General features: G+C 42.1%; 3 protein-coding genes and 1 pseudogene across 6 annotated transcripts in view; 1 reads left to right on the top strand and 3 right to left on the bottom strand.

Annotated features, from left to right (window-relative positions):
- The window catches only part of RBM15 (RNA binding motif protein 15), an 8,735-nt gene extending 1,251 nt beyond the window's left edge, over nt 1–7,484 (top strand). The window contains exons 1-2 of the mRNA XM_013044456.2: nt 1–3,047; nt 7,115–7,484. The exon at nt 1–3,047 is cut by the window's left edge and continues 1,251 nt beyond it. Of these exons, the coding sequence (XP_012899910.1) occupies nt 182–3,047; nt 7,115–7,161 (2,913 nt within the window). The 5' untranslated portion in view covers nt 1–181 and the 3' untranslated portion in view covers nt 7,162–7,484. The remainder of the gene's footprint in view (nt 3,048–7,114) is intronic.
- Nucleotides 7,485–17,307: 9,823 nt separating this feature from the next.
- LOC123392561 lies at nt 17,308–17,579 on the bottom strand (annotated as a pseudogene).
- A 2,385-nt stretch (nt 17,580–19,964) lies between these two features.
- On the bottom strand, nt 19,965–47,210 carry SLC16A4 (solute carrier family 16 member 4). Of its 4 annotated transcripts, XM_004769744.3 has the most exons (10): nt 46,509–47,209; nt 45,210–45,308; nt 38,071–38,203; nt 37,086–37,229; nt 36,757–36,918; nt 34,994–35,479; nt 32,782–32,993; nt 31,701–31,794; nt 27,964–28,012; nt 20,202–20,303 (listed from the first exon to the last, which is right to left on the bottom strand). In XM_004769744.3, the coding sequence occupies exons 2-10, from the start codon at nt 45,294–45,296 to the stop codon at nt 20,291–20,293; spliced, it is 1,380 nt and encodes a 459-aa protein (XP_004769801.1). In that variant the 5' UTR covers nt 45,297–45,308; nt 46,509–47,209; the 3' UTR covers nt 20,202–20,290. The 4 variants fall into 4 exon arrangements, with proteins under 4 accessions (XP_004769795.1, XP_004769797.1, XP_004769801.1 ...); XM_004769738.3 differs by lacking the exon at nt 27,964–28,012 and having other exon boundaries at nt 19,965–20,303; nt 46,509–47,204; XM_004769740.3 differs by lacking the exons at nt 27,964–28,012; nt 45,210–45,308; nt 46,509–47,209 and adding exons at nt 43,740–43,903; nt 44,445–45,170 and having other exon boundaries at nt 19,965–20,303.
- Nucleotides 47,211–55,228: 8,018 nt separating this feature from the next.
- Nucleotides 55,229–59,956, bottom strand: LAMTOR5 (late endosomal/lysosomal adaptor, MAPK and MTOR activator 5). Its single transcript, XM_004769884.3, has 4 exons — nt 59,814–59,956; nt 58,914–58,975; nt 56,203–56,320; nt 55,229–55,560 (listed from the first exon to the last, which is right to left on the bottom strand). The coding sequence occupies exons 1-4, from the start codon at nt 59,846–59,848 to the stop codon at nt 55,500–55,502; spliced, it is 276 nt and encodes a 91-aa protein (XP_004769941.2). The 5' UTR covers nt 59,849–59,956; the 3' UTR covers nt 55,229–55,499.
- Nucleotides 59,957–70,282: the final 10,326 nt, after the last annotated feature.

Below are 70,282 nucleotides of genomic sequence, written 5' to 3'. Positions count from 1 at the left end.
ACGGCCTGGCGCGAGGAACCGTTAAGATGGACAACAAATATAACCAATGAAGTACTCAGACTAAAGCGTTGGGAACCCAATAACAGTGGTTGGGCGGGCGCCTTTCCGGAGCGCGGGGAGATGTAAAGACAGACAAATCGTCTTCCCAATGAGACTGTAGAAGAGAGGAGCTAATTGACCAATGAGGAGTGCGGGGCGGGATCCTTTGCCGCGGCGGAGTCCAAGATGGCGGCGTGCGGTTCCGCTGTGTGAAACGAGCGCGGGCCGGCGGGTTAATCATCTCCGCGGAGACGACCTCCGACGACCCGCAACAATGAAGGGAAAAGAGCGCTCTCCAGTCAAGACCAAACGCTCCCGTGGAGGTGAGGACTCGACTTCCCGCGGGGAGCGGAGCAAGAAGTTAGGGGGCTCTGGTGGCAGCAATGGGAGTAGCAGCGGAAAGACCGACAGCGGCGGCGGGTCGCGGCGCAGCCTTCATCTGGACAAGTCCAGCAGCCGAGGTGGCAGCCGCGAGTATGACACTGGCGGGGGCAGCTCCAGTAGCCGCTTGCATAGTTACAGCTCCCCAAGCACCAAAAATTCCTCGGGCGGGGGCGAGTCTCGCAGCAGCTCCCGGGGTGGAGGCGGGGAGTCACGTTCCTCTGGGGCCGCCTCCTCAGCTCCTGGCGGCGGGGACGGCGGGGAATACAAGACATTGAAGATCAGCGAGTTGGGGTCCCAGCTGAGTGACGAAGCGGTGGAGGACGGACTGTTTCACGAGTTCAAACGCTTCGGTGATGTAAGTGTCAAAATCAGTCATCTCTCGGGTTCTGGCAGCGGGGATGAGCGAGTAGCTTTTGTGAACTTCCGGCGGCCAGAGGACGCGCGGGCGGCCAAGCATGCCCGAGGCCGCCTAGTGCTCTATGACCGGCCCCTGAAGATAGAAGCTGTGTATGTGAGCCGGCGCCGCAGCCGCTCGCCTTTAGACAAAGATACTTATCCTCCGTCAGCCAGCGTGGTCGGGGCCTCGGTAGGTGGACACCGGCATCCCCCTGGAGGAGGTGGAGGCCAGAGATCACTTTCCCCTGGTGGCGCAGCCTTGGGATACAGAGACTACCGGTTGCAGCAGTTGGCTCTTGGCCGTCTGCCCCCACCACCCCCGCCACCATTGCCCCGTGAGCTGGAGAGAGAGCGAGACTACCCATTCTATGAGAGAGTGCGCCCCGCATACAGTCTTGAGCCAAGGGTGGGAGCTGGAGCAGGTGCTGCTCCTTTCCGAGAAGTAGATGAGATCTCTCCCGAGGATGATCAGCGAGCTAACCGGACGCTTTTCTTGGGCAACCTAGACATCACTGTGACAGAGAGTGATCTAAGAAGGGCTTTTGACCGCTTTGGAGTCATCACTGAGGTAGACATCAAGAGGCCTTCTCGGGGCCAGACCAGTACCTATGGCTTTCTCAAATTTGAGAACCTAGACATGTCTCACCGGGCCAAACTGGCAATGTCTGGCAAAATTATTATTCGGAATCCTATCAAAATTGGTTATGGTAAAGCTACACCCACCACCCGCCTCTGGGTAGGTGGTCTGGGACCTTGGGTGCCTCTCGCTGCCCTGGCACGAGAGTTTGACCGATTTGGCACCATTCGCACTATAGACTACCGCAAAGGTGATAGTTGGGCATATATCCAATATGAAAGCCTCGATGCAGCTCATGCTGCCTGGACCCATATGCGTGGCTTCCCACTTGGTGGCCCAGATCGTCGCCTTAGAGTAGACTTTGCAGATACGGAACATCGTTACCAGCAGCAATATCTGCAGCCTCTGCCCTTAACTCATTATGAATTGGTGACAGATGCTTTTGGACATCGAGCACCTGACCCTTTGAGGGGTGCTCGGGATAGGACACCACCCTTACTATACAGAGATCGTGACAGAGATCTTTATCCTGACTCTGACTGGGTGCCACCCCCACCCCCAGTCCGTGAACGCAGCACTCGGACTGCAGCTACTGCTGTGCCTGCTTATGAGCCACTGGATAGCCTGGATCGCAGGCGAGATGGCTGGTCTTTGGACCGGGACAGAGGCGAGCGAGATCTTCCCAGCAGCAGAGACCAGCCTAGGAAGCGAAGGCCGCCTGAGGAGAGTGGGGGCCGGCACCTGGATAGGTCTCCTGAGAGTGACCGTCCCCGAAAACGTCACTGTGCTCTTTCTCCCGACCGCAGCCCAGAATTGAGCAGTAGCCGGGATCGCTACAACAGTGACAATGATCGATCTTCCCGTCTTCTTATCTTGGAAAGGCCCTCTCCAGTCAGAGACAGACGAGGTAGTTTGGAGAAGAGCCAGGGTGACAAGCGAGACCGTAAAAACTCTGCATCAGCTGAACGGGATAGGAAGCACCGGACAGCGGCTCCCATTGAGGGAAAAAGCCCTCTGAAAAAAGAAGACCGGTCTGATGGGAGTGCACCCAGCACCAGCACTGTTTCCTCAAAGCTAAAGTCCCCCTCCCAGAAACAGGATGGTGGGACAGCCCCAACAGCTGCAGCCTCTCCCAAACTCTGTTTGGCCTGGCAGGGCATGCTTCTGTTGAAGAACAGCAACTTTCCTTCCAACATGCATCTGTTGCAGGGTGACCTCCAAGTGGCTAGTAGTCTTCTTGTGGAGGGCGCAACGGGAGGCAAAGTAGCCCAGCTCAAGATCACTCAGCGTCTTCGTTTGGACCAGCCCAAGTTGGATGAAGTAACTCGACGCATCAAAGTGGCAGGGCCCAATGGTTATGCCATTCTTCTGGCTGTGCCTGGAAGTTCTGACAGCAGGTCCTCCTCTTCCTCAGCCACATCAGACACTGCCACCTCTACTCAGAGGCCACTTAGGAACCTTGTGTCCTATTTAAAGCAAAAGCAGGCCGCTGGGGTGATAAGCCTCCCTGTGGGGGGCAACAAAGACAAGGAAAACACCGGGGTCCTACATGCTTTCCCACCCTGTGAGTTCTCCCAGCAGTTCCTGGATTCCCCTGCCAAGGCACTGGCCAAATCTGAAGAAGATTACCTGGTCATGATCATTGTCCGTGGTGCGTCCTAAAGTCCATGTGTAACTTGTATTTACTACTTTGACATGGTTCCTGTTTTGTGATGTGTAATGGGATACAGCATCAGATGAAATTTCCTTTTGAATTAGTTTTAGTTGTAGCTTTTTCTTTTTTATATTTTTATAAACCTTTAAAATAGAAGTCAGGACAGTTTAGCTATTATTTTAAGTGAAAGGGATGCCCTGAGCAGGCAGATGAATTTATTTTAATTAGGAGTTCCTACTCTTTTATGAGTAACTTTTCTCCTCTTTTTTTCTTCAGTTTTTTTTTTCCCCCTTTTGTAACCTTGAGCTTAAAAAAAAAAAAATCCTCAGAGTTACAAACCCAAAATTTTCTTGAAAAGTCGGGATTTGGAGAAGAGCCCACTGACTTTTAAAGATAATATTACACCTAAAAGTGGGTTGATTGGTATGTAGGTAAATAATTCCTGTACCAGAAATGTTATTTGTGTGGCTGAAATTTGATCAGGAATCTTAAAAGTACAAGCTGATAAACTGTATAGCAATGTAATTATTTTAATCAGGTATTTGAGTATTTCCCTTAAAGTACATGGTTTATTCCCAGAGTTTGCTTTAACATACACATTTTTATCATTAGTTCCTAAGTTCTGTATCCCGTATATGCACTTTTGGTTTGTAGCTGTAACTGTTCAGAAAAAAATTGAGGAGTAGGTTACAAACCATCTATGTCTTATGCTAGTATGCAAGAAGTGAGTAGGTGTTTTTAAAATCAGAATTCTTTGGTTAGTTATTGGTGTGTGGTGGTGTTTTTACTGACTTTCAGAGAGGTATAGCAGGTACAGGTCTAATTTAATTGTGCATATTTCAAAACTTAAGTGTTTTTCATCAAAGATGAGTTTTTTTATATCCATGCAAATTTCTGATTTCAATAATAGAAAGAAGAGTTGTCTGCAGGCTCATAAGTCAGCTTTTGTTCTAGTGGGCATTAATCAGCCATATCTGGATTGCAGAAATTTTTAAAGTCATCGTGAAATGCCTTTGACATGCTCTTTTTAAATTTTGCCTGTATTTTTATTTTCATATATAAACAGTAGCGATGACATTACATTATTGAAAATGTTGAATATCTTTGAAATTTTGTGTTTAATATTTTCACGGGTGTCCAGCCACAGAGAACTGAAATGTCAGTGTAGGAAAACCACTTTTTATTGTTTTATTTCCCAAACACCTGAAATTAATATAGAATAATTTAACCTACCCTCACAGTTTTTTTCAGAGCTGAAGGTTATATCAATTTCTGGTTCTTAACAAGGGCTTTTGCTGCATAACAGTAATGGATGATTTTCTTTTTTTGTCTTGTTTCTTTGATCTGTCCCCTTGTCCTCACTCCTAGTTTCTCAGGTCATTAGTAAGTATATTTTCCCCGCCTTGATACATATATGCTGAGGACTTTAGCTAAGGCCCTTGATATTTAATTATGATTAGAAACTCTAGGACCTTTTGGATCATGGTCATGTTTCTATTCTGTGAAAATGACTTATAGAAAGCCTGGCAGAACTCAACTGTTTTCTTTCTGTTATCAAAGCTGGTAGTTTTGAAATAGCACCAATAATAACCCAGGGAAATGTCATGTAATTTTTTTATTTTCCGTTATGACAGGTGTCTAATGCGTGTCAGCATGAAATCCTCATCACTGCTGTGTCATCCTTTTGGTTTTCACTATGCATTTATAAATTTCTTTTTAAGTTGGGAGGTCTTTGTGGGTTTTTTTTTTTGTTTGTTTGTTTGTTTTGTTTTTAAACTGGAAAAACTAGCTATTTTGACAGAAGGAAGGTACTAGGCAATGAGCACAAAGGTCCTTGGTGTCCCTGTAGGAAAAATATCTGAAATCCTACAAGTAAGACTTGCTGCTTTTTGTTTTTAAAAAGCTGTGCTTAGCACACTAATATGGAGGAGATACTTAGAAACTAACGCAAGTTTGCAGTCTGTGCATACATGGGGTCAAAGTACAGTTTGGCTAGATACATTTTTCCAGTTTAAATCTCACTAACCATTAACTTTTGAATATCTTTTGATAAGAAGGCTGGACAGATGATTTTGCTCTTTTAGAGAGTGAAGTTCATAACATTTAATTTTACTCTAATCCAAAATGTGGTTTTTCCCATTTTTCTTTTTATCTCTCTTTTTTTTTTTTTTTCTTTTTTAAGTTGATGTGACAACTTACCGAAGAGTACTGTGGTTTTTGCTCCATGTTTGTTTATTTGAATCTTTATCTGACATGGCGGCTTTTGTTAGATCTGGGCAATTTGTGCTTCTATGGTTTTGAAACAATGGCTTGATATCATTTCTAAATGTATGTATTAGAAATAACTAATTATGTTTAGTTTGGTGCTTACCTACAGAGTGCCATCATTCAGATGAATTTCTTATTTGTGTTGCCCATTCTGTTGTGCCAGTTCATAATACTGTTAAACTATTTAAGCCTTCAGGATGGAATGAAAGCGAGAGTCTAAAGCTATCTGGTTCTAATTCTCATTAGCCAGAATTTCATAATCTCAATATTGGATGTTCTTTGCAACAACCACTTGTTTCTTTTACTTAAAAAAAAACAAAAAACAAAACTCGTTTAGCTCAATTGATTTTTCTGGAACTCTGTTGAAATGAATGCAAAGAAAATTGCAGTATATCATTTAATGACTTATTAAGTATTACTTTGAAGAACATCAAACTAATTAAGACTTAGATCACAACTTCAAAGTTTATGGAAAATTAAACAATCATTCAGCTCCTAGCCAGTTTTTTAAAGATTATTTTGTTGGTTGTAACTGGGATTCCTGTAAAGCGTTTTCTACACAAAAATTTAAATTCCTGGTTTAACATGTATACTTGGACTCTGTAGATTGAGTTTTCCCTTTAAGAATTACATCTTAAAATGTTCATCCTCTGACTGGCATAAGCTTTTGTCACATTTTGAAGGTAACATACTCTGGCCCTTAATTCAGTTAGATCATTTGAGATACAGTGGGAAAAGTGAGGTGTGTAAGTGTTGCTTTCAGAGTCAAACACTGTTTCGGTTTATTTAAAAATTTTATGAGCAGGTTTTCACTGACAGTATTTGTCTTGTTTTTTTACAATTTGAAATCCACGTTCTTTAGACCATGAAATTGCTCGTTATGCAGGTATAGCTTGAACTGCGGTTTGGGTCCATATAGGAACCATTCACCAAAAACTCTGGTAACAGAATCAGGACATCCTCTTGAGAAGAGGGCCTTAATGACCTTTTATGTGAAAAGTTTTGGAGAGAATTTTTTTTCTGTCTCTGCTATGGTGTTTGGTTTTGAGATGGCGGTTAGGTATGAGAACAAGAGAAGTGGAGCTGACCCTGTTAACGTGCTGGTTATAATGATGTCTCTAAAGGGAGAAAATTATTTCAGGTAACCACAGTGAACTGTCTAGCTAAATAAAGAAGGTTTCTTTGTTTGATTTAAATAGTTGAAAAGTAAAAGTCCTAAAATGTTCTTTGGCTGTTTAGCAATTGTTCGTATGAATTTTCTTAAAAGAATAGCTGCTGTCTTTGGTAACACAGATGAAGGTGGATTTTTAAGTGGCTTCATATCTTGACCCCTTTTTACAAAGGAGTAGTTCTGGATTGTTCCATTTAAATTATGGAATGAAAACAGAGGGGTAAAAGTTTGACTAAATTCCACCTTTTTTTAGTTTAGTTTTTTAAGTTATATTTAGGATATATTGATCATAAATTGATTATAAATGTCCTTTCTTCTGAATTTTTTTGACATGTTTTACTCAGTTACATGAGTATAAAGGATATTTTCAGTCCCATGGTCTTTGCTTAATTGCAGTCCTTAAAAAAATCCACCCTGTTGTTCTACTTGTTACTTGTCTATTCATACAGTAAATTCATTCAAGGTATGTGCCAGTGGGTATTATTGGTGCTTTTTGAAGTCAAGCTGGACTATCCAGGAAGGTCTTGTTAATGTTATGTTCATCTATAATGGCATAGGGGAAATATATATATTTTTAATATTGTAAACATTTGTACTGAATAACCTTTTTTTCCCCCCCTGCAAGCAAAACTGGTGAACTGCGGATTGAAGATATGGAATTCAAAGCTCTAATGGACCTTTTTGAAGAGAAGTTGTGGCTTATGTGGAGTTTACATGGGCCTCTTGATGGAAGAAAGCTAATCTGTTTAGTATTTGTGCATTTTACTAAAATGGCAGCTTAAAGTTGTGTATCTGCTATTGTGATGCCAATGCCGGTGTTTTAAGTGGAAAAAAAATGACCTCTTGCTTTGTGCTGTGTACACAAGATTTCTGGAAAAGTAAAGAAAAACCCTTTTTATGGCTCACACAGCTTAAAAGTAGCTGTCACTCAAACGTGCGCTCACAGTTGAGCTGCTTTTGTTTTATTCTAAATAAATTGTTTCTTTTGAGGAAAATGTTTTTCTGCCTGGAAGTGAATTGACGGCAAACCTTTGACCCCTTTGTTTGCAGCCGAGGGGGTTCTTGCTGCTGCTCAGATCTTGTATGTCTTGAGCAAGAAGCAGGGAGACCATCATGTTGACTATCACGGTGTGTCAATTCTGAAGGATCACTAGTGTTACTGTGACCCCCTTTGTTTGCAGCGAAGGGGATCTTTGGCCTCTCAGTCCTCAACTTGATGAGGAAATGGTGCTGTTTGCTGGCACACAAGAAGCCGGGGCAAGCACCGTAAGCCTCAACACAGTGCACGAGTCGGGGGCTTTGCTGGTTTGAAGAGCCGGAGTTGCTGAAATTTAAGTTTTGATTTATTTTGTTCACCCGTCACGTTTGGCCTTAGTTTCATTTTTAATTTGAAGAGAAGTTTGAAATTGCTTTATCTTGCACTTAACATTTGCACCAAATTGCCAAAAGAAGGAGAAATGCTCCGTTTGCTTTTTAAATGTTAATGATGATGTTAATAAAGCCTTTCCTGACACATTTGAGGAGCTCCTCCGTCTCCAGGGGCTTCTTACCAGAGTTATGCAGTGATGGGTTTAGTTCTGAATGGATGAAGAGTTCCTGAGAGCTAGCGTGTGTAATTAGAACCGTTACTGTGGTATCTGTGCCTTATTTGACCTGTGGTTCCACATGCCTCGGATGTGCATGCACCGTGACGGTTTCGTAGGTACGAACGCACACTCAGGCCCGGTCACTTCGGTTGGTAGTACAGAGTGTGAGGAAAAAAATGGAGGCGTCCCTAAGGAGGAGAAAGTGTTTGCCTTTAGTTCCTGCGTTATCCTGTACAGGGGCTCCTGAGCTTTGGAAGCTGTTCCCAGTACAGGAGAACAACTCCCCTGTTTGCAGCAGGAGACTTCAGTGCACAGTGACAACGCTGGAGTTCAAGAGGAAGCCAGCAGTGCTGCACCATTGGCTTCAGACACCACTGTTGTTTGCCAGTTTTAAACTTACCTAGTTGCAGACGAAGACCACCTTGAAATGCAGGCTTGTTGGGCTTGTTTTGAATTTTAACCTCGGATGGAAGAGCCCTAGTGCTGTCTGTCTCCATGCGGGATGATGCTTACTTAGGCAACAGGTGATTATCAACAAAGGATGGCGCGGTTATACTCTGCAAGGTGGTGTTCCAGTGGCAAACAGCTGTATAAACTCTTGTAAACAGGTAAGAGGGTTTTTAGAGGTCAAAAATGCATTTGGTTAACAGGGTGAGGGCTTTTACTGGTGGGGATATTGTTTCTCTGATTGGAAGTCTTGAGGCACTCTGCTGCTATCACTAGCTTCCTCTCCTTACCAAAGTGTGTTTGTAAAATTCTGGGCCAGAACTTCTGTTGTACTTGGTGTTTATATGTATGTAATTTTTTTTAATTTATCGTGTGAGAAAGATTTTGTATCGTGGGAGCCAAAAGTGTTAAAATCCTGGTCATGGATTTGGGACTTAACAGCCTGGTGTCCTGTAAAGTTTGGACATTTTCCATTAACCCTAGCTTCACCCTCTGTGGTGATTTAATGGTACTGGAAGAACTTAATACTGTAAAATGTTGCCATTACAAACACTGATTCTAAACCTCTGGGTTAGTATATAGCACCAGAAAAAAAAAAAAAAAGTACTATCATGCTGGGAATGATAGTTTAGCCAAAATGGTTAGTTTTGGCTTGCAAAGAGATTGAATTATGGAAATAGGCAACTACAGTTTTGGGAAGTGAATCGGCAGTGTTAACGAGAAATCTAGCTTTTGTCTGCTCTTACCATTTTTGTTGTGCCTTTAGTCCTACCAGCCTTCTGAGCCCTTCCAATTCACTGCCCACCCCCATCCCGCCCCGCCAATTAATATCTGGTATGAGGCTTTGGCAACTTGATATAAGCACGGTTTTTTTAGTGTATGATAAAACTAGGTTTCCTTTATTTTAAGTAGCGTTGAAATGTTGAATGTTTCTTTTTCACAAAATTCTGGTTTTTCATCTCTTTCGAAAGGGGAAAAGGTGAAGTGCAGTTGTGTGTTTTTGCCTTTCAGTTTGTCATTGTGTGATTTACAAGCTTTTAAAACCTCTGCTTATGAGTTGGCTGTCATCTAAAACTGCTAGATGATCTCACCTACATTTTCTTCAGATGTTTTTTTTTTTTTTTTTTTTTTTTTTTTAAAGATTTTATTTATTTATTTGACAGAGAGAAATTACAAGTACACTGAGAGGCAGGCAGAGAGAGAGAGAAGGAAGCAGGCTCCCTGCTGAGCAGAGAGCCCGATGCGGGACTCGATCCCAGGACCCTGAGATCATGACCTGAGCCGAAGGCAGCGGCTTAACCCACTGAGCCACCCAGGCGCCCCTCTTCAGATGTTTTATACCTGTTGGAAATGTCAATTTCCAATGTATTTTCTTTCTCTGGCTAGTCCACACTGAAAGCCCATTAAGTAGTTTTTCCAGCTAGTAAGCAAGTATTTTAAATCACTATAATGATTTAAGGAAGATTATGTGACACTGCGTGTTTCTGCATGTTTGGTATTTTTCTAAGATCTCGGGTTTCATCTCAAGAACAAGAAGAAAAGTTTGTGAATAGAACATTTATTTGTATACGAAAGCATATCATGCAAAATGGTAGGGTACACAGCATGGCAATCTTTGGAAACTGTTCATGAAATCATTTTATTTATAGCTATACCATGAGGGAAAAATTATTAATTGGGTTGAGTGTTAGATCTAGAGTTTTCTGGTTTTATAAGTTGGGACCTGCCTTTGTGAATTCTTTGTGTGGTTTCTCAGTATCTTTCATATGGTCTAAATATAGGATTCTACTATAAAGGAAATTATTTCAAGAAAACCTCTGAATTGACTTGGGCTTATTTTGAAAAGCCTGGCTGTGGTATTAAAATGAAAATAGGGAGTACCTGGATTTTAGTAATACAACTTAGAGTCTGTGAATTGCCACTTCTGTAGCTTAAGTCACATTCTGGTTTACAAGCTGTTTATCTGAGGCAGTAAATTTAGTGCTTATGGCTGGTTGCAGCATCTGTTTTTCTTTTTACAACAGGTTATCTGATTATGGCTTATCTGACCACCACTTACATCTCCCTCTGGTTCCCTAAGCAATTTATTGAATGACAGAATTCCTTCAAACCTCAGACAAGATTGTCCTTAGCAGCCAAGGAGAGATTTTGACCTTTAGGTCAAATTACTTAACATGCTTCTACTCAAATGCCGTAACATTAAGCTCTCAGGTAGAGTTGCTGTATAATCATTTGTATGCTGACTGTATCTTAAGAAGTAAGGTGCTGAGCATATAGATGGAAAGTATCAAATAGGCTTTACCCGTGTCAGCAACTTATACTAGGTCATTGGGGACACTAGATATAAACAAGTAAATGGTTAAATGTCAGGGGGAAAATTCATAGTTTAAGACTGTTGTAAGAGATGTCACAGGCCGGTTTTTGATTAATTGCTAACGAATTTTTACAGGTGATATGGGTCTATGAGTATATGAACTTAAAGTTTCCTTTAAGCTGGGATAGTCAAGAAAGACTTTACAAATAATTTGTTAGTTGGAGGAGGGTGTGGAATGATGAGGGAGATTGGGATTGAGATGTTGGGCAGATAAGCATGAATAACAAAACAGCTTGTTGATCAATGGAAAAGTTGAGCAGGCTGAAGCCTGGAAAACTTGTGAAATGGTCAGTTCAACAGAACTCGGGAGGGAATCCTGAAAGGCAAGGCAGTTTGAGGAAGGTGGGAAGTGAGGATGCATAATGAGTTTGAGGCAGGTTGATGGAAAAGGACAGTACTAATAATAGCAATTGTTTATTAAATACCCACTTGGGCCAAGCATTCTGCCAAGGCTTGTACACACATTGTTTCAGTTAAGTTTCACTACAGACCATAATCTGACAGCTAGAACTGATAGAGCCAGGGTTGTAACCAGGCCTTTGTTTCACCTAGTGTTCTTGGTTGCTGTGCTGTCTGACCTCAGTTTTTTCTGGAGGCTGGGATGGGATAAAGCTGCAAACTTAAGAAAATGTCTGGGCAGTGGGTTTCCAGCTACAGAGTGTATCAGCGCTGGTGGTTTTTGGGAAATACACAGGCCTTTGACTGCTACTCCATGCATTCTGGGATTTGTTAGGGCTGGCATGGCCCAGGAGTCTTTGTTGGTCTATGAACATCCCTGGTAATTCTGATGTAGTTTGTGGTGCTTGGCCACATGTTGAGCATCACTGGCCCAGAGAGAGTAGAGTGCTGAACTATAAACTTTGGGGTAATGTCTATAAGGCATGGGAAGGGGAGATGGTGTGGAAAAGATTCCCAAGGAGAAGAGCCAGAGTAGTGTTCTGTCTCTGAGGCAGAGAGGAGTTATTTCCAGAAGATAAATTCAGAGCTGTTAAAGAAACAAACAGAATGAAACTGCAAATGCCAGGGAACTTACCACTTAAATTTGTCACTTAAGTAACCTTTATAGTTGTGTAATTATTTTTCCAAGGAATTCAATCTAGCTTAGTATGTGATTTTTGCCTTATAACAGTCTGTAAGAAGGGCCACTCTTTAAAAGTTTATAAAATGCTAAAGGAGTACCAGGAAAGTTTTGTGAGTTTGGGTAGGGGATGCACAACCAGAAACTGATTGGGGTATCCTTGAGGTTTCAGGTGTTAATCTAAAAATACTATGAATTCAGTCTATTTTAAATTAAAATGAAAGTGATTCTAGGATTATGAGTTTGTGTATGTACACGAGCAAGTTGTTTTCCATGAATGCCCCGCACCTATATCTACTACCTCTGAATCAGATTACTGATAGGATTGAGACAGAAGGGAATTAGGAAGTTGAGTGTATCTTTGGCTTCTAGATGGTTGAAGGATTTCCTATTTTGGGTTATGTAACCTGGGTTTATCTTCAATTAGTATAGAATTAATTCATTCTTTAAATATTTAGATATCTGTTATGTACCACTAATTATTCTAGATTTTGGGAGAATATTAGTGAAGAAAACAGACAAGTTTCTCTTTTCTCATGGAGCTGACATTTTGGTAGAAGAAGGAAGATAGTGAAGTGTAAAGGGCCAAGTTGCCAAGGACAAATGCTGAATGCAATAGAAAGCCATTGAAAGTTTCCAGGAGGCAGAGTGATGTGATTTGATCAAGATTTGACTACCTGTCTCAGGAAAGTAACACAAATTTCTTCAACTTTTCCCAAGATCTAGAATAATGCCTGGCAGATAATAGCTACCCAAATATTTGAAGAATTAAGTAGCTACATTAATTGAAGACAGATGCAATATAAGTAATTCAAAATAGGAAATCTTTCAGCTGCTGACAAGTCAAAGATATTTCCTCCAAAGATATATTCGCATTTCCTATTCACTCTAAGACTGAAAATGTTCTTGTTTAGAGATCAGTGGTGGTCTTTTATTTAAATAAGCATAGTAGAGATTGTATTTCTTCTTCAGACTCAAGAGTTGCCGGCCGCCGTGAGATTTCACATCAAAGCAATCTTTCTCCGAGTACATCTTATTTCCTCAACATGTCGTTTCTTATTCTTTCTGCTTTCAGGCCATTGTCAGAAGAGCTTCTGCTATAGTCATACATGGTTCCTGCTATGTTAGCTTCTACGTTAGCATCACCTGAGGAACTTTTTAGTGCCAGTGCCTGCAGATCACTCAGATTCATTTAAATTGATCTAGGTGGAGCGGGACTTTGCCAAGGCCCTGGTATTATTTTTTGTTTGAGGTGCCCCAGATGATTCTAATGTGTAGCTGGGGTTGGCAACCATTGCTCCAGAAACAGGTCATAAACAGCCTCACGAACACACACAATGAGCCTCTTAAGTACTTTTTGGAAATCAAAACTAAAATCTTTCAGAGTACAGTATATATATATATATATATATGTTGCTTAGTCTTTCAGTAGCCTTAACCCTTTAACGTGTGGGCCTCAGACCGGTAGCATAACCATCACTTGGAAACTTGTTAGAAGTATAGAATTACAGGGTCTCCCCCGGACCCATTGTGTGAAATGAGATCCCCAGGTAATTTGTATGTACTTGAAAGTTTAAGAAGCATTGCTTAAGCTATAGATACATAAATATTTTCTATGCTAAAAATGGATGATTAGAATCTTACTCCTCATGAGTAAGATTTTCTGATTTTTCATTAGGATGTGACATTTACTTGAAAGCATTCAGAAAATATCTTCATCAAGAAAAGTGGGAATAGAGTTCTTAGAAGGTAGTGAGCTTCTGGTGACCAGGAAATTACTAGAGGTCTCTGTCCCCAAGACAGGGGAGGGGTTGTTGTTGCCTGTCTTGGTTAGTTCTTGCTTATTGGTTCTTGCTTATTTTGTTATGCTTCTTTTTTCTCTCCTTACTATTCTGTTCTAGTTTACTCTTTTCATTGTGAGATAGAACATGTTATTTTTGAGGATAGTTGCCTCGTACTTTAGAAAATTTGGTAGAGGTGGGTTTATATGGTGATGGATATAGACAGGATGGAGGAGTGGGTTTGAATTGCTTTGGTTTTTAATTGTAATATGATAGTAACTTCATAAATGAACTGATTTTCCTCACATAGCAATAAGAATCAAGAATCTAATTCATATTAATCAGTGATAAAAAAAATAAATATTAAGATCTATATATTAAGGAGAGTGGTCTGGTATGAATGATCAGGGACTACTCTAAATTGCAATGTATCAATTTAGATACAGGAATGATTTTTGCTCTGTAAATTTTCATGATAAATGACTCTAAAAAACCAAGCAATCCTGTTGATATCAAATGAAGAAATGGAGCAAGATTATTCACATTCCACAATGTTTTAGTTTTTAAATTGGCATATTTGCTCTGGAGGCAGTCAGCTTCTCCAGAAAACTTTTCTAGGTTCATTTCTGATTTATAGATTTCTCCTGAGACCTGAGATGTTTGTTTTTAGTGGAGACTTAACCTATATCATCATTTATCGCTCCTGACAAACTTCATTTGTCTGTAGTGTATAATCTTACCGAAAATACATTTCACAGAAAAGAATGAATTCATCCAACTTTTAAGGTTTGGTGGTTGACAGTACTTTATTTCTGTGATACATGAGTGGTTTTTTCCTTCAGTGTGTGGGTGTAAAGGTATTTTGAACCTTCAAAGACACCTTTTCTTAAATTTGCTGCTCCTTAAGTTTAGAGATAAACTGAAGCTCTAATAAAATGTTTTTAACATGTATGGTATTGGATCAACCTCCTCCACCTTTTTTAATAGCCAAGTTTAAAGGAGAGAGAATATTTAAGTACAATAATCGATTAAACGTCTTTTTTTTCCTCCTGGGTTTCTTTTTAGGAACTACTGACAATCAAAAACCTATAGCCGACTTTGGGATATGACTTTATTATTCAACAACTAAAAGATGAGTTCTAATTGGCAGACTTCTGGCACTGGCACTTGTCCTCCTGTTTCTATAGAAACTGGGTTGGAAGTCAGAGCTGCACAAAGGGAAAGGGTAAGTTTCTTTTAAACTCCATATTTATAAACCCATATCTTATTAACTGGCATGGTGTCAGTTTTCAGTAAGGAAATACGTCGGTGAACTAGAACTCAAACATCAACTACTAATTTTCACTTGAGTGGAAACTGACATCAAGTCATTAACTATAATAGGAGGGTTTAAATATGGATTTACTTTTCTTGTGACTCTGACTTCACATTTCTTGAAACAATTGAACTCAGTATGACAATTCTCACTTTCAGTTATTTCTAATTTGGGGGTTATAAAATTGATTTTTATCCTCTTAGATCTTATTCTATTGAACCTTTCTGGTAAGTGAAAATTGGAATATAAAATATGTACAGAGGACATTTTAAAAGTCTGCATGAATTACAAGTCTCTTCTTTTGAGCTAAGTCCTATTCTTTCCATTATAGAACAAGTACTGTACTACTGACCAGTTTTTTAGTTTTTCTCCTCTCTTTGCCAAGCAGGATGAGGTCATCTGTTGGGCACATACATTTGTTTTCATCCAGGTAGGCATCCATTATTTGTAGACCTTAAGACACCTGCCAGTTGGTGAGTCATCTTACTGCTATGGCTTCAGAGGGCTATGCTACACAGCTGGGGCATTTAGTCTTGAAATTGTTTAATCAAGTGTGATAAACTCCATTCTATAGGTTGATGTATGCAAATTATGCTAAACTCTGACTAGCTTTGAGATATTGGAAGGAAAACAATTTGACCCTTGCTCTTTAACACTTAATTTTCTCATTTCCTTGGTCCTGACAAACTTCTCTTCCCTGCTAAAATATTCCTGTTGGTTGACATGAACCAAAGAGTTGGGACATCTTGGCTTTACTTCAGCTCAAATTGTCACTTCTGTAAAAATAGTAGAAGTGAAAACTGGAAGTTTTCCATTACTTCCAAGTCCCTGGGCAGATAATGCCTTTAAGTGGATTCTCATTAAAAATGTATGCCTCCCTTTCTTAACTACTAATGTGTAGCCTGTTTCTGTTTGCTCGCTGGGGCTTGAATGAGGTAAAAACAGAATTGAATTTGTGATTTTCTTCTTTTTTGGGGGGGCAGTTGCTTGAAGAAAACTTCAGGTTTTAGCTTTGCACTGTCAAATATCTAGACATTCAGAGTATAAGGGTAGCCAACTCATTTTGGTTTTGAAACTGGAAATCCTGTGTCCCAGGAACTCTTGTTTCCAGCCAAGCCAGGTATTTGGTTACCCTATCTAAGTTTATTCTCTGTATCCCTAAAGAAAAGCTTCACTAGCCTACCATTGATCATTATTTTGTGTAGAAGCAGATTTCACAATATCCTAGCTTCTGTTGGAATGTTACCAGGGATTAGGTTCTTTTTCTTTTACCTTTTCTTTCTTTTCTTTTTAATTAAAAAAAAATTTTTTTAAAGATTTTATGTATTTGAGAGAGAGAGGGAGAGGGAGCATGAACAGAGGCAGGGTAGAGAGAGAAGCAGACTCCCCAATGAGCAAGGAGCCCATTGCTTCTAGGCTCTGCTGTGAGGCTCCAATCCCAGACCCCTGGGATCCTGACCTGAGCCAAAGGCAGACACTTAACTGAGCCACCCAAGTGCCCCTCTTTCCTTTTTTTTTAAAGAAATGATTGTCACTTGTCTCAGTGACTATAGGTAATACCAGCTTACCTCTCAGAAATAAAACAGGAATTTTAACTGATTTATTTACAAAGTTGATTCCAGTCACTTCTGTTATTTTTTGTGTATATGTTAAGACCTTAGGTATAAATCTGAGACAGTTGGGTGATATTTGTGGGAAATGAGTAGGCAAATGAGGTAAATATGTGTACATAAAGCCTCCTACAAGTTGGTTTTGTGTTAAGAGAAACACTTAAGGTTTTTTAAAAGTATTGGGCTTTTTTTGTATTCAAGTCTTCAGAGAAACCACTGTCCATGTTTTGTATTGTCTTGCATAAAAATAACTAAAATCAAATACTAATACATGGTGTGTTTTTTCTCATGGAAAAAGCTGATTTTACAGTAGGACAAGTTTATTAACTAAGCTAACTTTTTGCAAACAAGCATAGCATCACATATATTAATATGCCTAGATTATTTAGAAAATATCACAAAATTACCACCTCAGTCCATTTAAGTGTAGTTGTTGCTTTTATTAAATTTTCTTCTAGACAGTCATTAAAGAAGGGAAAGCCAGGGGCTGTGATCTAATCAACACTGGTAATTGGGTTTCAGAATTGGCTCTGTTAAAGACTAGCTTTGTAACTTTCCACAAATAACTTGGTTTTCATTTGCCTTTGTTCCTTAAGTATAAAATAGGAATAATAATACCTATTCAGCTTCCTTACAGCCTTGACATGATGATGAGATAATGGGTAGGAAGGAACTTTCAAAAGTTAAAGGTGCCATAAAGGTAGAGTTTTAGTATTAGAAATAGTACTTCATGATCAACACATGTAGAAAATTCCTTCTGTTTTGGTAATAGTATGGCACGTCTTAGAGTAATAGCAAGAAATGGTATCTTTGACAGTTTTATTTTTTAAATTTTTAATTAGCAATAATCGCGCCTCGGATAAACCTCATTGGCTACGATACTGCCACTGCGCAAAGCTATTTTTTAAATTTTTAAAAAAGATTTTATTTATTTGACAGAGCACAAGCAGGGGGGGAGTGGCAAGCAGAGGGAGGGGAGAAGCGGGGAGCCTGATGTAGGACTTGATCCCTGGACCCCAGGATCATGACCTTAGCCGAAGGTAGTCGCTCAACCAACTGAGCCTCCCAGGCACCCAAGAGTTTCAAATATAAGCCAGTAAGTAGCTGACAAGAAAGTATGCTGAACTTTTATGTTCAAATTATCATAGCTCTACTAAATACAAAAATAAATTTATGTATATTTTAAGGCTTAAAATTTACAAACATTACAACTAATATTTTAGTACTGAGGAGCTAATTACAAGTGGCCTATACTCAAGCATTACCGTCTTTGGTAAGATTAGGTGAATACTGGAAGACCTAAAAAGTTAATTATCGTTACAGTTACATTGTTACTGCACTGTAGCAGATGTGTTTTGTTGCTTTAATTTGTTCTGGTTCTTCGGTACTTTGCATTCTCCTTTTCATTTCAATCTAGATATTATAAAATTTTATGCCAATTTGAGTTAGAACAAATTTATAACTGCTTCCAGTTAAATCAGCTTCATAATCTTGTGGTGCTGGTGAGAAGTCAGGGTGATCTAGGGGTGACAGTGTAGGGTTTCTTGTCAGTCTGTATGAATTGTGACTTCACAAGTTACTGGATGTTTAATTTCTTTGACTTTATTCGTTGTAAGACGGGCATCATGCTATCTGTTTCTAAAGTTGTGAAGATTAAATAATATATAAAATGTGCCTCTCTCAGTGATGGGTATATATTGGATGTTGAAATAAAGTTGTTGGTGTGCCTGGGTGGCTCAGTGGGTTAAGCCTCTGCCTTCAGCTCAGGTCATGATCTCAGGGTCCAGTTTTTTAACTTAATTATAAATGATTTATTTTAATTATTTAATTTTTACAACAGTAGTTTGAAAGAGTCTTGTGAAGAGATTATAAGGGAGCTTGGTGTTACAGAGAACACTAGGTATTTTCTTCCTCTTAAAATCACCCAAATAATGAAATGAAGGGCTCTCTAATCACATGTAATTGCTTAGTCTGAGTGACATTATTAACTACTTAACATAATTATTCTATATTTTAAAAACATAGTTTAGGGGTACCTGGGTGGCTTATTCTGTGAGTATCTACCTTCTGCTCAGGTCATGAGCCTGGGGTCCTGGGATCTAGCCCCATGTTGAGCTCCCTGCTTGGTGGGGAGCCTTCTTCTCCCTCTCCCTCTGTCTGCCTTTCTGCCTGCTTGTGCTCTCTCTGTGCCAAATAAATAAGTAAAATCTTTAAAAAACAGAACAAAACATAGTTTATCTTTCATTAAAAGCTACTTATTCAACCTTCATGTAAAACTTGTAGTACCTTTTTTCTTTTTTTTGTTTTATTATCCATTTGAGAGAGAGCGAGAGCAAGAGCATGAGTGCGTAGCTGAGGGGCAGAGGGAGAGGAAGAGAACCCCAAGCAGATTCCCTCCCTGCCAAGCGTGGAGCCCAATATGGGGCTCGAGCGTTGGTGGTATAGTGGTGAGCATAGCTGCCTTCCAATATGGGGCTCGATCCCACAAGATCATGACCTGAGCCAAAACCATGAGTCAGACACCCAACCACCTGAGCCACCTAGGTACCTCTGAAACTTGTAGGTCTAAAGACTTACCTAGATCATTAAGCTTGAATATTTTAGATTATTAGATATAATTTAGATGTATTTAGATTATTAGATATAATGAAAAGTAATATTGTTTGGATGGGCAGGAATACTATTCAAATGATTTGAAATAAAGGATTTTTCTTTTAAAGATCTTATTTATTTGTTAGAGAGAGAGAATGAGAGTACACAAGTAGGAGGAGCCACAGGCAGAGGGGGAAGCAGGCTCCCCACTGAGCAGGGAGCCTGTGCAGTCTCACAACCCTGAGATCATGACCCTGAGCTGAAACCAGAAGTCAGGCGCTTAACCAACCGTACCACCCAGTTGCCCCCCCTCCTTTTTTTGGCAATTCTTACTTTTTATTACATAACAATATACATTTTTCATAGAAAATTTAGTAAACAAAATAATGAAAACAGAGGTTACTTCTAATTACTTCTAATAAAGAAGGATAACTTTCTGGAGAATGTATATCACCATACTAGTCACTCAAAAAGGCTTTGATACTCATTCATATTTCAGAATTCTAGTCAGCCAGTGGCTACATTTAATACTTCTTTAAGCTAATGAGAATGGTTTTTCATCTTCACATATTTTAGTGGCTGAATTATCAAGGCACCATTGAGAGTTTGGTCAATTTTTTATTAAGTACATTCAGATTTTTGCTTAATACCTAAGGTAGTTGTTTTGACTGATAAATATTTTAGTCTTTTTGATTAAATACTAACAAAGGCTTAGTTTAAGTGGCTATTGTTTTCTCACTATTAATTAGACATTCCTCAGAATGTGAAAGCAAAAAAGAACCTTAAAAATGGTCTTGTTTGCCTTCTCATTTTACAAATGAGGAAACTGGCTTCTTCCAAGCTTTTGTTTCCAATGACTTCTTAGTTTAGATTGTGTTGTGCTTGATTGCAGTCCTTTTCCTTTCTGGTCAGGCTGTTTTTCCATCTCTCAGCCAGTGGTACAAAGAACAGGGAAACTGAAGAGAGGAGAAAGCATGTGCCAGAGAAGTAGAAGGAACCGGTGTATGTCTGGGTGTGATCATATAACCAGCCTGGAAGGAAGGAGTGGTCTCTGTTAGTGAAGCAGACATTTCAGGTTCTCAGCCCTATACTGTGTCGAGGGAAGGAGCCTTTTCTCTTTGCTAGTATGTATTGTGACCCATTAGGAAGTTAGTCTAGCTGCTTGCCTTATTTTCTGTTGATGAAGGTAAATCTGTTCCACCTTGTTAAGGACTTAACCCTGTGGGGGAGAAAGTCATCGTGGACTCAGAACTCATCTGCTGTCTTACAGTTAGGGATATATACCATCTGATTTTACGACATATATATATATATTTATATTTATATTTCTTAAATCTTATTTATTTATTTGACAGAGAGACACAACGAGAGAGGGAACACAGGCAGGGGGTGTAGGAGAGGGAGAAGCAAGGTTCCCACCAAGCAGGGAACCCAATGCAGGGCTCGATCCCAGGACCCTGGGATCATGACCTGAGCCAAAGGCAGATGCTTAATGACTGAGCCATGCAGGCACCCCTGTGATGCTTTTTGTTTTGTTTTAAGATTTTGTTTATTTGAGAGAGAGCACAGAGAGAGGAGAAGCAGACTCCCTGCTGAGCAGAGAACCTGACGTGGGTCTCAGTCCCAGGACCCCAAGATTATGACCTGGGCCGAAGTTAGACGCTTACCAAACTGAGCCACCCAGGTGCCCCTGATTTTACGATGAATCTTATTAGAAGGTCACTGTTCTTACAAAGAAAATAATAGTGAATTACTACTACTTTCCAAAGAAAAAAGTGATAGTAGTATGTTTTTTCCCTCACTGAAGCTACATTTCCAACAGTGTGCTAGTTGTTGGAGGAGAGAATGGTAATGAGCCAAAACAGACGTGCTCCCTGCCCTCACAGACTGTACAGTTTCATGTGAGTTGGGTATTAACTACAAGACTTACGTATGTCATAAGGGCTATGAAGGGAAGGTTCAGGAGGCTTTGAGAGCATGTGAAAAGGAAGTGACTGCTTGAGACGCCTGGGTGGCTCATTTGGTTAAGTGTCTGCCTTCGGCTCAGGTCATGATCCTGGGGTCCCAGGATCCATTCCCGTGTTGGGCTTTTTGCTTAGTAGAAAACCTGCTTCTCCCTCTGCCTGCCACTTCCCCTGCTTGCATTCTCTCCCTCTCTCTCTCTGACAAATGAATAAATGAAATCTTTTAAAAAAAAAAAAGGAAGTGACTACTTAGGTGAGTTAAATGATGACTGTAAGTCCCTCTGAAATCAAATGTTCTTTTAAAGGAAGAATGAGTGGGTATCATTGGCTAATGGCACATACCAGAACTTTTTAAATGAAACACTTTTTTTTTTTTTTTTTTAAAGATTTTATTTATTTATTTGACAGACAGAGATCACAAGCAGGCAGAGAGGCAGGCAGAGAGAGAGGAGGAAGCAGGCTCCCCGCTGAGCAGAGAGCCCGATGCGGGGCTCGATCCCAGGACCCTGAGATCACGACCTGAGCCGAAGGCAGCGGCTTAACCCACTGAGCCACCCAGGCGCCCCTGAAACACTTTTCTTAAACTGAGTGGCAAAGAATATTTGTACAAGGAACTGGCTTTTAAACGTTGTTGTACAAGTCAGCCCTGTGAAATGGCAAATAACGTCCTAGTATCATTATTGTGATAGTTTGACCTCCAAGGCTTTGTAAAAAGGTCTTAGAACTTCCAGATGTCCACTGACCACACTCAGAACCTCTTTTCTAAAGTAGTATATGCATATTATGTTTGTAGATACAAATTGGCTTTTAATCCCAAAATACCTTAAAAAGTTAAAGCTGTTATTTGATTATTTATTCAAAGAAGTTTTGGTGCTATGTGCCAAACAGTTCTAGGTACTGGGGGTATATCTGTGAATGAAACAGATGGAAATATCTGACCTCATGGAGTTTTATGTTGTATCTTTTCATTTATATTTTGGAACATGATTTCTCACTGAATGTGTAGCAAGTGAGTGTGTATACCCTCTTTTTTGGTCTGATTGTGTATGTCTTTATCTCCTTTACTTTTTTTTTTTTTAATTTGGTTCTGATATAAACATTTAGTTTTTTGTTGGCTTCATTAGCTTTGTTTCCTGTTCTTTTTTTTTTTTTTTTTTAAGATTTTATCTATTTGTCAGAGAGAGAGAGAGCGCGAGGGAGCGCAAGCCAGGGGAGTGGGAGAGGGAGAAGCAGGCTTCCTGCAGAGCAGGGAGCCCAACATGGGGTTTGATCCCAGGACCTTGGAATCATGACCTGAACTGAAGGCAGAGGCTTAACGACTGAACCACCCAGGTGCCTCTAAGTTTCCTATTCTTGACATAGTGAATAAATGGAATGCTTTATAGCCTCTTAAATTTAGCTACCTTTAACTTGCTTTTTACCTGTTAACTCCTGTTGGATCAGTGACCTCTAACTAGTTAAATGTTTCTCAGTGTTAAGCAAAAAAGTGGAGAGAAACTGACTAGGACAAGTTTTTGTATTAATGTTGATTGTGATTAGCCTTGAGATATCAAAGAGATGGGTAAGTTACAGTCTCAAATTTCTAGAAAGGAGGAAGTACAGAAAACACCAACATGCCTTCCTGTTTCCCTTGTCATTCTTGCTTTACTCCCACCAGTATAGCAGATTTATCGAATTATAAGGTAAGCATTAGAAGTAATGGTCTGGAAAAGAGTAGTAATTCTTACTTAAGGAAGTAGATTGTGCTGCTAAAAAGTCAGGAGGGTGTAGGTAAAAATAGTGGAAAATGGGGGGTGGTGATGCTGGTTGTCTATAAATCCTAGAAAACTGGTAATATGATTTTCATAAACACATTTAAAGTCAAAATGTTTCTGAAAGATGAAAATATATTTAATATATTTTCTTACCAGGGCAGGGAATTATTTAGCATAATTTAGAACATTCCCTGTATTTCCTTGTGAAATTTAATGAAATAATTAGTTTTAAATCTGTTTCTCTTGGGGTACCTAGATGGCTCAGTTGCTTGGGCATCTGCCTTTGGCTCATGATCTCCACGTCCTGGGATTGAGCCCTGTGTTAGGCTCCCTGCTCATGATCTCTTTCTCTTAAGTAAATAAAAATTAAAATAATAATAGTTAAATCTGTTTCCTCTTACTCTTACTTGATAATTGAGATAGTAGTAAACTTTAAAAATTCTATTTCTAAGATCCAGTTGCCATTCGGTAGGTTAATCCAGTGCTGCTGAGTATTTAGTTTTATATTTATATTTATATTTATAAAATTTGCAAAATACAAATGAAATGTAGAGTGTAGGGTTATTTCATATTATTGACTGTTTTGTGAATGTATTAGCTGTTATAAGCTTAGATTTACATGGCTACTAAGTAAGTTAAATTCAGAGCTTCGTTGGTATTGAAATACCTATTTGGTTAGAAAAATCAGCCTTTTCCCACTACCAAAAGTACAAGAAGACTGTATATTTGGTCTGATTTTATTAGATCTCTGTGCTTTTTTGGTAGCAGTATGGAAAAGCTGTGTACAAATGCACTTTCAACCCTAAACAGTTCAAGGCTCCTGTGGGTATATATTTTTTTAATTAACATATAATGTATTATTAGCCCCAGGGGTACAGGTCTGTGAATTGTCAGGCTTACACACTTCACAGCACTCACCATAGCACATAACCCTCCCCAGTGTTCATAACTCCTCCACCTTTTTCCTCCCTCCCTTCCCCCAACAACCCTCAGTTTGTTTTGTGAGATTAAGAGTCTCCTATGGTTTGTCTCCCTTCTGATCCCGTCTTGTTTCATTTTTCCTTCCCTACCCCCCCAAGTCCTCCACTCTGCCTCTCAAATTCCTCATATCAGGGAGACCATATGATAATTGTCTTTCTCTTATTGACTTATTTCGCTCAGCATAATACCTAGTTCTATCCACATCGTTGCAAATGGCAAGCTTTCTTTTTTGATGGCTGCATAGTATTCCATTGTGTATATATACACCACATCTTCTTTATCCATTCATCTGTTGATGGACATTTAGGTTCTTTTCATAGTTTGGCTCTTGTGGGCATTGCTGCTATAAACATGCGGGTATGTTTTTAAAAGAAAGGATTGTTGGTAGTTAAGAACCTATCATAGTCTAACTACTTTAAATGTAAACACCTAAGTTGACATTTAAAAGACAGGGTTCCTTTGTGGTCCTAGCAAAAGCATTTTGAATGATGGAGAAAGACAAGATAATATACTAGCCATGATCCAAAGGAGTGTTGCATCTATCTAAGTGTCTACTGCATGGAGCCAGCAGTCTGAGGAGTAGTGCACTAGCAGCTGGTACAGACTGCCTAAGCTACAGTGCCGTGTAAACACTTCCTCATTGTTTACAGACTACCTGCCTCAGTCTCATCTGAGATGCGAGTTCATCGTGCAGAGTCCTTGGCTTCCCTTAAGCATAATTCATCATGGGGTGACCCAGTCGATTCTTATGCACAAGAAAATTGTAGTCCAAATTATTTTCCTTTGCCTCTGGCTCTAACCCTTATTTTAAGCAGGGATGTCTAATAATGTTTCCTTTTGATAATTGAAAACAATTAAGGACGTAGGGCTCAGCTTCCATAAACAGTTTCGCAAATGAGTTTTTTAAATAGTCTGTCAAACTTGATATTAAAATAGGATTCTAAATTTTTTTAGACGTCAACACTTTTAAACTATTCTGCATCATTTTATGGGCAAAGCTATACATATTTAAAAATAAGGGTAACGTCCTGTCTAAAAGTACCTCTGGGGCACCTGGGTGGTGTGGTTGGTTAAGTATTTGCTATCGGCTCAGGTCATGACGCCAGGGTCCTGGGATCGAGCCCCACATCAAGCTGTCTTCTTAGCGGGGAGCCTGCTCCTCCCTCTCCATGCACCTGCAACTCCCCCTGCTTGTGCTCTCTGTCTCTCTCTCTCTGTGTCAAAATAAATAGAAATCCTTAATAAAAAAATAGTACCCCTGATATCTCAGAACTAGATTGTTGAGCTGAGTTATTAATCCTTTTTTAAATTAATTAATTGATTTTAAGAGAGAGAGGGCACTGGAGCAGGGGGAGAGCCAGAGTGAGAGAAACTCAAGCAGACACAGTGCTGACCATGAAGCCTGACACAGGGTTTGATCCCATGACCCTGAGATAATGACCTGAGCCAAAATTAAGAGTCAGATGCTTAACAGACTGAGCTACCCAGGTGCCCCATGAATCCTTTTTATTAGGATTACTACTGTAGGTATATTATTGGTTATCTTGTTAAAACTTGAAATATACCCATAAGGCCCTTAATTCCCAAGTTCCTGGATGCTAGTTCAAATTAGTGGTTGAGAATTCCGTAAGTGACTAGTGGGTGTTGAACCAGAACTTCCAACTGTTGGGCAGACTTCCAAGGTGTAGAGAGACAATGATCTTGTCGTCACTGGAGCCACCAGCTGGCTTACTATGACCTGAGCCAAAACCAGGAGTCAGCTGCTCAACCAGCTGAGCCACCCAGACCACCCAAACCTCACTGCCTTTTAAGACAGGAGCTCTCTAAAGTCCCTATGTAAGGAAGATTTATCAGGAGTACTTTATGCAAGGAATTTTATTAAAAGGATTGTGCCCCTGTGTTAGGATTTTGAAGCTTGATTTTTTGGCTTTGTGAAGAAAAGACTACTCCACCCTGACCCTCTTTTTAACCATAGTAGAGAACTATTTGTAGTTTATTTTTGAGATTTTTGTAGGGATTCATTAATCTTAGGAATACTGAATCAAATTACAATTCTTTGGGGCCTTATTGTTTATGGGGAAAATAATCACATAGAATTAATGATCTACATTATTTTCTTTTGGTTCTTCAGGGTAGAATATATTCCTCAGGATTTAGAGTATAGAGAACTCTGCTCTGCCTTCTTAGTTATCTCTACCTACCCCAGCCTCCAAAGTGGATTTATAGCAAATCAGAAGGTTGAATTGTTTTATTTGTTTTCCAAATAAAATTTCAGGTCATAGAGAAGTTTTCAACTGATTGGCCAAGGTGATAAAACTGTAGAGGGCAGGGTTGATAAAAGGTGGAGTGAGGTGCCGGAGGGAGTTATTTGTTTCACATTATTACATCTGAAATGAGGCTCCAGTAGAGAGAGGGAGTGACCATTTCATGAGGAGATGACCTTATCTGGATTAATGGGACAGAGACAAACTTAGATGGATGAATTTCCATTTTAGCCTTTGTCTGCTCTTACAAAACACAGATGAAAAATTAGTGTAAAATTGCCAGTTTCCCCCCATGGTATTTCTGATGAGGTGGGAGGTTGACAGATAATAGCAAGATTCTCTTTTTCTTTTTAGGAACCGTGTAACTTACTCTGGAGTAGAACTAGCTTATAGTTGTTCAGCTTTAGAAATGGCTCTCCTTGAATTTGTAAAAAAAATAATTTTTGTGAAATACCTACGACTTGATAGAAGCTTCAATATTTTTTAAGGTCATTTTTATTATACCACAGCTCGGGATACCTTTATTTAAAGGTAAAACTGTGTGTGTGTGTGTGTGTGTGTGTGTGTGCGCGCGCACGTGCACGCAAAACACGGAATGTTACTTAGTCTTCAAAAAGATGACCCTTTTGCCACGATGTAGATGGAACTAGTGAGTATTAATGCTAAGCAAAATAAGTCAGTCAGAGAAAGACAATCATCGTAGGATTTCACTCATATGTGGAATTTAAGAAACAAAACAGAGGAGTCTAGGGGAAGGGAGGGAAAAATAAAATAAGATGAAATCAGAGAAAGAGACAAACCATAAGGGACTCTTAACCATAGGGAAAAAAACTGAGGGTTGCTAGAGGGGACGTCGGGTTTGGGAAGGGATAAATGGGTGATGGGCATTAAGGAGGCCACGCGATGTAATGAGCATTGGGTGTTACATACAACTGATGAATCACTGAACTCTAACTCTGAAACTAATAATATACTGTGTGTTAATTAATTGAATTCAAATTAAATTAAAAAAAATAAAGGTAAAACAGTCAACCAGTTTTCACAATAACCAGGTTACAGTGACTTAACCAAATTTTCAATTAATGAAGTAGAGAAAAAATGTACATTCTAATAATTCTAAATTTAAAGGTTCTAGACTATTGTCCTCCGTATTAATTTCTGGTAATGTATGTGACAGTGCTATGCCATGACCCAGGGTGCTGTGGAAGAATTACAAGAATAACTTTTGTCTTTTCTATGTTCCCCATAGCAGCTAGGAGAGTGCTGTGCTAGTAAGTTGTTTGGTAACTCTTGAATGAATTCCAGGTTATAATCAAATAATTATTGATGAAGGTTTAAGGGAGTTTTCAGATTGTATTTGTGATTGGCTTAAATATATTAAAATATATATTAGCATAATAAAAGGATTTATCAGTTGGCAGTGGGTGGGGTATGTGGAAGAGAGGAGAACTGCATTTAGTTTTATTTTATAGGCAGCTAATATGGGCCCTTGGTAGTTTTATTTTTAAGTGAAACTGAGCCTTTAGCATTTTTGAGTTTACATATCAGATGCCTTAGAAACACGATTAGAAATTTCACATTTCTGTATATATGTTGGGGAATATGATTATATGCTTTGTTTACTTAAGGCATGACTTTTGTTTTTATATTGCTTTTTGCAGGTTTGTTTTTGTTAACAGGGATTAACTAGAAATATAATAAGGTTTTAAAATATTAATTTTCTACAACCTTCCAAGGCCTCCACCTGGGCCAATTTGTAGCTCTGGACGCCATCCACCTGTAAAAAATAGTACTTGGGTTTGAATGAGCAGTGACATTTGGCTTACACTTAGGTCTGTTGACCACCTTTGATCAGGAAACCTAGAACAATTCTAAAAAACTCTCCTAATCTAAATCAGATCCTGATATTAACTAACACTGAATTTGCCATGGAGTGTTAGGAATGGCAGGGACTGTGGGATGGAAGAAGTAGTGTGTGTATGAGGAGTCATTTTTCACTTTTTTCCATTTCAGTCCCTGTCTGTTGTTTTCAGTAAAGATCTGATACATGTGTTGCTACTGTGTTTCTTATCATATTCAGAGTTAATGAAGGTCTATAAATAATTTTCTTGCCCATATACTCTATTTACATTTTTTAAAAGATAAGTGTTTTTTATTTTATTTATTTATTTATATTTTATTTATTTATTTGACAGAGAAAGAGAGATCACAAGTAGGCAGAGAGGCAGGCAGAGAAAGAGGGGGAAGCCGGCTCCCCGCTGAGAAGAGAGCCCGATGCGGGGCTCAATCCCAGGACCCTGAGATCATGACCTGAGCTGAAGGCAGAGGCTTAACCCACTGAGCCACCCAGGTGCCCTGATAAGTGTTTTTTAAAAACTCAGTCAGACGATTCCAATGGGTTTATTACACTTTTTTCTTCTTTCCTCAAATTATTAAAATATGCTGTGTAGGACTAACTTGGCTTTTCTTTTTCATGTTCATACAAGGAGAAGAATACTGTTAATGTAATTGCTAATAGTTTTTAACTAGTGTTTTAACTGAGAGTTATTGTGAAAAATTTTACTGTTTGCTAGATTCCTAATTTAAAAGTGCCTGTAATCTTTTATAGGAATTTCAGCTTTTGCAATTTGATAATAACAGAACTAGGTAAGTACAAAGTGAGCATCTCCTACATTGGGAAAATCTCAGTTTGGTGAGAATGTAATATTTTATAGCCAGTAAGCCTTTTGATTTAGTTAAAGCTGAAGATGATAAAGTGACTGCCCATAACTGTCCAGAGCCAAGTGAATCTGGAAATCAACATCTTTGATGTTTCTTTGGCCCTTGCTGCTGGAGTCAAAAGTTAGGAGCAAGTCTAATGGCCTTTGTAAAATTCTCTTTGTGGTTTTTGATTCATAGAGGAATGGTTTCCTTGAGTAAGGACATCACTGAAGTTTGTCCCTTTAACAAGATGCTTAGCGTAATGTTGCAGTCCGTGAGAGATCCTGGTATAGAGAAGGAAATGTAACTGAATTTTATATTATTATAATCCTGTTTAAAATACTGTGAGGAACTCCCAGACTAAAAATCTATATATAAGCTATCAGCAATAGCCTATCACTTCCTTTGACTATTTTGTAGAATTTATAAAGTTTATGATCGCCTGGATAATATCCTCAGAATTAGTGGGTAAAAATTCTTCCATTAGCTCTCCTTATCCTCACATATAGTGCTAGGATACTGTGGACATTGGGTAATAAAAGGCTTGTAAATTTTTTTTGACTCACTGATCATAAGAAATGTTTTACGTCACATATATTTTATATGACATAGGTCTGGGTGTGATTTTTTTTATATGAACTAAGTGTTTAAAATAAAGTGATGCACAGTGTTTTTTAATCTGTTCTGTTGTGGCCCGTTTTTCTTTTCCTAATAAGATTTATTTATTTATTTTTGAGAGAGAGAGAGAAAGTGAGAGTGCGTGCACGTGCGCACCTGTGGGAGGGACAGAGGTAAAGAAAAACTCAAGCAGACCCCATGCTGAGCACTGAGCCTGACATGTGGCTCAATCCCAGGCTTGAGATCACTACCTAAGCTGAAACCAAGAACGACTGAGCCACCTAGGTACCCCTCGTCTATTCTTTTTCATTAAAAAAATTAAAAGGATCATGACCCAACAAATTTGATTCAAGACCCACACACACATCTATTGTTCTTTCCTTTAGAGTAATAGTCCTCACAAAACTTGCCTTGTCTTCTCATGTATTGAACTCTTTCAGTATTTTAAGATGTAGGAGGTGCCTGGGTGGCTCCATCAGTTTAAATGTCTGCCTTCTGCTCAGGTCGTGATCCCAGGGTCCTGGTTCAGCCCTGCTTAGTGGCCCACACACATGGGGGAGCCTGTTTCTCCCTCTCGTTCTGCCCTTCCTGCCCGCACTTGTGCATGCTTTCTCTCTCTCTCTCTGAAATAAATAAAAATTTAAAAAAATAAATAAGCATTTTAAGATGTATATAAAACATACAAAACTTGAAATCTCTAAACATGTTACATGTTTTTATCATTTGGATAAGATACTCTGTGCCCTGGTATTTGTTACCCCCCTATATTTGGGGCCTAATAGGCTTGGAACATTTCAAGGCATCCCTGGGATGGCTGTAGAAGAAGGATCAAGATTGAGAAGATGCGTCGACAAGCTGTATTTGAGTTCTGTTTTTTCTAGCTCGCTGACCTGGGCCCCAGCTGTAGAGCACTCTGCTAAGCGTGTCTAGTGTTTAGTCTCCTATTACCAGCCCCTACATCACGGTTGTGAGCCTGACTTTAAAATTCGACGCTGCTTTCCAGGTGAGGTGTAGGCTGAACTAGACCAAATGGGCAGAGGTAGGCTCATAAACAGAAGTAGGAGTTGGCTGTATAGTTGTATAAACTTTTTCCTTTAGAAGAGGTACACCTAAATTGAACCTCAGGTAATGGTATGTTTTTTGCCATCCAATAATAATTTTTGTTACTAATTTTATACTTTCCCTTTTGCTGGTTGCCTTTTCTAGGTCTTAAATTTAGGTGCAAACCTAAATAGTATTTAGTTTTTAAACAATGATAGTGAGGCAAGATTGTATCTTTTTCTGTCTCACTTCAGGACTGAAGGAAGTAAAAGAAGGTTTTAGGCTGAATGCCTTTTTGTGGATGATTGGAAATGCTGTAGTAATTTGGACATTTAAACACTGAGAACCTGTAGTGTGTGAAATACTGAAGTTTAAGTCTGTTCCCTAGAAATATTTCTGTGTAAGTAGTATTTTCAGAGTCTTAGATTAAGTTTAGCAAGCACAAAATGTCCTTTAAGTTAAAAGTGCATACAAAACAATGCTTTAGTCTAAAGCTAGCTTAAATATCAGAACTCCCTCAATTTTTCCTATACTCATATTTACTAGTCACCAGTTGTTGGCCTCACACATCCTCTCCGCAGAGATCCTGGCCTGTAGGTCAGGTATCCTCCCACTTTCAGTTCAGATAGGAGATGGAGGGCCTCCATCATCCCTCTTAGGAAATTAGAGATGCTGGGAAGCCCTGGACAAGCTGTGCGAGTAGCACATCTGAACAGCAGAGGGGTCAGAGAGCCTTCATGGTCTGTAATGACTCCTGCTCAGATGAAAGATGCTAGTGGTTGGTTGGTTGGTTTAAGGCATCATCAGTTTTTGAGAATCTTCTAAAACTCTCAATTGTCTCCCCAGGCAAGGAGTTATACATACAATCCCTGCTCTAAGACTCTTCAAGATATTGTAAGAAGCTGCTTAATTAACCACCTATTATATGTTGAGTGAATCCTCAGATTCTCCTGGATTAGTGATTGAATGTGAGAGTGAGTGTAGGAACAGTAGAGATGTCTTCAGGTTTCTAACCTGATACTGTTATTACGTGTTAACATACATAATGGATCAGCATTTTCTTTCATAGCTGTTGAAGTTTGCTCAGAATGTGGTTAAGCTGTTACCTGCTATAGGTGTTCCAGAAAGGACAGCGATCCCAGCAAAGAAACCGGCAAGTCCCAAGAACCTGTGTACTCTAGAATTCCCAGACAGATCAACCTGTAGGGATTAGAATCCAGTGTTAGCCATATTGAAGGCAAAACTCTTGTTGAGACCTATGCCTGCAAAGGGATAAATACTATGAACAATTGACTTCTGAGGTGATTTTGGATGGCCTTTTGCCTTGGTATCTTATAAGAGCTGAGGCAAACAGGGAAGAGTTACTGTGCCAGGCAGGCAGTGTTTTCATTGTATTAGTAAGGAACATAGGGTTTCTTATTTTAAATTTTTAAGGCAACACAGGGGTACCTTTCTTCCTTGATCCTCACGGCTCTTCTCTATTGGGAAATGGTATTTACGTTCTGATCTGACAGTGGTATTCTCAAATCCACCTATGGCTAAATACCAGCCATTGGTTTGTAAGAAGTCAGTTTTCCCAGGTTGATTTCAGCTTTAGAAAGTTTTGATTTTTACATAAGCTTCGTATAATATCCTACAGCCCTTATAAATAGTGACTTCAGGTCAGAAGAATCCATGAAATATTTGTATAAGTATTTCCGTTCCTTTTGTGCCCAGGACTTGAAGTCAGTTTGGGGTAAAAGTAGAGGAATTGATCAACATCCCTATTAAAGTACATAGGACTAGTCTGAACAAGAGAGAAGCCACACCGCTCAGGAAGCCCCTTTTTTTCTCATGGAATTCCTCAAGATGGTATCTTAGAAGGAGCCAAAGAAATTTCTGGAGCTGAAGGAAACAAGTAAACACAACCCTACCTAACCTTTTGGGAGACAGAAGCAGAGTGGAATCCTGCTGATCCCTTTTTTGCTTTCATTTTTTTTGTTTCATGTAGATAGTTCTCTCACCATTCCTCCCCCAAAGGTAAGATGAAAAGTGGGTAGGATACAGCACCAGGGTTTCTGAGGCCTTGCATGTCATTTTTTTTTAATTATAAAATTAATACCGAATATGTAATCTCTTTGGGGAGGTTATTATTAATACTTGCTTTTACTAAATGGTTTAACAATGTTAATGAGTATGTCTACTCACCAGTACAGGAAGTAGCACTGCCAGGTAACCACCAGTGAAAATGGCAAAGAAGACGGTATAGGTCATCAGTAATGGAAATGTGGTGGCCAGAGGAGCAAGCAGGTTAGTGATGCCGCAGAGGATGAGGTAAGACTTGTGGTAATGATACCTCTTGATCCAGTTTTGATCAGCAACCCATCCAGAGATTATCTGACTGACTGTCTCAGTGATACCTGGAACAAGATTGAGAAGACCTTGTAATATCCGAATTCCATTTCCCTAGCCCCTTTGGAAAGTGTAACTGCCGAAGACCTCTTTTCCTGAGTAATACAACTTCTTCCTGAGGTGAGGACATCTGAACAAAAAATGGTCTCATTATGTCTCAGTAGATTCAGTCATTTATTTACCCACTCCAAATACATCTAATACAGTGGCAGAAAGACTCCTCCAGAGCTGGGTAGGAGGCCCCTCAGGTGTTTTGTTTGTTTGTTTGTTTTTATCCTCATCAGGTTTGGAAAGCTTGTACCACCTAACTGGGAATCCCTGGTTACAGAGACCTGGGCACTTAGGCGGCCTTCCTCAAAGAGGTGGTGCAGGTGAGGGAATGAGAGTTCTAAAAGACTGGTAGGCCCTCAGGGCGGTGTGCTGGGGAAGCCAGATGGTGGAAGACTCGACATTATAAATAATAAAGTCTTATGTTGAAAAAAAATAGATGTTGGGACTTTTTCTTATGGTTGTACATGATATTTTGGTAATTAAAGTGCCCCTGTCAAGGTTATTATGCTTGGAAATAGGAAATCTGTTCTGTTTGTTGTTTTGTTTTGCTTTTTTTGGGAAATAAGTAGGAAATCTGGAAACCTGGGATCATTTTGAACATTGGAACTATGGTGTAAACTTGAGTAAAATTTAAGTACCATGTTTTCATTCAGTTTTATGGTAACAGAATATTCTTATTTTTTATCGATTATAAACTAGTGTAGCAGTTAAATAATAGAACATGTTCACCAAGAGTGGCATGAGCTACAGTTGCTTTGTAGTGTAAATTCTTAAATTGCTTCACAAAAAAGGGAGGGGGGCAGAAAATGCATACTACTATTTCTATTTTTACAGTTACTTTCTAGGATACGTATGGAAACTTTTTGTTATGTTTTTTGGTCCCATTGATAACCTAATCTGATCTCAATTGATGACTATCAGACATTCTACTAAAAAAATTTAACTATGTATCTTTTCCTTGTGTACACAGGCTTTAGTTGACGGAAGTGGGGTATCTTTGCGGTTGGAATGGCATATAGTCAGTTTTGTGAGGATTGTGTAAGCAGTCTTTTCAAGAAATTAGGGAGAGAAAAGTTAACATCAAGCTACATAGAATTACCAGATATTTAGAACAGTCCATGTCATCCCTTTAATTTTTTTAGGCTCCCTATTTTGTCTGTTGAGAGAATCCAGATCTTCCGAATTAAGCATTTTTGTCTCCTTACATTTTTATAAATACTCAACTAAAATGATTGTTTTCATTTTTAACTTAACCTTGTAATTTTTTTTAAGTATCAGCCTGGTCCATTAGTGAGTGGCCTTAATAGGCATATTTATCTGTCTTAGTGCGAATGCAAGGGCAAAAATTTTTAGCTACCCATACTATAGAACATTATTGAATGCTTATGATGGGCCAGGCACTATTCTAAACTCTACATGCATTGATCATTCAGTCCTGATAACCTTATTATCCCTATATTACAGATGAAGAAATTGAGGCACAGAAAACATGCGTAACTTGTCCAAGGTCCTACAGCTAGGAAATACAGAGCAAAACCTGAACCCAGGAAGTATTAAGTTCTAGAACCAATCCTTTGAACCTCCTCCCTGTGCTGTCTGCCTATGATTTTTCTGCTTCCTGGAGGTGGCTTTTGCCAGCTTTTTAAAGTCACGTATTTATGCCACAAATACTAAATGTGTACTGTGTCAGACAGACACTGACATGAAAATGAACGAGGCTTGCTTAGGGGCCACTTGCTGGTAAAGAGCACCTGTGTGCAATGTGTGGTGACAGATCTGTGGAGGGACAGGCCTGGTTCTCCCACCAGCCTCAAAAGATTTCCTTTTTTCTGGCCCTCCCATAACTCCTTTTTTTAAAAAAAATTGTTTTTCTTTAGTTTTTTATAAAATTGAATAAATTTTTGTAAAATAAGTTCAGTTTTCCTTTTGAGTTTGAGGTCAAAGTATGCTTTCTTACCAGCTACAGAAACAAGGAAGGAGGCATCCATGATGTCAATCCCTAGTGTTCTGGCTCTGGCCACCAGGTGGAAAGTAGGGATGAAGTATGCCAGCTGACTGAAGAGAAAAGACCAGGTAAATATGTAGAAGAAAGGATTTTTTAAAAGGGAGATGTCACAGAGTTTTTGTTTATAGCTGCATGAAGTAGCCTCTTTCTCATAACTGTCCCCATTAGGCTCATTGTTGAACTCTTCGTACTGTGAGACTATTAAATTTGTCCCATGTTGTCTGGCCTTTTGCGTTGCATTCTCCGTGATGGTGGCCTCTCGTGTCTCATCGCAGGATGACATTTCTGTCGTGCCCACTGCCTCTGGATTACTTGCAGACAAGCTGCTGCCTTTATTTTTAATATCAGAATTGTTCTCGCTTTTGATATGGATGGATCTTAAGAGCATACTTGAAGGCACCAAATTTAATGTCATCCCTCCAAGTAGTATAAGGGCACCTAAATAGGGGAGAGACAGTGAGAAGTTAGGTTAAAAATTACCCATCTCATTTCATAATACTCTGTTCTTGGGCTTAGAAGGGGCCCCACTGTGAATATATTCAGTCATAGTGCAGTAATTCCTGAAAACACTACTTTGTCCCCTAAATTTTACTGAAGTATCTACATCTGTTGACTTTATTTTTAGCCCTACACACCACTGTACCCTTGTGAAAACAGGGTGTCCTTTGAAAATAGAAAACCAGAAAGCTGCACCAGGAGATGACCTGGAGGGAGAGAGTGTTATTTGTGCAAGAGAAAAAAAGAATAGTTTTTGTGGGGAGTACGGGGGGTGGGTATTTGAAATGTTAGAAAATTACTGTGTGTTTTCAATAGGGATTTAAAGTATCCTGAAGTCCCCATTTCAGGACAGAAAATACAGAATTCTAGAGTTAGGCTATGAGAGTCATTCAGAAACTGCCTTAGAAGAGGGGCCTGCCTTTCATATCATTCCATTTTTAATTTCCTTGAAAGAAGACGGATGTCAGTCTTGGTTTCAGTGTGGTCTGACCAAAGCTGTGGGTTGTATGCGATGTTTCCAGAGATGGAATTGGCTGTAGGTTCTGCTATCCTGTCTTAGGGATTTGCCCCCTGGTTCAGTTTGCCATGAGACCACTGGTAGTTTTTCACTTGGGAAAGGAAAGAGGCAGCAAAAAGGCTCTGTAGGTAGAAACAGGCTTATATATATATCCCTATAAGTGTACATGTACATATATTTTTCCAGTGATTTAAGATTATTAAAATCTGAATATTTTAGGTCAGGCACAAAGAAAATTGTGGAGTGAATGGTTTCATTTATTTGTGAAAAATTTATATATAGATGATGGTGTAGAAGAGATTAAGGTCTATTTTAGTGAGTCAGGTGGCGGGGCATTTTTTAAAGAGAATATTTGAAAAGAGAGTGCTTCAGTGGTACAAGAGGAGAAGGGAATCTGTGTGTCCCCAGGAGTATCACTTTCCCTGCAAGGTGTTTCTCCAGCTGCACAGAGTGGCCTCCATCCCCGCAGACGTGAATCCTGTGAACTCTGAGTTCCTTGTGTGGTCTGTGGTGAAGCCTGCAAATAGTCAGCATGTCTTCTGCTGTGTGTTCTCCGAGGAAGAGGAGGCACATGTTTACTTTACTGTAGAAGTCCTGCTTATTTCTTCCCTGGCTCAAAAAGTCTGCACTTCCCGCTCATTCGAGGGAGAGAGCTGAACTTACCTTGTGGAGTTGATAGTTCAGACACAGAGTGACTTACCTGTCCAGTCATACAGATCTATCAGGATTTTTGTAAAAGGTGCTATCAGAAACGTCAGGCCCATCCCAGAACGGGCAATAGCTGTGGAAAGAGCTAATCGTTTCTTGAAGTATTTGATAGTTACCACGGCAGCTGTTTGGTACAGGAGGGCAGAACCCAAACCTAAAAAGAACAGTAGCTTGGAATCACATGAAGTGGCTTGGTACCAGATGAACTATTCTCCTGGACCTGAGATAATATAAGTAGGCCTGTTGGGTCCATGGACAAGAGAGTAAAAAGGAAGGTTCCTAGTTTCATATTCTACAGTCTTATTTTTACAGTGGACTCACCAGGTAAAAGTCCCATAGTCACACAAAGAAAGGGGATGTTAGTAGCCAAGCTGCTGATTAGATATCCACCAGAAACAAGGAAAACCCCGAGAATGGAGGCAGTCTTCTCTCCAGTTATTTCACTAATAATGGCAACCAGGGGACCTCGGAAAAACGAAGAAAGGCAAGTACTAGGTAAATACGCTCTGGCATTTCTTATTTTCTGATGTGCAATTTAAATGAGCAACTGAAGGAAAACAAGAGGACTTGACTTTGGAATATTGTGTATCCTTCAGAAAGGTGTCTGTTTTGGGCTTCATAATATTCCCAGTCCCACACTATTGTACTTTTTGGAAAAAGTTGTTTGTTTTAAAGAGGTTTGCAAATAGGTTTGAAAAATGCATTATAAAACCACAAAACAAGGGGTGCCTGGCCAGCTCAGTCAGAAGAACATGTGACTCGATCTCAGCATCATGAGTTCAAGCCCCACATTGGGTGTACAAGATTACTTAAATAAGTAAAACCTTAAAAAAAACCAAACCCACAAAATGAGATTGCACCTAGTTACCTATGACTAGAATAAGATTCGATAATTATTTGATGATCATGTTTGAGCCCCAAATAGAAGTAAGGGAAGATGAATTGGTTTGCTGTATTTTGAATATGCTTAGATGTTGGACTTTAAGAACTTCGTGGTCTGATTTCCCAGAGAGACTGGCTCACTGAACCTGTGTTCAGGCACTGTGAAAAGAAACAAGGCATGAAAAATTGAATCATGGACTTTAATAGTTGGATTCTTAAGCTTTTTTTGAACCCCATTTCTTCTGATTTTGTCAAGCCAAGAAGAGGCCAAACACTTCGAGTCTATAACTGTTATCAGCTTTACGTATTAATGAATCTGGGTTTTAGCAATGCTTCAGCCTTAAATGACTGACAGACAGATCTTCTCAGGATTGCCCTTTGTGGTGCTTTTCCTTGGACAGCAAGCTTATTGCCAGCTTTATACCTGCAAAAAAACGAAGTGATGACATGATGGATCCGATCCAGCCAGTTTGTTCTGAGGAGCTTTCAAATTCTTCTTGGAAGACCACAAAGAAAATGGCGAATGTCTTGGTCATCCCCATCAGAAACACGTTTACCTAAAGCAAAGCAGACCAAAGAGTCCAAGTCAGGTGGTGAGTGAGCCGTCACAGAGAAGGTTACAACTGCTTATGCTTCTGACCCCATCCCCCTGGCCCCAGGTCACCAGTATTTACCAGTGTGTTCATTGGTTCGACATTATACATTTTGTATTTTGTGGGGCGGTCCTACTCTTGGAGTATCTAAGTGCTTGACACAAGAGCATCTCCTTCAATCCTCATTACAGGGCTCTGGCAATCAATGTTTTCTTTGGAAAGTGAGGTTTAGAGAGATTAAAAGTCATTTGAACTTGATATGGGGGTGCCAGAAGTGAGATTTGAACCCAGATAGACTGACTCCAGACCAGACACTGTACTGTAATGTCAGAATCGTATCTGTTAAAGACAGCTAGTTGCATTTAACTCTTGGGAGAGAAGCACATTGGTCCAAAAGATGAATTGTTCCCATCGGTTCTTAAATGAGCTTTGCTCACTTTGCTCTTAAACTGAGTACACTTCCTCACTTGGTATATAAATAGGGTGGCCCTATACCGTCCCAGTGGAAACACTGGAGGGCAGAAGGGAGCACTACTAACTGATGCTAGACTAGCGAGCGTAAACAGGTTGGAGAGTCAGCTTCTGGTTGGTCACGTGCCCCATCCTTCCTTTTGGCCCAGCTAACCCTCCTTGCCAGCACTGCCCTTCTCCCTCCCACTAGGAGGAATACCCCTTTTGAGGTCAAGTTTTCTTTCTGTGACATGCTAACATTTGTTGCTTAGAATTCCCAGTACACTGGGGGCAGTACCCTGGGATCAGCAGGAGGAACTGGAAGGGAAGCCACCAGGCCAGAGTCTTGGGGCACGCAGCACAGGAGCCATGGGCACTCACTGTCTCCAGGGGCTTCCAGGCTTCGCCTTTCTTTTTTCAGCGGCTTTAGCTTTCTTTAGCTTTTCTCTGCTTTCAGCCTGGCCACGCATCACTTATGAACCACAGACCCTGGGCTTCCTTTCACTAATTCCACTTTCTCTGTCTGCCTGGTGAGTATTACCTGCTGTCATTGACTCATCCCACTCTGTACCTAGCCATAGACAGTCATTCACTTGAACCTTAAGATGCCCACATATTCATAGTGTCATGGTGATGAGTACTGTTCTGAGATCAGCGTGCCTTGGCCTGAATCCTGGCAGCACTTCCTCTGAGGGGTGTGACCTTGGGCAAACTACTTCACAGCAGTTAAGCTTTCTCTTTTGTAAAGTGAATAAAAAGGAGATACTATGCTCACAGAACTGAAGATTGAGAAAATTCAGATAAAGAATAACACTTAACACTGAAACTGTTAACTGTGGTTTTGTTACCTCCTATAACCGTTTTGCTTTCTCAAGAACTTCAGACTCATTTGTATTACCACCATATCTAACTCAGGTCAACCCATCCAAAATTAGACTTTTTTCCCCCTTACCCCATACCTGGTTTTCCTTTTCATTTCTCCTTTCATTGGGATCAACCCAGTCTTGCTCACCCGAGTCAGAGATCTGCATCCTCTTGGGCCTCTGTTTCCCTCAGCCCCCACGTGCTACCTAACCAGCAGCTTCCCCCTCCAGCCTCTTCACTTGACTCTTGTTTCAAACTAGTATTTTTTCTTGTATGGAGTAAGGGACTAAGAACCAGTGGTGCCCTGAGGTTCCAAAAGTCAGGCGTGGCGAGGAGGGGGTCCCTTCGTGCATTTTTCCTGTTTTGATTTGATAGTAGCACAAAATTGTCCTTATTCAGAGTGAACAATGCCACGGAAACCCGGGCTATCCATTCACAAGTGAAGAAGACATTTTATCAGGCCCTTATTCAGGCAATTTATAATCCTCCTACTCCTCAGAGTTGCTTCTATCAGGAACTGAGGCTAGAGAGCAGAGCAGACCTCAGGTGGACCCCACTTGTCTTGCCCAGTTCGGAATGCAGAGTGGCGATTGCAGCCTCTCATGAGCAGGAGACCCCACGATGAGGCATCATTCTGTAAAGTACCCTTCCTCTTTCTGTTGACTTGGGTTCTGTGCTGGTATCTAGATGGTGCTGACCTCTCCTTTCTTAACCACCTGAAATGGGCTAGCTCCTTGTCCCCACTCCCCCATTCCCAGTTCAGGACCTTTTCTTTCTGGTCTGTCTTTGATGTCTGGGCGGAGCAGCAGTGAGTGGCTGGGGCTTGCTTGTCTCTGACAAGTGGGTCTGTGCTTTCCACAGTGTGTCAAGAAAGCCAAGGACACAGCCTTTGCATCAACTCTCCCTCCCTCCCTCAACTTCTAACCTTCCAACTTTGTTTCTGTTTTGACTCAGATATCAAAACTCTTTCCCAAGATCTGGATTTTCCTTTGGTTATCCAAGGAGACTAGGTACGTCTATATTCTGCTACTGCTACTGCTACTGCTATTCTCCACCCTGACTTTTATCTAAGGTAGGTGGGTTTCAGCCCTGTTCCAGAGTCTATCTCACATTGTAAATGGGCTCACCCCCAAATACAAGCCCCTAGAAGTTCTCCCGTGCTTGACCCAACCCCCTCATTTTCTTTGCACCTTTAAGAGAGCCCCCCCTCCCCCCGCCAAAACACACTCATACACAGAGCTCCCTCACCAGATCACTCTCATTAGAAATTGTCTTGGGAAAGAGGGCTGGATCAGCCAGAGGGGCCGCTTTTGAATAGAGAGCATCAGGCTTTGTCAGAAATGATTGGGTGATTGTTTAACAACAACTTCCTTCTACTCTGGCTCTCTCTCTCTCTTACCCCCCAGCTCTCCTTCCTGGACTACACAAACTTGAGAACAGTCTGTTAGGCTATCCCTGCTTCCTCACATCCCACCATTGACTGTAGGGATGCTCAGCGAGGCTACCAGAGACTTCCTTTTTGGTGAACTGACAAACCCCGCCATCTGTTCTGACATCCCGCCTCGGGCAGCATCTGTTCATCATTCTTTGCTCCTGGACATTTCTGCCTTTGCTTCTGAGATGCTGCCTCCCCACTTCTCCCATTGGTTTCCTCCATGGGACACTCTCCGCCCAACCCCTAATAGCAGTTTTCCCCAGGATTCTGCTTAGTTGCCCTTCTTCCCCTCCCTGGTGATTTTACCCATCCTGCCTGTTGGTTCAAGCCAACCCATGTATGCCGATGACTCGCAGATTTTAGTACGCAGATCCCGCACTCTACCTGCCCGTGGGCTGCTGACATTACTGGTAACGTTGCAGGTCCTGTTCCTCCCCAGGATTAAGCTATCCAAGTACCTTCAGGTGCTCTGTCCTCCAACTCTGAATGACGCACTCTACTCCAAGTGGCCGAAGCCAACATCCCAGGACTTCTGAGTCCCTTTTGCCCTAATACTCTTCCTGTCCAAATCTTACAGGCCCGTTTCCTCCATATTGCACTGATCTGTATTGGCTCCATCCTCACTGCTACTGCTTTCATTTAGGGCCTTTTTTGCTCACGTGGATTATCACAACACCCTTCCAGTGGTCTCCGTGCTTCCAGGCCTATCCCCTGCCAGTCGTCATCCACCCTGCAGGCGGAGCTGTTTTCCCGAAATGCAGATCTGATCCCACCATTCCCCTGCTTACTTTTTCTCATTAGCTCCTCAGCCTCGAGATAAAAACCAGTGTTTTAAAAATGTCCCTACAAGGGCCCTGCCCATTTCCAACTTCCTCATTGTTACTTGCTTTATTCATACGTGTGTCCAACAGTCAGTTCATCCATCCCTCCATCCAGCTTACCCACCCACCAGCAGGTGTTTACTGAGTGCCTGGCATGTCCCAGGCTGTTAACTATGAGGGGCCAGGCTTACAGTGGTGAACAGGGTACCTGCTGCCATGGGAGTCAGTGAGTGAGACAGAAAGTCAGTCTAGTGAGACAGCAGAAAAACAACAAAAAACTCATGCAAATATATAGATACAGAGAAGTTAGAATGATCCTTTTTTAAAACCTTTTACTCTTTTGGGGTACCTGGATAGCTCAGTTAAGTGTCTTCCTTTGGCTCAGGTCATGATTCCAGGGTTCTGGGATTGAGTCCCACATCAGGCTTCCTGCTCACTGGGGAGCCTGCTTCTCCCTTTCCCTGTGCCTGCCCCTCCCCCAGCTTGTGTTCTCACTTTCTGTCAAATAAAATCTTTTTTTTTTTTTATAAACTTTTACTCTTTGTAAAGGTTTTATTTTTAACTCATCTCTCCACCCAACATGGAACGTAAATCCATAACCCCAAATTCAAGAATCACTTGCTCCTCCAACTGAGCCAGCCAGGATCCCAAGAAATGAGCCCTCTTAAAGTGCAGCACTCCAAAAGAACATTTTGTTACTGGATTTTTCTCTTTTTCTTCCTTTTAAAATTTAAATATTTAAAATAAATATATTTTATTTATTTATTTGACAGAGATCACAAGTAGGCAGAGAGAAAGAGAGAGGGAAGCAGGGTCCCTGCTGAGCAGAGAGCCCGATGTGGGGACTCGATCCCAGGACCCTGAGATCATGGCCCGAGCTGAAAGCAGAGGCCTAACCCACTGAGCCACCCAGGGGTCCCTTTTTTTTTTTTTTTTTTGAATTCTTAGTAATTGTTGAATGAGGGGCCGTACATTTTTATTTTGCACCAGACCCTGCAAATGATGTAGTCACCCCTGCCTGGAGGTGAGGGCTGTTAGCACCCCTCTACTCGGAGGGTGAAGCTGCCCTTGAGAGGTTAAATCACTTGCCAGGGGCCCACAGCTACATGTCAGAACCAAGATGAGCCCTGGAGTATCTTAGACTCCGAGGTTCTGGCTTCTTGCTCATTCATTTTCCTCTCTCATACACTTGACTTTTTAATACTAAAGGGCCTCCGGGCACCTGGGTGGCTCAGTGGGTTAAAGCCTCTGCCTTTGGCTCAGGTCATGATCCCAGGGTCTTGGGATCGAGCCCTGTATCTGGCTCTCTGCTCAGCGGGGAGCCTGCTTCCCTTCCTCTCTCTCTGCCTGCTTGTGATCTTTGTCAAATAAATAAAATCTTAAAAAAAAAAACAACAACAAAACTAAACTCTACTGAAGGGTCTTTCCGTACCTCTCATTTATTAACTGGTTAAAACATAATTATTAGGCTAGTAATCTGAAAATAACATTTTGTAATAGGCCACAGGATAGACTATAGAACTGTTCTGTCCAGTATAGTAACCTGTACATGTGGCTGTTTGAATTTTAATATTAAATGAATTTCAGTATCATTTTAATTAAGTTGGAGGCTAATTCTCATTTTGTGTAATTTTAATTAAGTTGGATGCTGCATCAAAATATACTGGGGCTCCCTTTTTCAAATAAAGTGTGCATGGTTGTATATGGAGGGATCCTGGGGTCCCAGATTATGAGGTCAGGACTAGGGAAGGGGGTGTGGAGTTCACACTGGACTTGAACGTCCCCCTGAGGGTGTCTGTATGAATATATTGCACACTCCAGCTCCTTGTTTTATTTAGTTATTTAACCAAATTACAGTGTTTCAGCCCCCTACCCCTATAATGTAGGTTCTCAGTTGCACTAACCACATGCTCCAGGATTTTTCACTCACCTCCTTTCTATTGTAACTCATGCAGACAGAAAGCCATAGTCCTGTAAGTATCCATGTACCACTGCAGTCACTTAGCCAGAGCCCATTGTTAACGCTTGAGGACTCAGTATATTCCTTGTGCTTCTGTCACCAGCATCGCATCCAGAAAAGTGGAACACTGAACGCTGTTTAATAATCTGGTTATTAGGCAGTGTTTCTTACCAGCAACTACATTCATCAAATAACCTCTCCCCAGAGGACCATGTCGGGAAAGTAAGACTCGTTACTGGGGAGAAAGGTGGGAGATCTGGAGACCCTCACCAGAAATGCTAGTTCTGCAAAGTCTGTGATCTGGGGATGTGGCCCAGCTCCTGGGAGGGCTCTTGGGCTTAGGCCATCCTTAGCTTCCTTATTAATAACATGTCTGGGAGAGCTTAAGGAAAAGTGAGTACACATTCTCGTAATGAAGCTAATGTTTAACTAATAGTCCTCTGGTAAGAGATTTGTATTACATAAATCCTGCCTGAGGACCTGTGCCGCTACTTTCCCCTCTGTCATTAGGGAGGAGGAGGTATGATGTTTTCCCATCGTCCTGTTCATGGGTCACATTGCGTCCTTGTATCACATTGCGGGCTGCAGGATTATTAACTAAGACCTGCAGTCCTGTGTTTGTGAGCCTCTTACTGTAGGGCGGAGCAGGAGAGGAGGACAGGAGGGAAAGGATACCTTCGTGAGTCCATCTCAAAGTGAACCGATTTGGGAACATTGATGTGGAATATGGAGCTGGTGCCACTGTTCGAGCCTTGCTTGGGGCACAGTTGGGATGGGACTCTCCAATATTCTAGAATGGCCATGCTGACATTTCAGATCACCATGTCTCACAACCACCTTAAGAGCCTCTGGGAGGATGAGAGAAGTTCATTAGGAAATGGGAGTGCCCAGTCTAGTTGCTTACAGAATGAAGGAGAAAAATCAGGTTCTGGTTTCAGAATCCACAAACTTCTCTTTCTTTCCAGACATGTCAGAAAGACACGCTGGGCTGAATTATAGCACAAGTTAGGGTTGCAAGGATGGGTTCGGAAGTGGACAACAGGCAGAACAGAGAGACAATGGCCCCATCCCCTGGGAGAGAGGGAGGTTGCTGTCCTGTGTATGCTGGGCTGAGCTGGGAACCCACCCAACAGCACTTTCCAGCACCTCCCACTGCTACTTCTGGGGTGCTTCAATGTATGATTATCTACACATTTAATTGCTGTGCAGCCAGGGTAGAGCTGCAGGGGGTGGCTGGAACATTTTGTAGGTTTGGTGGTGTTAGCAAAGAGGGGACTGGAGGGGAACAAATTTGTCTTTCACTCAGGGAGGACATTTTTCTCCTGAGTTCAGTGTGGGCCACTGACTTGGGCAGCTATTGGCAGTTCCTGGCTTTGCTCTGAGCCTTCTTCCAGAGGAGCCTTATTGGGGGCAGTAGAAAAGGGGAAAGTAAATTCTTACCAGGAAGAAATGAAATACAATCATCCATCCCCAGCCTCCATCCAGGGCTTCAGTGTATGGTTGGGCCTTCCCTGCCCTCTGCGTCATGATGCTCGGTCTCTGTGACAATACCAAAACAGTTGACTCAGTTGACAAGAAACTGATCTAAACTTCTAAACTTTATTTTTCTCTCTGGTGTAAAACCACTTGTAATTTTTGTGTAGCCCACCCCTTTAAAAATAGATGATTTCCTCATTTCTAAATTGTTGACGGGCTCTGATCTCAACCTCAAAAATGCAAGCAGGGCTTTGTATTGTCTTTGGGGACTTTTCTGGAGGTCTGCTGCCTAACTTCACCTGGCAAGTCCGGAGGCCTTTGACAGTTATCTTGGGGTATGGCCTTAGTTACATATAAGTCTGCCTAACTATTTCTCCTATCCCTGTTTTTTCCATAATCACAATCCAGGCAGAACCATGGGAGAGGTAAGAAAAAGCTAATGAAAGGCCATAATTTGAGAGACATCAAAGCCATCGCAGAGATATGAATGGCATCTGAAAGATGACCACTCGGTTTACTATTTCAGGCAGGAATTACAAAGGAGTTAACTACCAGCCCACCTCGCTGTAGGGTGGCCTGTATTAGCACTGGCCTCCCTGGCCTAGGTCTACAAGTCACATCCTAGGGGAAGTCATGCATCACCCTCTGGTCTTCTGGGTGAGCTCTTGACCTTAGAGAAATAAGGAAAGGAGGAAGAGCTTCGGGTTTAGGAATTTCCTTTACAAAGCAATTGCCAAAATGAAAATATTCTAAGGGACTTAACTAAGTAGATGTGACAACAAAAATGCCGTGACCGTTCCTTGAATGAATCCTGGACCAGAAAACAAGTTGTAAAGGACTTCAGGAGGTCACTTGGGGGAAATTCTGGAAGTCCACTTCTGGACTTTCTAGTAGACGTGTGAAATCTCTTAAGAGTAGTGGTGGTCTTGTGGTTCTGCTAGGAGCATGTTCTTGGTCTCAGGAGTGAAGTATCCTAGAACCTGTATTTTCTCCCAAGTGGTTCAGTAAAAATCGATATATAAAGAGAAGTAACAGAAAGAAATATAAATGTTCTGAGGATGGCATGCGGTATTCTTTATTTCCCACCATCAGATTGGCAGGCAGGCTGCTGCTTCCAGAATGGCCAGGCTGCGGCCAGCGTGTGTGGAATGGTCGGCTGTCTGGTGAGCAGGCCGGGGAAGGAGGGCTGGGGGGTGGGCAATGCCTCTCATTCAAAACATTACAGAAAAGTAACCCCAGCACACAGTCCCATTTTTTTCTTACCTTTGATGTGGTCTTCAGCAAAGGAATCCTTCAGCAATGAGGCAGTGAGGCAATCTGGGAAGAAAAGTATAGGATTTTTGACAAAGTGACTTCCCTTTTCTAAGGCATTTCATTCGACTGCACTGTGAACACAAGCAAGCATTCTAAGTCTGTGAGGCCGAGCCAGTGTGGTCACTCCTGCCAGTGGACTTTACTTCCTGAGGGGAGGAGGAAACACTGTGATCTGACATCATCCCAGGCCCTCCCTCCACCTATCCAGACTCAGAAAGTAGAATTTGTCACCATAGGCTCAGAAGCAAGCATCAGAGTAAACCAAGTGGAAAATCCTTTTGGTAACTATGGTTAAGTTAATTAAACAAGGAGGCCCTTACACAGGGGTGCGTCTAACGCCAGGGGGGTTTCTGGAAACAACCCAAAATCTGAGCTGGTCAGTGCCACAGAGGTACCAAATTAAAATGGTAAAGACAACTCATCACAGTGAACTAGGCTTTCAACCATAGACTATCAACAAGTTCCTTGCTGGAGTGCCTGACTGGTTCCTGTCGGTAGAGCGTGTGACTCTTGATCTCAGAGTTCCGAGTTCCAGCCCCACGGCAGGCATATGGCCTGCCTAAAATCAATAAACTATCTTAAAAAACAAAACAAAAATAAACTACCCAAAACTTCCTTGCTTTGCTTCCACCTTTTCTCTGTAAAAGCCTCCCCCTGAATTGATTTTTCCTCAAATTTTTAAAATATTTATTTAATATGCCTCAGTTTATCTTTTAACAATTCTGGTATCAGAAGAGAGAACCAAGGAAGGAGACCCAACCACCCACCCTGCTACCGCCCCCCAGCCACTGCCCTGACTCCACGAGCAAGGGGCACGGGCACCTGCCTAGCGCATGGAGCTTAAGGCTTTCTCGCTTCCTCTGCAAGTCATAGACAAGTCCCTTTGGGTCCTAGCTCCACTGCTTTGGTATTCAAAACTGTCAGACTTCATTGAAGCATTTCTTTTTAGGGACTGGGTCCAGAAACCGACTGCGTTCAACTTAAACACCGGCCTGGGCCTGGGGAAGGATTAGGTCCAGTTTAAACTGGGCTGGGTCCAGTGTGAGGCCTCAGCTGAATAAAAAAATGTGTTCAAGCTGAACAAGCATTTTAGCCTTACCAAAGGTAATTGTGAATGCCAGTGGCCACAGTGGAGAATTTGTAATTTAGGTGAATGTAAATTACATAAATTGCATTTATGCGGTTCTCTTGAGAAAAAAGGGTCTTAGCCAAACACTCACTATAAAAGGTGGGGGAAAATAATTTTTCCTCCACTGCAATTTTTTTTTTTTAAGATTTTATTTATTTTTTTGACAGAGAGAGATCACAAGTAGGCAGAGAGAGGGGAAGGGAAGCAGGCCCCCTGCTGAGCAGAGAGCCCGATGCGGGACTCGATCCCAGGACCCTGAGATCATGAGATCATGACCCAAGCCGAAGGCAGCGGCTTAATCCACTGAGCCACCCAGGCGCCCCCTCCACTGCAATTTCTGATGACCAGCAGGAGACCTCCTGGGACACCCCACTCACTCCAGAGCCTACAGACAGGATCCTGGGAAAACGCAGAAGCCAGCAAAGGGTGAGAATTCCTACCAGAGTTAGCTTTCCTAGATCTCTGTCTGTGGTGCCCGTTTGAGAGAGGATGGTGAGCTTCATGCTGTCCTTTCCTGTCTGAATTCAGGTTGACAGGAGGAAAACATTTGTGAGAATTAGATCTTTGAATTGTGGCTCGTGATTTTCTGTTTGGGTACCTGCTAGGTATGGAGACAGATAATGCTTTTCCCTTTGTCTCATTCTGTGTCCTGAGAACTCGGCTTGGCTTTTCTGCCTGTTGTTGGGATGCACAGGTTATTAGTTCTTGCAAGTGCAGGTTGGAGAGCCTAAAACTATGGCTGCTAGAAATATGGGTTGCACCCCATATGTGGCTCGTCTCCTGCCAGCCATGCCCAGCTGTCGGGGTTTGTCCTTAGTCTTCCTTTGGGTTCTCTTTGGGAGTAACTCAGGGTGTCGGGAGATAACATCTCTTGTCCCCTCCTTGGGAGCACCTCTTCTGTCCATGGTTAAGTCATAAAGGGTTTGTTAGTTTGGGTTTTGAGTCATCTGACAGTGATACCTCTGTCTTAAAAGAAAAAGAAAAATATTTACTGTTTGCCCAGCTAAAAAGTATTAATAAGATACTCGAAAGGATTTTTAGTGAGCTCTGCGGTCAGAAGTTGGCCAGATTGGAAGCTAATATTCAGAGCCTGATAGGAACTTAAAAAAAAAAAAAAAAAAAAAGCTTTTTCCCTAAAATGAAACTATGTAATAACCAAAAGGGAAAGAAAACCATTCCCAAGCCACTATGAAAGGATTTACTAAATCATAAAGGCACACAGCTCTAAATCTAAAGCGTAAGAATCTTTTAATTTCCATTTTAGTTGAAATCCCCCTAATGGGGGTGCTTGGGTGGCTCAGTCAATTAAGTGTCTCCCTTTGGCTTGGTCATGATCCCGGGGTTCTGGGACTGAGCCCACGTATTGCACAGGGCTCCCCGCTGAGCATCTCCTGTGTCCCCTGCATCTCCCTCTCCCTCTGCTGCTCCTTCTGCTTGTGCGTGCTCTCTCTCTCTCTGTCAAATAAATAAATAATATCTTTTTAAAAAATCCTAATAATAAACGAAGCAGCAAATTGAAGATCATGTAGGTGGATAGGAGGGTCAGTCACCCTCTTGCTCATTCAGGTTGCAACCCAGTTCTTTGAGAAATTAAAAACAACTGTACTGTCCTGACAAATCTCGTTTTTCAAGACCAGAAATGTGGCTCTACAAACAGTTCAAATCCATTACACCATCACCAAACCTCTCCTGCTCATCTCAAAAAGCTGTTATAAAACATCTAGATTTAGGGAATAAAAGTCCTTTTTGACAGAATTTATATCTTCTCCCTGTGCCTTTGAGATGTAAATGTTCTACTTTTGTTCTCTAGGTATCCAGAGCCATTTCTTTGAAATGGGGACTTCAGGGAGGTAATTCTTATCTGAAGGGACAGAAAAACTGCTGCTAGGGTTGGGGATGCTGCTTGGAAACTAGGAGAAAGTTATTCTAAGTTAAGTTAAATGATGGCTATTCATAGAATATCTACATCGTTTCCAAATAAGGTAAGATACTAGAATATCAGTTATTGAACACAAGTTTAATTACTTTCGGCTTTTTTTTTTTTTTTTAAGATTTTATTTATTTACTTGACAGAGATCACAAGTAGGCAGAGAGGCAGACAGAGTGATAGGGGAAAGCAGGCCCCCTGCTGAGCAGAGAGCCCGATGCAGGGCTCCATCCCAGGACCCTGTGATCATGACCCAAGCTGAAGGCAGAGGCTTTATCCCACTGAGCCACCTAGGCTCCCCATACTTTCAGCTTTTTATACAGAGGAACTAAGGATGTTTGAGTCTATTGGTACGTATTTTTTGTGCCACACTGAAAAATTTGCTGTGAGGAGAGATACACTACTAGAAATGATGAAATGTATTTATAAATCTGCCAATCCCCAGAACGCTAGTCCACTATTACACTATACAGAATAACAGTCTATTATTGCTTACTTCCCTGTTTTCATAAGAAAGTAAGGATTCTGTGCAAGCTGGTGCAGCCACTCTGGAAACAGTATGGCATTTCCTCAAAAAGTTGAAAATAGAGCTCCCCTACGACCCAGGAACCGTACTGCTGGGTATTTACCCGAAAGATACAAATGAAGTGATCTGAAGGGGAAGGTGCACCTGAATGTTTATAGCAGCAATGTCCACAATAGCGAAACCATGGAAAGAACCTAGGTGTCCATCAACAGATAAATGGGTAAAGAAGATGTGGTATATATACAATGTAATACTATGCAGCCATCAAAAGAAATGAAATCTTGCCATTTGCTACGACGTGGATGGAACTAGAGGGTATTATGCTGAGTGAAATAAGTCAATCAGAGAAAGACAATTACCATATGATCTCCCTGATATGAGGACTCTGTGAGAAACAAGGCAGAAGATCAGAGGGGAAGGGAGAGAAAAATGAAACGATGAAACCAGAGAGGGAGACAAACCATAAGAGACTCTCAGTCTCAGGAAACAAACTGAGGGCTGCTGGAGGGGAGGGGATGTGAGAGATAGGGTAGGTGGGTGATGGACATTGGGGAAGGTATATGCTATGGTGAGTGCTGTGAATTGTGAATGACTTATGATTCACAGACCTGTACCGAAGAAACAATTCATTATATGTTAAGAAAAAGAAAAAAATAAGGATTCTAAGGGTTAAGAATTCTAATTAATATATGTAATTAGAACTACTTAGAAATAGTAAGGGTGCAAGAAAACAATTGTGTATGAAAAGTAAGGAAGGAAAGTAGAATGTGGTTTTTATTTTTATTTATGTTTAAATTTTTTGTAATTACTTGAATAATCTCTACACCCAACATGGGGGCTCAAACTCACACCCCCAAGGTCAAGGGTTGCATGCTCCACTGAGCCAGCCAGCTTCCCCGTATAAATTTTAATATACCTTAGTTTATTGTTTAACACTATGCTGGAGGCAGGGGGTAGGGCCTCAGAACTTTGATCCTGGTGCTGTTCCTCTGTGGGCTCTTCAGGATATACTTATTTTACAACTCTCCCAGAGCTGGGAGATGTGTTTCCTTGCTACCAGTGGCATTCTTTAGTAGGTTCTGCCTATCTGTGTGACCTTTTGTGTATTAACTAATTTTACTTAGTAATCTGGAGTTGAAGCCCCATTTCAATTCCTTTTTTAAAATTCTCAATTACTTTAATTCCAAACCCCTCTCGTGGAACATATGTACTTACAGTTTTAATGAAGCCTTTCTTCTTGCATTTTGGAAACAGTTACGTTTCCTCAAAAATGATGGGGATAATTCGCTTTTTTATCCCATTTCCTTCCTCTGTCCCACCCTCCACTTCAAAAAATAAAATATAATAAAAAAGGCAACAGGAAATGGCCTTTCATCTCCCCAGCACCAGCTTTCTAGGTTTTGAACCAGAGTGTGTTTTTCTTGTTTTATCTGGAAAACCTGCACATATTTATGCTTCCTCTCTTATAAAAACAAAAAACAAGGAGTTTCTCAGGCTCTTAAAACCAAACTCTGTAATACTTTCTGATGAAAGTGCTGGCAGGAGCAGAGCTTCGTGGTTTGGGAAGATGCCTTGTGTTTGGGGTGGAAAAGCTTACGTATTTGCGAGGTGCTGGTGCCAAGGATCCAGCTGACCGACTTTCAGCACAGGGCAAAAGCCTAAAGAGGGAAGGTGAAGGCTTTTCAGACAGTTATTTGTGGTTACTAACAATGTTCCTAATTGTTAGTGTGTTGTACTTACATACTAACAAGCATTTTCAAGGAAACATCTGTGGGACTAATTTTGCGGGGGGTGGTCTGGGGAGCACTTGTTGCTCTTTTAAAGCAGGGCACTCTGTAGTCCTGATAGTGGGATGAGCTGAGTGTAGGCTTTATATAGATAGAGAGTTCTGATGCTGAGGGCGGGAGGGAGGTCAGGTTCAAAGTGTGTGGGATCAGGCAGTCACTCACGGAGGCTGGAAGGGATGCAGGGTCCTCCAATGAACTGCATGGAGAACCTGGGGCATACAGGGAGTTTTCAAGTGTGGTGGGAAACGCAGACTTGGTTAGAATCTCAGCTTTGCTGATTTTTTAAGCCTGCGGACTCCAGACGGGTTACCCTGAGTCTGTTTTCAGATCTGTGAGATGTAGCTAAAACTACTTTGCAAGTTTTTTGGCGAGGACTAACAATATATAGAGAGAACAGAACTGGTAGGAGATCTCTGTATATGCACACACAATCGTACTTTGGTGGCATCAGATAACATACAATCCCACTTTAGCTGCAGCTCTGTACAGACCCAAAAATCAGCGGTCTCCAACCCTGAGCTCTTTGCAGCACTCTTTTCATCAATAAATATGGGGGCACTCTGCCCCACCTTGAAGGTTGTTATGAAGAATAAAGGAGGAACTATGTTCGTTTATTAGTTTCATTCAATAAAGTTGCCTTCTGTGTGTCAGGCACTGTGCTAGACAGAGGGGCTATGTGCAGGCAGAGGGTGGTCTGAGATGTGGCATAAGGGTTGGCCAGGGGCCGAATCTTGCAGCGCGTGGGAGACCATGTAACAGTTTCAGGTTTGGTTCTACAGGCAATGGGAGGTGTAGCACTGTGTCTGCTACAAAGTGAGCACCTGATACATGTTTCTTTCTGAGCATTCCCACCAGCATGTGCGGTTAGAAATTCAAGTTCAGCATATCTAAAATCAAACCCAGCCCTTTTTGTTCTCTGACCCGTCCCTCAGAGTTGACTGCTTCTTTCCAAGGCACCTAGTTCTTCCTATCTCTAGATTAGACAATGCAGTTATCTTCCTCTGTTCTCTTTTCCTTTCTGCTGATTTTTTTTTTTTAAGATTTTATTTATTTGACAGACAGGGATCACAAGTAGGCAGAGAGGCAGGCAGAGAGAGAGGGGAGGAAGCAGGCTCCTTGCGGAGAAGAGAGCCCAATGCGGGGCTTGATCCCAGGACCCTGGGATCATGATCTGAGCCGAAGGCAGAGGCTTTAACCCACGGAGTCACCCAAGCACCCCCCTTTCTGCTGATTTTTAAAAATTTATTTATTTATTTGACAGAGATCACAAGTAGGCAGGGAGGCAGGCCGAATGAGAGGGGGAAGCAGGCTCCCCGCTGAGCCCGATATGGGGCTCGATCCCAGGACCTTGAGATCATGACCTGAGCTGAAGGCAGAGACTTAATCCACTGAGCCACCCAGGCATCCCATCTGCCAATTTTTAATTGTCTCTCATGTTTGATCCTGAGCTAAGGACTTTATCTTGCTGAGCCTATTTCTTGCTCTGAAATGGGGGCCATAGCTTGTAAGAGGATTAAATGAGCTAATTGCATGTAAATTGTTTAGCATGTGTCTAGCGTGTAGCGAATCTAAAGATCGGCTCCTATCACTGGAAATATATAAGTTTTTCTGCTTGAAAAGAAGTGAGTTTGGTCTACCTCATCAGATTCATCTTTTTTTTTTTTTTTAAAGATTTTATTTATTTATTTGACAGAAATCACAAGTAGGCAGAGAGGCAGGCAGAGAGAGAGAGGGAAGCAGGCTCCCTGCCTTAAGCTCAGATTAGAAGCTTATTTATTCTGAACTCCATTCGGTTAACAGAATAAGGCCCAGGATTCTTAAAAAGTAGATATTTAAGTTCCTTCCCTACTTCCCAGCTTTTTCACCTCCTACCTTAGGACCAAACTAAAACATATAGTATTACATAAATAGTCCTCCCAGTCTATCACTCTTGTTTGCTCTTGCCACTCCCTCTGCCTGGGAAGGCCTAGGTTTTCCCATAAATCTCTCTCCTATTAGTTATATATTCTTCTATTTGGCAAGTATTCAGTGCCTACTGTGTCCTGGTACTAAGTACTTGGAATACACTGACTAAGACAATGCCCCTACCCTCAAAAGCTATGCAGAGGCAGGCCAGACAAATACAATGTAACATATAAACAATTTTTAATATATAAAACAAACATGTACTACATGTCAAGTATTGGTGAAGACAACCTATGTGCACATCCCTTCTATCAAAGTACGAACTCAAAGGCTAGAACCAGGTCTTAATGCAAAATCTTTGTATCCTCTTATAATATCTTGTATTTGGAGGTGCTTGATATTTTGGAATAAATAATATTCTGGAGATTTTTTTATACTGTCAAATACTAAATTGCTAAAGAGTAACAGGACTGCATTTAAATTCAACAAAATGAGGTCATCTGTGCCTACCTGTGCTCCATTCTGCTGTTGAGAACTATAAAGGTTAAAGAAAAGAGGGACGCCTGGGTGGCTCAGTTGGTTAAGCAGCTGCCTTCGGCTCAGGTCATGATCCCAGCGTCCTGGGATCGGGTCCCACATCGGGCTCCTTGCTCCGCAGGGAGCCTACTTCTCCCTCTGACTCTTCCTTCCACTCTGTCTGCCTGTGCTCGCTCTCACTCACTCTCTCTCTGACAAATAAATAAATAAATAAATAAAGAAAAGATAATGTTGTCTTCTACGTTCAGGCGTTAGTTTTTTCTCGCCAAACATGCCTATTTTTATAATGGTCTAGTGTTCAAAGTATAAGCTCAGAAATGAGAGTCTTTTTTTTTTTTTTTTTTTTTAAGATTTTATTTACTTATTTGAGAGTGCAAGAGAGAGGGAGAAAATGAGCAGGGTGGGGGGCAGAGGAGAGAGGGAGCAGCAGACTCCCCAATGAGCAGAAAGCCCGATGTGGGACTTGATCCCAGGACTCTGGGATCATGGTATGAGCCCAAGGCGGACACTTAACTGTCTGAGCTGCCCAAGCGTCCCCGAGTTACTCAGCAAATCCCTTAGCCTTAGTTAGACAAAGGCAAAATGGGGTAGCTAAGAGTTCATATAGGGTTATCAGTGAGAATTACATGAATTTGTGGTATCTAATAGGCACTTAATGATAATAGCTGTTATGGGGTGGGAATAGGCTTAATTAGTTTTCAGTATCCATAGACACTTGTGTGAGACTGTCTGTAGTTCAGGAAGCTTCTGAGAGAGAAGAGATGGACTTGGAGCAAAGATTTTTAAAAAATTATAATTTGGTAATCCAAAAAAATGAACATTTGCTAAGAATTTAAACAATCCAGAAAAGAGCCAAGCTTTCCTCTGACCAGATTTATTGAGTGTAAGAAAATTCTATGTACAAAGTGACTGGGACCTGCTGCTTCAAAACATGATCCTTTCTTACTAATATTTGGATAAGTCAGTCCATTGAGTGTCCAAAAGAAGCTTACTCTAAAATTAAGAGAAAAGTGCCCAATGCACACGAAATAAATGGCCTGACTATTGGGACTGGTGTAGTTGTCTAAGATAATTTACACAGGCGGGATCGAGCCCCGACGACAGGCTGCTGGAGAACCGCCATGAGCCATCAGGAGGCCATCTTGTGCACCGCCACCGTGATGCCGTCGTGTTTCTGGATCATGATGTTCCTGAAAGGAAAAGATATTCCATAAAATGTTACAAGTGGGAGTCTGCTGAAGATTAAAGACACTGTTTGGTTTAGGATACAACTAAAAAAATACTATTTATCATTTCTTTAAGGTATGAAAGCAATATATGAATATAAGAAAACATTTGGGAAATACAGAAAAGTATAAAATATACAAATGAATCTATAATCCTACAGCTCAGAGACAGGCACTACTGTGTTTTGTTAGCTGCGTGTATACCATCTGTGCATTTGTCTGCTCTTTTTACAAAACTGATCACACTGTGTAGTTCCATACTCTGCTTTCATCACTTACTATTACTCTGAGGATGCTCACCTGGAACAGCTTTAGTATTTCTATTACTATGGAAGTGGTTTCTGTTCCTTGATTGGTCTTTGCCTATGCTATTTATTACTTCCTTTTTCTTGACAGTCAGGACAATTCGTACTCTTCATTTAAATGTCACTGTGGTCTGAAAGCATGTTAAGCTTTGGAGATCAGTCTATTTTGTGGTCCAAAGAGTGAAGAACCTCCCTCCAAGTTCTTTGAATGCAAATCGCTAATAACACAGGGCAGGCCCTACTCAACCTTCCCAGTGACTTTTCTGATTAAAAAGGAAAGAATCTGTCAAGGTGTACTCACCCATTATCTGATTCTAGACATACCACAGGGATATCAGTGGGGTCTGAGGTCAGCTTAGCTGCTTGCTGGGCTAGAACAGATATCACCCCGGCATGCTCATCTGACAGGGTCCCACGGCCTGGAAGACAGAGATGTAATCATGTCAATGAGTACACAGCTATAGTAGAATCTCTCACTGATTTATTCACAAAAAGAAGGCTCAGTTCATGGTCTTTTAGGTTAGGTACTGACAGGAAATGATTTTGTCCTGATATTTAGCTGGTTACATCAACAAGAAAGCTAAACAACACTTCTTAAATCAATAAAGTGCCAGGAGACACTTGATTTCCAATCACTCTCATCACCATCTCTGGACACCTTCTCGCACCTATAAGGAAGCTATAATTCAAGTCAGTCTGAAAGCCATAAATGCCTTTTACAGGAAGCTTCGTGAAACCAACAAGACATTCAAAGGTGAAGTTGACAAAAAACAGTAAGGGCAAGATACTCGTTGAAACGAATAATTTCTTCATGGGGAATCTGATTTTCTTTTAGCGAGCTCAACCTCAAAGGATACAAAAGTCTTTACTCAGGAGTTCAGTTGCAAGATCACCTTGGTTGACAGTACACGTGAATATTCTGTGCGCAGTTATTTCGACCTGAATAAGCTGGCTGTTTTCAAATACAAACTTAACTGGCTTTTTGTTAAAATTTGTTTTCACCTGTAGATAATCGGGTGTCCGATACAAAAGGTAATTACTAAGTTTACACTTCCACATACAAAGGCAGCACAAGCTCGCCTGCCTGGAACTATAGTGGATAACAGACATACCAGTGTGGCAGAGCTGGCGGATTTTCTATGGTTACAGAAAACGCTAACTGGACAGACGGTGCAGTCTTTTGGGTCCTGAAGGTCTTGGAGGAACTAATTTCATTTTAGATTTCCACACCTGAATTTCAGGCTTTCCATCAACCAGCACCTCAAGTAAATCTGCCTTTTTTTCTCCCAACTAGATTTGTGTAAAATCTGAGTGACACAGATCCTCTTTCAGTTACCCTCCCAGCAGAAATTCAGAGCTTTAAAAATTCCTGCAGTAAAGTAAGGAATTTAATTGAGTAAGGAGGGAGGAGTCCTTGGTTTACGAGTTGGGACATGAATTAGCTGAACACTTTAGTTACTTACCTTTCAGGATTTATCTCCTCATCTGTAACTCTTACCATTTATTGAGCATCACGTCTGGGTTCTGTGTTGAGTGTTTCACACATATTATATAATCTTACAACACCGTGACTAAGAGGTTTTTGAGCGAGACTGAAATCCTAGCTCAACCCTAGCTCTGTGACCTGGGGCAAGTTACTCAACCTCAATTTCTTCATCTGCCTCACAGGGCTGCTACAAGGATTAAATGACTTAGTTTGGGGAAAGCACTTAGAATGGTGCCTGGCACATAGCAGGTGCTCAATAAATGCAATTCTATAATTACTGCCATTCTTAAACCACAACCCAGTACAGAGATCCTGGGTTGGCAAAGCCTTGGCAGCTCATGTCCTTTCCACCCATCTCAGCCAACTGCCCTAGACCTTTGCTGCCCAATGCCCCCTCACTGGCCAAGGCCTGCCTGCTCAGCACCATCCTGTGCCCCATGGAGGCCCAGATGAGGGCTGCACCTGTGCAGGCGGCCTCGATGCGCATGTAGGGTCCAGGCAGTTCTGCAGACCAGCTGCCAATATCCTGATGTGCCTCCTCTGATGTGAGAGGGAATCAAAGACCATGTTCTTTATAAAAACAAACAAACCAAAGTCTTTAAACTCAATGAAAAAATCAACCTAGAAAAGCTCTAGGTAAATTCCCATTTGATGAAAAGAACAAACGATTTAGACCATGTAGACCAAGTGGAGATTGTCGTGGCCATGGAGGAGGACTTTGGGTTTCACATTCTTGAGACAGATGTGGAGAAGTTATTGTGCCCCCAAGAAATTGTATATTACACTGCAGATAAAAAGTATGTACATGAATAAAATATCAGACCCCTTTCTCCAATTAGAGAAGACAAGGGCGATACTGGTGAGTGTCTGGAAGTGACATTATTACTGACTTTGAAAGAGTAATTCTGTTTAGACTTGTATTTAAACGAAGAGTTGTTACCTTTGAAAAGAAATCTATACAACCAACCAATTAGCCAACCAACAAAAACAACCCAGCAGAGAAACTGAGGCTCAGAATTTTTGGTCCAAGGTCACACTATTAGCAATGGAAGAGCAGGGGGCTGACCCCATGCGTTCAACTCTGAAGCTCTCATTTTTACTGCCTACTCTCTTACTCAGGTGTATTCGGACTACAAAACAGCACTGTCCATCTTCCTGGGTTATTGTGAAAATCAGAGATAAAGCACACAAAACCCTAGCAGTCTGCACCCATTCTCAACCAATGGTACCTGATGTCATTATCCGAGGTCCTTGCTAGACCCAATTTAAAATAATTCAAATACTATTTCAGTAGAAACAATTTCTAGTGCAAGAACTGCAAGGACCACTTCTACCTTCATAAATACCAACTGAAAAGTTTCAATTTTCTAATCCCATTTGGAGATAAACTCTACTCTCACCAACGAACCCAGAAAGCGGCAGGATAACAGGAGGTATAAAAACTAGAGATCAGCGCACTAGGCTCTAGGCTCCTAGTCAATATCAAATGATATGCAGTCCACCGGAGTAGATGGTGACATACTTACAGCCCAGATTAAGTCCTTGTGAATCTGTGCACAGGACTCCAACAATGGATGGATTCTTCATTCTAATTCCAGGAGCACCAGAGGAATGAAGCAGATGATGTCAGGAAATGAATTTAAATAATTGTAACACACACGTACAGGTTTTTCTATGTACCAGGCACTGTTGCGCTTTAAACCACTGCTTATTTATTACGCTGAGAAAAATTAAACTACAATGAACTAATTTAAATATGGTAGTTAAACCAATGTACGGGTGATGGGAGAAAAGATTATGTCAGGTACTGCTGAGCTTCCGAGAGCCGCAAACACGACAATTTATCAGTATTTTGTCGCCGTTGTTCAAAATGACGAAAAAACACTGGTTGCCTCCAGGAGGGGAAGTGGGAGAAACTGAGGGGCGCTGGTGGGAGGGAGCTGTTTCGCGGTGCGCCTTCTTGTACTTTCAATTTTACACCTTACGTGGATATTACTTGTTCGAAAAATTGAGAGGTCTTTCCTCAAGCACCAAGTAACTGGTTACACACTCGAGGAAAGATTTGTGTTTATGTTCACGTTGCAGGGTTCGCTTTGCACACCTGGCACAACCTTCCCCCAAATGAACCCATTTCCTAAAACTACTGAGGAATGATCCAGCCATACAGACAACTGCAACACGACGGGCGGTTTTGGCTTTGAGCTGCGGAGACTAGCTCCCGGCGGGAGGGTGCGGAGCCCCGGCGGGACTGCGGTATTTTAATTCCGGGTCACCCTCTCCACCCCGCGGCCGCGGGACAGGGCTCGCCGCGTCACCCTCTCCCCTACCCCCAGGCCCGAGGGTCGCGCGGCGTCCCCGACACGCCCGGCCGGCAATCTCAGCGCGCGCCCCGTGTCCCGCTCAAGTCCCCCCGCCGTGCTACTCACGTATCCTCCAAGTGCTGCTCCAAGGTGGCCTCCATGCCGCCAGCCCGGTCCGGGATCCCGCAACTCAACACCTCCTGCTCCGCCCCAGGCCCGGGGCGCGTCTTGCTCACGTGACCCGGGCCGGACGCAGTGGGGGACGGCGCCTCCGAAGGGACAAACTTCTCCGAGCGACCTCCGCGCTGTGTTTGGGAAAGTTGGTTCCGCCTCCGCCGCCCGGATCCGCAACCGGGTGGCGCAGGCGCGAGTAATTCCCGCACGGGAAGAGGTGTGTGGCCGGGCAGCAGAGTCTCGCTTCCGGCCTGGCACTGTGTCTCGGCGATGTCGACCTTTGCATTCCGGTTCAACCGACTCCGAAACCTTCAGGCCGGATCTTGTTTGCGTTCTGCAATAACCGGGCGGGTCAGACAGGGTGAGATCCAGGCGGTGCGGCAGGGGCAGAGAGAGACGCAAGACGCTGGTGCGCGGCTGCACAGGCGTGTAGGGGAGGTGACGTGCGCGTGGGGGCTAGAAGACCACCTGCAACTCGGTGAAAACCCCAAGCTAGGTATTGGGAAGACATTGGTTCTTCCTTTGGCGAGGGCGCAGGAAAAGTCCGGGAAGGAAGGTGTCACTTGTAAAGAAGACTGGGTAGGACTACTTAAAAATAACTTTTAAAGAGCACTTGTGAAATAAGGAAAGTCACCCATCGTCTGTGCAGAGAGGACTTAAAATCCCGCGGAGAGGGGCGCCTGGGTGGCTCAGTGGATTGTCAGACTTCTTCTTGGGTCTTAATCTTGGGGTCCTGGAATGGAGCCTGATCCTCGTGCTGTGCTCCCCGCTTACTGGGGAGTCGGCTTGTCTCTGTCTCTGTCCCTCTTCCTCTGCCCGTATCTTGCTCATGCTTTCTCTCAAATAAATTAATAAAATCTTTTTTTAAAAAATCCTTTGGAGAATTTTCAGTGTTTTTATTCACTTTTTTAGGCAAAATTGATACATAATGGACATGTAGGTCTGTAGCTGGCCTTTTCCACAGAATTTAGCATAAATGTCTTTTCAGGTCATTAAATATTCATTTGCATCCATTGTCGTAGTTACAAAATATTCCATAATACAGTTGTGCCATAAATGATTTAACTAATCCCTTATTAATACTTAGTTGGTTGTCGGTTTTAGGGGGGCAGGTATTACAAATGCGGTGTAAATATCTTTGTAGGTAAATATTTGTCCATGATAATTATTTTTAAATAATAATTTATGATAAGTTCTTAGAATGGAAGTACTGGGTCCAAAGTTAATAATTTATGATAAGTTATTAGAATGGAGTTAATGGGTGTCTGGCTGTGATAGTGAAACTTGCACCTTCCTTAAAATTCTAGTCTTGAATGTCTTAATTCAGGAGTTTCGGACTTCTGCCTAGAAAAACTATTCATGTTAACATAGTATGGGCCATTTAAATCTTAGAGGAAGCAGCTTAAAACTACCTTTAAAAGATAGCATTAAGAACTAAATAAAATCTTTAAAAAGAGAGAGAGAGAAATAGCATTTAAAAAGGCTAAGAAACCAGTTGGCTTCCCTCCGAAGTTCTGCACGCAGAGACTTGGCTCTGCGCGAGCGCCCCCTATGGCCACATGCGTTTGTAACCTCGAGGCAGTGCCATTTCCGTAGAGCTGTGACTTGAGCCACATTTGTGGCTCACACTAAGAGTAGTGGCCTGGCCACACTAAAAGTAAAATAGGTGAAATTAATTTTAATAGTATATTTTATTTATCCAAATACTATGTCCAAAATATTGTCATTTCAACATGTAATCAAGTTGAAAATACTAATGAGATATATTACATTTTCTCCCTCTGTACAGTGTCTTCAAAATCCAGTGTATATTTTTCACAGCACATTTCAGTTCACACTGGCCACGTTTCAAGTGTTCAATAGCCACGTGTGGCTACAGGTTACCATATAGGCTAATGCAGCTCCCAGGTATCTCTGATTATCTCAAAGCCAGATTGATGATTACAGTGTTCTCAGAAAAGCTGGTAATTGCTTCTCAGGCTATAGGAAAGGCCTCTCAAGGGCAAATGAGCAAGCAGGAAGAGGGTGGCCGCTGGCGCACGTGTCCTTGCCACACCCGGGGCGGGAGAGCAGACTATACCACACTATCCCTCGTCCTCTGCCCTGTTGCTGTTGGCCCCTGCAAGGTGGGCAGAAGGAGTGGGTAGCTCTTATAGGCTGGAGAGATGCAGGGGGTTGGTGAGAGGGTTGGAGGTGTGCCTGACCCCACACTGTTTTCTACTTTCACCAGTTGGTGGGGATATTTGACGATTCTTTTTCTCAGTTTTGAGTGCTGGTATCCATTCCTGGGGTGACAGACCAAGTCCCATAGTCAAGTACTTGCCTTGTTGCATTGTAATTCTTTATATGTTTGCTTTTCAAATACAGGAAAAGTATCTCCTCCATTTCTGGATGCTGAGCATTGCGGAGTACAGTAAGGATTCAATATTTATCAAAGAATTTTGATGGGTCTTTGGGAAAGGAACTCTGTCGTGTTAAGTACCTTTAAGTCATGGGGCACTTGGGTGACTCATTTGGAGAAGTGTGTGACTCTTGATCTTTGGATTGTGAGTTTGAGCCCCTTGTTGAGTGTAGAGATTACTAAAAAAAAGAAAAGAAAAAAAAGAAAAACCTTTAAGTCCTGAACTTCTGCCATATTTATCCTCTTCTTTCTCCTCTACTCCATAAACAAGCTCTTGGAAAATGGAAGTCCCAGGAGGGTCCAGCAGAGAATGGCCATGCCAGCATGTCCTAACTGGGAAGTTGGAGGTGAGAAGCACAGTTGGGGGAACCAGACCTAGGTCCTCTCGTTGCTGTAGGCCCCAAAGACCCAAGTCCCTCTTCCTTGACCTCTCAGGAGCAGAGTCTTCCTGGTGGGGGCATTGAAGAAGCACAGCTCAGGTACACAGTCTGGTTATCCCTTGTGTGCACAGGGTCTGGTACCCAGGGCCAGCCCTGTTGGTCACTCGTGAAGTGTTCAATGTCCCAGGCCTGTCCTAGAAGGAGCCTGAAACCTGGCTGGGGAAATGGCTCCGAATCTGCCACTAGGGGGCACCACCTCCATGGAAAACCCCACTCAGGCTGGAGGAAAGGGATCCACTGAGCACGCACAGTTTGATGGTTAGGATGGCATTAGGAGTCACACAGAGAGAGAATTGAATCCTGCCTTGACCACCACCTACCCGTGTGACCTCTGAGCTTCAGGGGCTCCTCTGTGGTCTGACAGTACCCTTACCTACCCCATAAGATTACGGGGATGATTATATGAGATGCTTTACATCAGAGGGGCTGGTGCATTGTGGGAGTCAGTAAATCAGCTCTCCTAAATCTGAGAAAGAAGCCCTGTTTGTTTCCTCACACCGTTTCCAGTCTAGGTGAGGACACCCATGAGAAAGTCGGAAACAGTTCAATGAAGGTCAGAGCCAAACGCTGAGACATACCTCCAGCAGCCTAGTTCCCGGGGAAGGGAGGTCGCAGGGCTGGATTTACACAGCCGCTCTACAGAGCCCTGTTAAATGCCATAATCGAATATGGTTTATCACACTTCTGTATAATATAAAAATTATAAAACACAGTGAGAGAAAAAATAACCTGAAATTCTAGTGCTAATCCTAATGACACGAGTGTGAATGAACTAAATAGAATGGGACAGGATTTAGGTAAGGTGGAGCTGGGGAAAAGCATGTCCCTTTGGGTTGCCAGAGTGTCGCTGGCAAAGTGTCTCACTCCATGGGAGCCACTGGGTAAGACACTGGGTCCCTGCCTTCCGACAGTGGACGCCACCGGAGAGCAGAGAGCGGAGTCCCAGATCTGAAGCCTAACTGACTGCCTGTACGAAGAGCGGTAATACCATTTAAAGTTCATATACGTGAGTGACAACCATGTTCTAGGCAATTTGCAGGCCTTATTAGTCCTCATAGCCTTTTTTGGTTTTTGGTTTTGGTTTAGTTTTTTTTTTGAAGAATATTTATGTTCTGTATTTTTAAAAGTTTTTTTTTTTTTTTTAAATTCTAGTATAGTTCACATACAGTGTAATGTCAGTTTCAGGGGTACAATACAGTGATTCCACACTTCCGTACGGCACCCCGTGCTCATCTCAGATAGTGTCTTCCTCAGTCCCCATCACCTGTTTCACTCACCCACCTCCCCTCTGGGAACCATCAGTTTGTTCTCTAAGTTAAGTCTGTTTCTTGGTTTCTCTCCCTCTCTCATTTTTTCCCCCTTTGATTGTTATGTTTCTTAAATTCCACATATGAAAGAAATCATATGGTATTTGTCTTTATCTGACTTATCTTGTTTAGCATAATCTTCTCTGGGTCCATCCACACCCTTGCAAATGGCAAGATTTCTTTCTTTTCCTTGCTGAGCTATATTCCATCGTATAGTCCATGAAGTAGCTTCCATCACTGTCTCCATTTTACAGTTAAAAACCCCCTGAGGCTCAGAAGGTCAGTGCTTGGTCAGGATCTCCCTAGTTGTAGGTAGTAGAACCTTACCGTGGATTTCCCTACTACGTGGCCTCAACTTCTCTCACTTTCTCAGCAGCACAATCCTGGAGAGGTGAGAGGGCTTTAGAGGCCCATCCAGATCTCCTGCTCTCTGGAGAAGAAATCTGAGGCTCAGAGAGGACAAGTGGCTAATTTAGAACTTGAACCTTCCACCAGGGCTCTAACTATATTGTTTCACTGGAGGCTGTTTTAGACCTTTCCTTGAACCAACTTCAGAGACATTCATTGTTACAGGTTGAATTGTGTCTCCCTAAAATTCATGTATTAAAGTCCTCACTCTGAATGTGACCTTATTGGAAATAATCCTTCGAATCAGGTCATTACAGGGGGCCCAAATCCCATATGACAGGTGTCCTTAGAAAGAGGGGATTTGGACAAAAAGACATTCCCAGAGGAGACAGGGATTCAGGGCAATACAGGGAAGACCACCATCTGTAAGCCAAAGAGAGCAGCCCGGAACAGATCCCTTCCTCACAGCCATCCAAAGGAACCAACCCCACTGACGCTTTGACTTTGGACAGCTGGCCACTAGCACTGTGAGACAATAACATTCTGTTGTTTAGGCCAGTCCATTGGTGGTACTTTGAGACAGCAGCCCTGGGAAACCACCGTACCCGTCTGTAAGTCAAAGTCAATGTCTGTGATATCAGATATTTGGCAGGACTTAATAGAAAAACTGGTTGAGAAGATCACCTCACCAGAGGCAAAAGGATAGAGCAGATAATCTTTCCAGCTTGCTCCCAACCTTAGTACTTGACTATATTCCTTATATTGGACACTGGCCAACAGTGGTGGCATGACCCATTTGTCTGTGACCTTCTTGAGTCTGTTTTATATCCCTGAGCTTGGCCTATCGAAGAGCTCAATAAGTGTGTGTAGAGAGAATGAGCACAAGAACAGGCTCCTGGCCTTTTTGACCCAAGCCTCTCCAAACAACAAGTTGGGTGGGGTGGGCGGGGAGGGGAGGGTATGGACTGTCCGTGGACAGAAGTTGAAATTGGGCACTGTCTCCCAAAGTGTCCAGCTGAGTCCCAATCCTGGAAGACACAAGCAAAATATATTTTAGATAACTCAGGGTGGCCTAGAGAAGTTCCAGCTTAGGATGCTATCTTCCCAATGCTTTATTAATTTTGCTGTTGAGGATAAATGAGATGCAGACTTCCATATCCAAGCCTTCATTAGATGCCCAGTTAATGCAGCCATGACAAATGGGAATGAAGCCTTTATGAATAAAAAAAAGAGCAACGCAGTATAAAAAAAATCATCCATCAGAGAAAAGAAAATGTAGAGGAACTGATGAAATATTGTATCCTTAATCCGACCATCTGTACCACACATCAAATCAGGCTTAATGTCAAGATTTATCGGCCTTGGAATTGTGTAAATGAAATAAGAACTTGAAAATGAAAGGAAAAGAAATTACCTGTATTAAAATGTATTTGCAGTGCAGACCTGTGCTCCGAGGCTTTTAGTCCAACGCCGGCATCTAGCTTCTTCTGCTACATATCACTGTCTACCTGATGTGCATCCCCTTCACCCCAGGTGGGTTTCAGAGAACTTGCTTGTGGGTGAACATGACATCACATGGTCAGTAATCTTGTGAAAAACCCCACCATTGTGGACGAATCCCTTCTCGTACAGTGTCTTTGTGTCTTTACTTTGTCATCTGTGAACCTGGTGAGATGATGCTGGCCCTTACTTCAGAGAAGAGACTGTTGTGAAGAGATGACCCACCTCGTCCTGCCTGCTGGCCCAGCAGAGGGAGAAGCTTTCTCCTGGACCGCTGCCACCAGCTGTGGCATCCACATGTGGCTTCTAGCGCTTAGCTCCTGTCCCAGCATTTCATTACCCTGAGAAGACCTTGCACAAGTCTTCTCACGCCCTCATGTCCCCACTCTTCCCCACAATCCCTGAAGATAAGAAGAGCACCTGCATCAGCGTGGCAACAGTGTGAGGATGCTGGCAGACGAGGAACGTGGATCTGGGAGCACAGTCCCAGGCACCAGTGAGAGCACTGAACAAAGGGAAGCCGTCGTTGTCGCTGGGACTTCAAGGAATGATAGCTGGGGCGCAATGGGACTTGACTGTCACTCGGGGTTCATAGTTACCAGCAGTAGGAGCTGACTTATGGAGTAGGAAAGGAAGTTTTATTTTTATTTGTTTATTTTTTAAAGATTCATTTATTTATTTGAGAGAGAGAGAGACTGCACATGGGGGTGCGGGGAGAAGCAGGTGGAAAGGGGGAGGGAAAGAATTTTTTTTTTAAGGTTTTTTTGGGAAGATCTTATTTATTTATTGGAGACAGAGTGCAGAGTGAAGAGAGGGAGCGAATGAGTGGGGGCAGGGGAGGGAGAGGGAGAGGGAGAAGCAGGCTCCTGGATGAGCAGTGGTGGGGTAGGGGTGGGGGCATTTATCCCTACCCAAGCCTGTCAGGGACAGAGTTGCTTCTGGGATGGAGAAGATGACAGAGAGGTGGCAGGAAGACCAAGAGAGAAACACCAAACCCTCACAGCCAAGGCCTTTTCAGAACTTGAGTGTGTGGTCCTCACTCTCCATGGTCCCTAGAAAAGCATCTGGGCTACAGCAGGTGTTCAGTGAATGCCTGTTCTGTTAGAGAAGGAATCTCCTCTGCAGATCCCAGCAAACTGACCCTCTCCACTCCTTTGTACATTATCCCAGTTCCCAAGAAACAGTAGAAACGGTGGTGATCTCAGGTGTTAGTAACGGTGAAGATGGTGGATGGTCTTCCTAGCTTACTGTTACGGATTTCCTCTTTCTAGGCCTCTGTAATTGGCCATCTGTAAACCTGGTCAGTTTCTCATTCAAAGGCACTGCCTTTACTCTTGCACCTGAAGATGAAAAGCTGAAATCTACAAAGCACATTTGTTCACGCACGTTTCCTCACGTTGATCCCATACTGGGATGGGGGATCTGTATCCCCACTCTGTGGATGAAGGAGAGGAGAGGTCAATAATTTGTCAAGGACATAGAACTTGAAAGTGTCCATGGCTTTGGGGACTCCAAGGCTAGGGCCAGCCAGTTGCCAGGATGTAGATCCCAGGTCGGTCGGTTGCAAATTATTTTCTCCCCCAGTTTGGATAACACAGGTCCCTGAGCCAGTCCCATAAAGTGGCCAACGGCTGCCTTCCCCCGCCTCCCCTCCCACTGGTGGGAGAGCTTGTCTGCCTGCCTTTAGACAGCACACAGTAAATCAATTGCCGCATTAATTCTGGACCATCAGCATTTTCCCCCAGGAGAAACTCAGGAGTGGGGAGACTAATGTCTCATTGATCTTTTCTATTGCTAAAGGGGAAGCAAGATGAATATAATCCCATCTGTCAAGGCTGAGAAGGGCCGATCTGAAAGCAGTGTGGATTACTTTAAGGGGATAACAGTTTATCACTCTCTGGACAAGCGAATATGAAATTAGGACTAACCTCCTTTACTAGTTGGTGGAAACATCGATCAGCAAAGAGATTGTCTAAGGAAATGAGCAGCAAGTTCTCGGCTCTTTTTCCTTGTCCTTTCCTTAAGACTTTCTATTTCTTATACACAAACTGGAGAAAATCCACCCTTGACCCCAAGAAATAGTTAACATTTGCTGGGAACTGATTATTGCCTGGTGCTTTACCAAGTGCTTTATTCTCACTCTCCAGCGGCTTTATGAGATGTTATCATCAGCACCATCTTACAGATTTGGAAACTGAGGCTTAGACAGGTGGAGTGACTTGGCCCAACATTACTTAGCTATCGAAGGGGAATCAGGAGCAGCATGGCTGCCGCCGTGCCTGCCCATAGTCCCCACTCAGTGCCTGCAGGTTACTGAGCCTGAAAGGAGTCCAGACAACCCTGAACTGCTTCCAGACTGCTGTGCTTCTGTCCACTCCATTCACACCTTTCTCAGTCAGCCCCTCAGGTAGCCCTGCTGACCCCAAGGGGGAGATGGCCTTTGCTGGTTGTAGAGGCTGAGCTAAGGTCGAGGGGCTGGGACCATCCTGAGGCCTCAGTCAGGGCATCCGGGCAGCTGAGGCTCGGGGATAGGTGGTGGGGTGGGCAAGCTGGGGCCAAGGGGCTCAGGCTCTGCTGAGGTTCCTCATGGTTCCTGCCGTGCATGGATTTCCATGGAGGAAAGAGGTGAGGTCAGTGACAGTGACAGTCTCCTGGCTTGTCAGAAGCTGAGACATCCGGAGGGTCTGGCCAGTGCAGACCGCTGTGACCACTGAGAGCCCAAGAAAACACGATGACCAAGGGTTAGGAGGTTTGCATTAGGAAGGCCTGGGGACCACAGCAATATGATCTCAGAAACTCAAGAAGAAACATGCATACCTGACATCTTCAGGAAACACAGGTCTCAGTGTTAAATTTGGACCCTTCACTTCAACCAGGGGCAGAAGCCCCTTCCAGGGCAAAGAGCCCCGAGAGAGGGGTTTTGCCAGCTGCCTTCCCTCGAGATGTGTGCTGCCAAAGCAAAGTCATTTGAGGGCTGCAGGGCTCATGCTCTATGGCCAGAAGTAAGTTTTCTAATTAATACCACTTTGGCCCCAACAGAGATGGCTGCTCTGTCTCGGGCTTGTTTGCTGTTTATCCCCGTGATTGATGCTGGTAACATTTAGAGTCCGTCAGGGAGATATTTCACGGATGCGCCACGCGGGAGGACTGAGACAGCCAGGAAATGTAATTCCCCAGGTAAGGCAGCATGGAAGATGAATCTGAATTGTTGAAAGAAAGGCCCAGGACTTTTCTAGCTTCTTGGGGGGTAGGGGAAAGGGAAGAGAGGTGGAGGCAGGGGCTTGGGAAGGGCTGTGGATCCCAGAGCTGGAATAGAGACCCCTTGGGAAGGGCTGTGAGGAGAAACAAGACAGAAGAAAGGCAAGGGGCTTTTTTTCTGGACTTGCTTGTGTGAAAATTTCACATCTACGTTGGCCCTTAGATTTTGCTGGCTAAGACACACAAGAAAGGAAGTCAACAGGAAGGAAGTCACTCTTCCTGCTGCTCCTGGGGTCTTTGATATCCTCCACAGATCTCCATTTCCATTGGCCAGAAGTCCTCCTATTAATCAGAAGGCTGATCTCAGAAGTGAAAAGATTTTTGAATCCCCCAACCAGAGGTGATCTTCACTCAGACATGTGTAACCCTTTGTATGTTACCATCTAAGCCTAATGTTTAAACATTTAAGAACCATCTAAGCCTAATGTTCAAACATTTAAGAACATTGTTAAAACACAGAATGGGCATATATCAACATGAGAAACTCGTGAATGAGGGAGCCTGGAAGGTGGGAAAGCTGGTTCAGAGAGCATTTTGAAGAACTGTGTATTTATAAGCACTTAAAAAGAAATGTTTGAGGGGGACCTGGGTAGCTCAGTGGGTTAAGCCTCTGCCTTCGGCTTGGGTCATGATCTCAGGGTCCGGGGATCGAGTCCCGCATCAGGCTCTCTGTTCAGTGGGGAGCCTGCTTCCTCCTCTCTCTCTCTCTCTCTGCCTGCCTCTCTGCCTACTTGTGATCTCTCTGTCAAATAAATAAATAAAATATTTTTTTAAAAAAAGAAATGTTTGAGTAAAATTCCTAGGTTAAAAACAAAACTTACGGGCGCCTGGGTGGCTCAGTGGGTTAAGCCGCTGCCTTTGGCTCAGGTCATGATCTCAGGGTCCTGGGATCGAGTCCCGCATCGGGCTCTCTGCTCAGCAGGGAGCCTGCTTCCCTCTCTCTCTCTCTGCCTGCCTCTCCGCCTACTTGTGGTTTCTCTCTGTCAAATAAATAAATAAAATCTTTAAAAAAAAACAAAAAACAAAAAACAAAACTCACATATGTGGCCAAATATATTTATATTTATATATATATATTTTTTTTTTTTTCTTTGCCGAATGATTTTTGACAAGAGGGCCAAAACCATTCCACAGTCTTTTCTACAAATGGAATTGAGGAAACTGAAT

Source organism: Mustela putorius, unplaced genomic scaffold, assembly GCF_011764305.1.
Source record: "Mustela putorius furo isolate JIRA1106 unplaced genomic scaffold, ASM1176430v1.1 tig00000585_pilon_pilon_pilon, whole genome shotgun sequence".
Lineage (NCBI taxonomy): Eukaryota > Metazoa > Chordata > Mammalia > Carnivora > Mustelidae > Mustela > Mustela putorius.
The sequence above is the reverse complement of the archived record's forward strand: the minus strand, read 5'-3'. Positions and strand labels throughout refer to the sequence as shown.

What these genes read in the sequence shown, in the direction of transcription:
- SLC16A4 (XM_004769738.3), bottom strand. Translation starts at nt 45,296, where the DNA reads ATGACGCAGAGGGCAGGGAAGGCCCAACCATACACTGAAGCCCTGGAT. An exon ending in ATCACTTCGTTTTTTTGCAG is followed by an intron (nt 37,230 to 38,070) that starts GTATAAAGCTGG and finishes CGTTTTTCCGAG; the next exon opens with GTCCCCTGGTTGCCATTATT. An exon ending in GACTATGGGACTTTTACCTG is followed by an intron (nt 36,919 to 37,085) that starts GTGAGTCCACTG and finishes TGTTCTTTTTAG; the next exon opens with GTTTGGGTTCTGCCCTCCTG.
- LAMTOR5 (XM_004769884.3), bottom strand. Translation starts at nt 59,848, where the DNA reads ATGGAGGCCACCTTGGAGCAGCACTTGGAGGATAC. An exon ending in GAGCAGCACTTGGAGGATAC is followed by an intron (nt 58,976 to 59,813) that starts GTGAGTAGCACG and finishes TCCTGGAATTAG; the next exon opens with AATGAAGAATCCATCCATTG. An exon ending in ACAAGGACTTAATCTGGGCT is followed by an intron (nt 56,321 to 58,913) that starts GTAAGTATGTCA and finishes TCTGTCTTCCAG; the next exon opens with GCCGTGGGACCCTGTCAGAT.